The sequence below is a fragment of the Vicia villosa genome, linkage group LG6, assembly GCF_029867415.1.
Source record: "Vicia villosa cultivar HV-30 ecotype Madison, WI linkage group LG6, Vvil1.0, whole genome shotgun sequence".
NCBI lineage: Eukaryota > Viridiplantae > Streptophyta > Magnoliopsida > Fabales > Fabaceae > Vicia > Vicia villosa.
Window position 1 is genome coordinate 5345252 of NC_081185.1, and position 72089 is coordinate 5417340.

General features: G+C 34.2%; 4 protein-coding genes, 1 long non-coding RNA gene and 2 pseudogenes across 8 annotated transcripts; 3 read left to right on the plus strand and 4 right to left on the minus strand.

Annotated features, from left to right (window-relative positions):
* The first annotated feature begins 5297 nt into the window (after positions 1-5297).
* On the plus strand, positions 5298-6365 carry LOC131611080 (uncharacterized). The gene has a single exon (XM_058883201.1). It carries the CDS (start codon positions 5298-5300, stop codon positions 6363-6365), a length of 1068 nt encoding a protein of 355 aa, XP_058739184.1.
* A 4936-nt stretch (positions 6366-11301) lies between these two features.
* On the minus strand, positions 11302-13428 carry LOC131608806 (probable receptor-like protein kinase At1g11050; annotated as a pseudogene).
* A 102-nt stretch (positions 13429-13530) lies between these two features.
* Positions 13531-15309, minus strand: LOC131608804 (F-box/kelch-repeat protein At1g67480-like; annotated as a pseudogene).
* Positions 15310-15654: 345 nt separating this feature from the next.
* Positions 15655-18658, minus strand: LOC131608805 (pentatricopeptide repeat-containing protein At1g62350-like). The gene is made up of 3 exons (XM_058880352.1): positions 18539-18658; positions 17750-18090; positions 15655-16080 (listed from the first exon to the last, which is right to left on the minus strand). Exons 2-3 carry the CDS (start codon positions 18041-18043, stop codon positions 15655-15657), a joined length of 720 nt encoding a protein of 239 aa, XP_058736335.1. The 5' UTR covers positions 18044-18090; positions 18539-18658.
* Positions 18659-31292: 12634 nt separating this feature from the next.
* Positions 31293-33839, plus strand: LOC131611165 (wax ester synthase/diacylglycerol acyltransferase 4-like). The gene is made up of 5 exons (XM_058883265.1): positions 31293-31529; positions 31778-32350; positions 32693-33049; positions 33250-33387; positions 33544-33839. Exons 1-5 carry the CDS (start codon positions 31341-31343, stop codon positions 33700-33702), a joined length of 1416 nt encoding a protein of 471 aa, XP_058739248.1. The 5' UTR covers positions 31293-31340; the 3' UTR covers positions 33703-33839.
* Positions 33840-47813: 13974 nt separating this feature from the next.
* LOC131608807 (wax ester synthase/diacylglycerol acyltransferase 5-like) lies at positions 47814-59998 on the minus strand. Its single transcript, XM_058880354.1, has 5 exons — positions 59753-59998; positions 52245-52817; positions 48946-49302; positions 48703-48840; positions 47814-47972 (listed from the first exon to the last, which is right to left on the minus strand). The coding sequence occupies exons 1-5, from the start codon at positions 59939-59941 to the stop codon at positions 47814-47816; spliced, it is 1416 nt and encodes a 471-aa protein (XP_058736337.1). The 5' UTR covers positions 59942-59998.
* LOC131608808 (uncharacterized) lies at positions 54295-58742 on the plus strand. 4 transcript variants are annotated; one of them, XR_009285825.1, is made up of 8 exons: positions 54295-54744; positions 54947-55169; positions 56260-56527; positions 56737-56914; positions 57175-57656; positions 57783-57922; positions 58222-58328; positions 58451-58742. It is a non-coding gene; the product is annotated as an uncharacterized LOC131608808 (long non-coding RNA). The 4 variants fall into 4 exon arrangements; XR_009285826.1 differs by having other exon boundaries at positions 54295-54615; XR_009285823.1 differs by having other exon boundaries at positions 54295-55169.
* Positions 59999-72089: the final 12091 nt, after the last annotated feature.

Genomic DNA, 72089 nt, shown 5'->3' on the forward strand with positions numbered 1-72089 from the left:
GATAAAAAAGGTTCAGAAAATTTGGTGGCGGATCACTTGTCTCGATTGATTAATGTGGAGATCACAACTAAGGAGGAAGAGGTAAATGAGGAATTTCCGGATGAAAAAATTTTCATGATTCAAGTGGGGCCATGGTTTGCTGATATTGCAAATTATAAGGCAACCGGTTTGATACCGAATGACCTAACGAGTAATCAAAGGAAGAAGTTTTTATCGGATGCAAAATACTATGTTTGGGATGATCCGTATTTGTTTAAGATCGGTGTGGAAAATATTTTGAGAAGGTGTGTTTCGAATGATGAATCAAAGAATATTTTGTGGCATTATCGCAATTCACCTTATGGAGGGCATTATAATGGTTTGCGTACGACAACTAAAGTCCTTCAATCGGGCTTTTGGTGGCCTACATTGTTTAAAGATGCACACCGTTATGTGTCGAATTGTGATAATTGTCAAAGGAGTGGTGGGATTGGTAAACAAGATGAAATTCCCCTCCAAAGTTTCTTGGAGGTAGAGGTTTTTGATTGTTGGGGTATTGATTTCGTTGGACTGTTCCCACCTTCGTTTTCGAATGAGTACTTGTTGGTTGTTGTTGATTATGTTTCAAAATGGGTGGAAGCCATTGCTTCACCTAAAGCCGATGGAAAAATAGTGATAAAGTTTTTGAAAAAGAATATTTTCTCGAGGTTTGGTACACCTAGGGTCTTGGTTAGTGATGGGGGTCTCATTTTTGCAATGCCCCGCTCGAAAAAGTTTTGGAGTAGTACGGAGTGAAGCATAAGGTTGCTACTCCTTACCATCCTCAAAAAATGGTCAAGCTGAGGTGACAAATCGAGAAATCAAAAGAATTGAAAATTCTGGTAAGACAGACTCAGAATGTCATACACAATGTCATGACACCTTTTCTGTCATCAGCTTAGCTGAGGCAGTACATACATATCCCCCAATTTTTGATTACTTCTATCATGCAGAAGTCTATGAGAGCTGGGATCATATCAGTTCCGTTAACACAAACAAATCTACTTTGCAGAGGTTCTGTGATAGCACATTCATTAAACTAAACACTGATGTCATACACAATGTTATGACATCCAAACTGAACAAACAAATAAACAATGCAGAAACATAAACAACACAGAGAATTGTTCACCCAGTTCGGTTCTAACTAACCTACTCTGGGGGCTACCAAGCCAGGGATGAAGTTCACTATCAGTAGTATCAATTCAAAGTTAAACTCTCCGTTTACCCCTCCTCACTTAATCACTACCCAATGACCCCTCTACCTGGGTCCTCCCTAGATATGGAATATCCCCATTCCACTCCCAATCACCGCAGTGATGTTGTACAAGTTTCCCGTTCCATGGTACTGTACCAACAGCCTTTCACATACACTCTACATTATGCATTCAAAGAGAAGATACACTTCCAATACACACTTTGATCTTGCTTCACAGCTTTGATCAAACGACACAACTGCACTCATTGCTTCATAGCTTCTGAGTGAGTACAAACACCATACACAAACTACACTCATTGCTTAACAGCTTCTGAGTGAGTGCACACACCTCTTGCCTACGGGCTTCGAGGAACAAATCAGTGACCATCCCACAATCTGGGTGGTTCACATACACGGCTAACCCTAGAGACTACATCTTCCTAGCTCTGGCTATTAGCCTTTTCAAATTAGGTTACAAAGGTTTCTAATTATAACCTGATCCAAGTTGAACTTGGGCTTAAAATCGCAGCACTCCTTGCTGTTACAAATCAGGAGATTTCTTCTGCTACAATTAAGGTCATTAATCATAAGTTTCCTAATTTATCTCCTAAATTAGAAACCGTTGAATCTTCAATCTTCAGATTTGATTCTTCAATATTCTGACTTGATTCTTTGACCTTTAAATCTGCGCCACATAGGATTACATAATATTCACATAGAATATTCTGTATCTGTTACAAATCAAACTGAATCTTCCTTCCTCAGTTCTGCAGGCGCTATGTCATGGTTGAAGTCATGACATTCCATATAACATCTTGCTTCAATACCTGTTTTGTTCTTTTTATAATTGCAAGACTTATATAATATTACATTCAGCTGCTACTATGTTTTAGCCAAGCATGGATGCGAATAAGACAATACTACAGAGCAGAGCATCAACAATCTTCCCCTTTGGCTTATTTTGGCTAAAACTTAAACATATATTAAAATTACAATTTATTCAAAGATCAAGAGCAAGAGCAGCTGCTTCAACTTTCAAGACATCAGGAAGAACAGTTTTTTACATTCTCAGAATTGGGTCTTCTGTTCTTCACTGCAACCACATCATAACATCTTCAGTCCGCTTCTGTCTTCAAATATGCCTTTGTTTCTTTTGACAGTAGCAACATCAGCATGTTATGTACCATCTCTCCCCCTTTTTAGCCATAATATGACAAAGAACGATCTGACGTCATAATATGCAATGGAAAAACCTGTAGCTCCCCCTGCACATGAGGAAGAAGATACTCTCATTATCACAAAGAAATAGCAGAAGTATTATTACAAAGAATATGAATATTACTCTCCAGATCCTTTTAGATTTAAGCGTGGAATCTGTTGAAACTCCTTTTTTTGTAATAGTGCCAAGTGGCACACTTGTTGTGCCTGTGCCGAGCGGCACACATGCAGTGCCAAGGGGCACTCCTCCATTTTGGCACCTGGGCTGCTGCGTAAATGGGCTTATTCGTTTCTCTTGATTTTTGCTTCATTTCTCCTCCATTTTTACTCTTTCTACCAAGCAGATATCATATTTATTTGAAAACCTGAAATACTACAAAATGCCATAATAATACCAATATAAAACATAATTATAATAAAATAACGAAATGATTTATTTTATAATCAAGCCAAATATGCAGTATATTTTCGTGTTATCAGATTATTCGGTTAAATCTTATAATGGATGATCTTTGACATGAGACGTGGAAGATCCTCTTATTAAATCTTCTAGTAGATGATCATCAAATAAAAAATAGTTAGTATTTACCACTTAATCAAGGTCACACCTGATCTTTAGCTATCCAATAAATGTTTCTTAGATTAAACCTTCTATAAGTGAGTCTGTTAGTGTTTTGATCCTATAGCTGACCCAAAACATTTATGAAATTAAATACTTTAGATTTTGTCTTGGCTAAGTTTAATTAATAAGTATATAGTCAAAAGTCAAAAAGTCAACTGCGATCGGGAGGGGGATGGAACCACTTGATGCCAGAACTCGCCCCCGAACCGGACTAAACCGGTGGTATAAAGCCAAAAAAAAAGTCGTTAAAATATACTTAAGAATTAGGAATCTTAGCTGGACATAATTGAAAGGGAAAATTTCTTCACCCACCTCCTAACCTTCTTGGCCACCTCTGGTGAATTTACCACAATACCCCTATTTTCGGAAGTTCATTTCCGAAAATGTACTTTTTTTGAAAAAAAAGGTGTTTTCGGAAATGTATCTTCGAAAAAGTGTTTTTTTAATATAAAATATTGATTTCGGAGATGCATCTCCGAAATAAAGTTATTTTTCAGAAAATGTGGTGTTCTCGGAAGTTCATCTCCGAATTCACCCCCCTTGGAGGAATTCGGAAATGCACTTCCGAGAAAAGGTCTGGACAGAAGAAAAATAACAAACAAGAACGATTCGCTTTATTTAATCGGATGAAGACGATGGAGGAGACGCTGCAACAGGTTAGAAAGTCCTGATCCTCTAGAAATCCATACCACATTGTAACTTACCAACATAATAAACAACAACAAAAAACTTATGAGCAAACTATACTTACATCATAGTGGTGTAGATCCTTATCAGCCACTCGCAACTGAAAATGATTAGCACGAACTTGAATTTTCCTTCCCAATTGACCGTAACCAGGTCGGTTATGGAACCTAACCGCCTTCTGAAACGACGGAGCCGACTCTCCTTCCCAATTGACCGTAACCAGGTCGGTTAGGGAACCTAACCGCCTTCTGAGACGACGGAGCCGACTCTAGAGTAGCCTTCTGTTTAACTTCGGCAGTCAGGCTCTCGATGGAGATCAGAGCCGGACTCAAGGAAGCAACCGGCGCTGCGACAGATGGAACAAACGGCGCTGAAACAGATGGACGAACAACCTGAGCTGCAACAACAGACGGAGGAGAGGTAACCGGGGCCGGAGCATATGACGGAGGAGGTGGATGTCCGGAGGAAGAAGAACCCGAGGTACGTCCACCGCAAGAGCCACGGCCACCACCACCACGGCCTGATCCTGCAGCATTGACGGATGATTGTTGAGAATGTGCAGGAGATGGTTGACTCCGGCGATTTTCGGGATGATTTCCTCCACCGCGGCGAGACATTGTGATGAAAGCAGTAACAAGAGATAGAAAACGTTAAAGCAAAGAAGAAGACTTAGGATCGAAAATGATTTGGGATATTTTGAAAGAAAAATGGGTGAGAAGCTTTTAAATAGGAAAGTGTTTAAAAGTTAACCGTCTGAGAGTGGTGGGGAGAAGGAAAAGGGAACTTCGAAATTTCAAAAGGTTTTTTTATTCTTTTAATAAAAATACGTACTACGTACTGTAAGTAACAAAATGGAATTAGTGCGTGGCTGTGGAGCTTCCCAATTTTTGTTACATAGGCTTTTAAGTAGGAAAGTGTTACCACATTTCTTAGAAGGTAACCGTCTGAGTCCTGTAATGGTTTTCTTACCTGATTGTAAAAAATAAATGAATTTTGATGCATTTCCGAAATGCATCTCCGAAATCTATAAAAATCTACAAAAAAAAAACTTCGGAGATGAATCTCCGAAGCAGGGGTAAGTTGGGAATTTCGCTGGGGGTGACCCCCATAGGGAGGTGGGTAAAGAAATTTTCTTGAAAGGTAGTTGGTCCAACTCAAAAATTTAGGTAAGGTCACCTCCTTTGTAAAATGCTTTAAGAACAACAAATATTTATAATATTTTAATAAATAATTAAATGTGTCAAATGAGATGAAATCATGTGATTGATTGGAGGTACACTACCCAACTTTTTGTGATGGATAGAGAAGTTGTCCCCTAGGTTTGCCTTTGGCTGCTACTAAAGTATTGAAGTCTTTGTAATTGGCCCCTACCAAAACAAACTTATCGTTTCTGTTGCCAGCCGTGTCAAGTAGGTATAGCACCCAATGGTAGGCCATAGCATAAAGCAACTATAATTAGTTAAGTGGTCGAATATCTAACTAAAACAAACAAAAGATTTAGTAATAAGTATTAAGAGACTGTAGTTGCGCCGCATAGTTGGTGTACACAAACAAATGGAGTGGACTAGGGTGAGGCGCCGGGAAAGAATTTTTAAACCACGATGGGATGCGGAGGTTACAAGGAAGGATAGGGTTTGGAAGGAGGATGCTCAGGGCAGTGAGAATGCGAGTTGTTCTTTTTTCTTCACGGAGTTCCCAGACAGTCATGGAGCAAAGGAGCTTTACAACATATTCAGAGATTTCGGGGCAGTCGATGAGGTGGTTATTCCTCCAAAGCGTGATGTGAGAGGAAAGCGTTACGGTTTCGTGAGGTTTTTCACGGTGAAGGAACCAGAGAGATTGGCAATAAAACTGGACAACATTTTTATCGATGGAAGAAAGATACATGCAAATCTACCAAAATATTCAAGGGCAGGTGTTAGAAGGGGAAAGGTTGTGGAAGGTGATGGTGGTCAGGGGTTGGAATCGATGGGTGTTGAGGAGAAGACTAGGAGGGAGCAGGGTCAGAATCAAAAAGCTCAATTTTTTGAGAGGAGGATGACAGCTGAGGGAAACCGTTCGTTTGCTCAGGTGGTAGCGAATAAAGGGAAGAAACCAAATTTTGCTCACATGGAGTTCAATGTTGGGGAGGATCAGCTAGCCAGGTTCGAAAAATCTTTCATTGGAGTGGTGGAGAATCCAGGCATGACTTACAATATGCAGGAATATTTCAATATGGAGGGGTACTTTTCTGTTAAGGTTACTCCTATTGGTGCAAACAAATGTCTTTTAGAAGAAAGGGAGGAAGGGGAGTTGGAGTTCTTAGTAAGGGAGGCAAAGGACTGGCTGAGTCAATGGTTTAAGGAAATCAGGAAATGGAGTCCAGAAGAGGTGGATAACGAAAGAGTTACTTGGCTTCGTTGTTACGGCATCCCCTGTCATGTTTGGTGTCCGGAATTCTTTCAGTTCTTGGTGTCTCCGGTGGGAACATACATGTGCTCCGACGACGAAACACATAATCTTGAAAATTTTGATGTTGCCAGGATTATGGTTAGAACAAAATACAATATTGTCCTAAACGAGACCTTCAATATTGGGGTGAACGGTAGTTTCTTCTCGATCAAGATCGTTGAAGACTCTTAAGGTCCGATTAGGATTGTTATGCCAAAAAATACGTCAAAGCCCAGAGTGGAAATGGTGGCGGAATCTTCGATGGGGGCGGAGGAAGGTTATGCTAAGGGGGAGGCGGAGGCTGGTGAATCAGAAGATGTCTTTTTTGAAAAAGGTTCAAAAGTACTTTTGGATGCAAACGTGGAAGAAAAGCGCAGAAAAAGTTGTGAAAAGGTAAATGATGGAAGCAATGTAAACGACAAGTCCACTGGTTTGGTGGCTGGAAAAGTTAAAAGGAAGGAAAGTGGTGCGATTCCCCGTATCCCAGGGTACAATGATTTGTTTGATGGGGAAGGTCAACCATTTAATGTTGGTTTACGTGTCTCGAGCGTAGAAGAAGAACTGTCGCAATCAAAGAGAGACGTGGGTGCAGTGCCTAAGCAAGTGGAGAAGTCCAAGATTGGGAAGAAAAAGAGGAAAAATGTTCTCTCCATCACGTGCAGAGCCAAAAAGGCCACTGAATGAACTTGTTCGGGTGGGCCACAAAAAAAGTCTGTTTTGTTTGGGCCCAATAAAGAGAGTCTTCCTTTGGCCCAATCAAAAAAACAAGTGTCAGCGAGATCTAGTGAGGCCACCGTGTCTTCAATTCCTGTGGGGAGGAATAGGAAATCCCTAATCCCTTCTCTTGCCGCAAATTCAAACTGCTCATTGTCTAATTCGCTCCTGAGAGGTAGAGATAGGGGTGAGAATTCTGTCTCGGTGGCCAACACTGAAGGTGATGTTGCAAGGGAATCGGCAAGCAAAGTGTGGAATGACATAGTTGAGTTGGGAGTGGTGGGTGACGAGGAAGATAGGGTTTATGTTGAAGAAATTAGAGCAATGGAGGCCAGGGATCATAAGGAGAGTCAAGCTCAGTTGGGGGAAAATAATCAAGGGGTTTGATGAATATTGTGACCTACAATATAAGAGGGGGAGGTAATTCGTTAAAAAGAAGAAGAATTCAGGAGTGTTTGAGAAAAGGGGCGGCGGATGTGTGTTTCCTCCAGGAAACAAAAATTCAGGAAATGACAAATGTTATAGCTTGTTCTTTTTGGGGTGGCGGGGATGTGGGGTGGTCGGCAAAGAATTCTCAGGGGTTGTCTGGTGGTATCCTTTTGCTATGGAACAAGGAGGTGGTGGATGTGTGTTTTAGTTTTTCGGGGGAAGGCTTTCTAGGCGTTTGTGCAATGTTCAAAGGCGTGAAATGCTTCTTGGTGAGTATTTATTCTTCATGCCATATTGCGCTGAAGAGGAAGTTATGGGGGGAGTTAATTTCTCTGAGAAACAGATGGGTGGATGGAGAGTGGTGTTTGGGGGGGGGGATTTCAATTCTCTCCGTTGTCAAGCTGAACGCGTTGGTAGAGGATCCTTCTTTAGGTCTCAAGAGGCGTCAGAATTTAATGATTTCATTGAGCTGATGGAGGTGGAAGACTTACCTACTGGTGAAAGAAAATTCACATGGAGTCGGGGGAGCAAGGGCTTTGAGCAGGTTAGACAGGTTCTTGCTTTCAGATGGATTCGTTAGGCTTATATCCGCGGAGTCCCAACAAATTGGCTTGAAGGATATTTCAGATCACAACCCTGTTTGGTTGAGATGCAACAAGACTAATTGGGGCCCTAAGCCGTTTCGGACGCTTAATTGTTGGATGGAACATCCTGAGTTGGTTAGCTTTGTGGCTGCAGAATGGGGTAATATGGTGGTTTCAGGATCAAGCACTTTCGTAATTAAGGAAAAGTTTCGTATTCTGAAAGAAAGGTTACGTTGGTGGAATTCTTCTGTGTTTGGCTGGGTTGATTGTGGGATCGAAAAAGCTGTTGATACGATTAATGATTGTGATGATCGCTTGGCAGCTTTGGTGAATTCTCAGGGTTCTCAAGGTGGAAACGAAAGGGTGGAGGCAGCTAGGGACTTCTGGAACTTGTTACAGCGCCGTGAGAGTATCATTAGGCAAAAGTCAAGGGTGAGGTGGATTAAGGAGGGTGATTTCAATACTAAATTCTTCCATAATTCTCTTAAAATTAGAAGAGGGAGGAACTCTATGGTTGGCATCAATACTAGTGGGGGCAGAATTGAAGAGGTCAATGGCGTGAAGAGAGCGGTTAGAGGTTTTTTTGCTGATAAATTTATGGAAACAGGTTTGTCTCGGCCTCGTTTGGATGGCTTGGTTTTTCCGCTGTTATCATCTTGGGATTCTCAGCAATTGCAAGCTTCATTCTCTTTGGAGGAAATTAAAGGGGTTGTTTGGGAGTGCGACGGTGATAAATGTCCAGGCCCTGACGGTTTTAACTTCAATTTTCTGAGGAAGTGCTGGGAAATTGTTGAGAAGGATGTTCTTAATTTTGTATCTGAGTTCCATAGCAAGGCAAATTTACCAAAGGCGATATTAGCTTCTTTTATTGCTTTAATCCCTAAGTGTGAGAATCCTCAATGGCTGCATGAATTCCGTCCTATCAGTTTGGTGTCTAGTTTGTATAAGATCCTGGCAAAGCTGTTGGCAAATAGGCTGAAAAAGTGTATTGGGAAGCTTATATCAGGTTATCAGTCGGCATTCGTTCCAGGTAGGCAGATTCAGGATGGCGTGCTAGTGCTGAATGAAGTTATCGATTTGGCAACTAGATCTGGACAAGAGTGTTGTATTCTTAAGGTGGATTTCGCAAAGGCATACGATAACGTGTCATGGGATTTTCTTTTCTACGTCTTGAGGAGGAGTGGATTCGGCGTGAAGTGGATTTCATGGATCAAGGCCTGCATATGTAACTGTTCCATGTCAGTGTTAGTAAATGGTAGCCCGACTTCGGAATTTCCAATGGGTAAAGGTCTCAGGCAGGGAGATCCGTTATCTCCGTTTCTGTTCACACTAGTTGCGGAAGGCCTAGCGAAAATGATGGATAGGGCGATTCTTTTGGGTCATTTTAAAGGTTTCAAAATTGATGAGGTGACTAGTTTTCATCTTCTTCAGTTTGCAGATGACACAGTGGTTATTGGGGATGGTTCGTGGAGTAATATTAGACGTATTAAAGCTGTTCTGCGTGGCTTTGAGCTGGTGTCAGGGCTGTACGTAAACCTAAGCAAAAGTAACCTGTACGGTGTGAATTTGAAGGAAGACTTTTTACAGGAAGCCTCATCGTTTTTGTGTTGTTCCAGGGGCATTGTTCCATTCGATTTCTTAGGAATTCCGGTTGGGGCAAAACATAGATCCAAGGCTGTTTGGGCGCCGGTGATCAAGAAGGTGAAAGCTAGGTTGTGCTTATGGAAGAGCAAATTTTTGTCGGTGGGAGGAAGGGTGACGCTTATCAATTCAGTGTTAAATTCGATTCCCATTTTTTTCTTATCCTTCTTCAAAATTCCCAAGGATGTGTTGAAGGAACTTATTCGTATCCAGAGAGAATTCTTGTGGGGTGGTGGGGTGGACAAGGTGGGTGTAGCGTGGGTCGGTTGGGATGTAATTTGTAGAAGCAAAAAAGAGGGCGGGTTAGGTGTGAGGTGTTTGTTGAAGGCAAACGAGTCGTTGTTATGTAAATGGAAATGGCGGTTTTTAGTGGAGGAGGAGGTTATATGGCGGAAATTGTTGGTTCATAGATACGGTGCTTTGGAATTGTGTGTTTTTAGGGGGGCGAGCTTGTCGAACATTAAAAAGTCTTCTTTGTGGTGGCGTGACGTGATGTCCATTGGACATGTTATATCAACCAATGCGAATTGGTTTTTGGATTCAATTTTTTGCAGGATTGGCTGTGGATCAAGGGTGCTGTTTTGGAGAACTAGATGGATTGGCGGACAACCTTTGAGCATAACTTACCCTCATCTTTACGAACTGGCCACGGATAAAGAAGCTCTGGTTAGTGATATGGGTTGCTTGGTGAACTCAGTGTGGGTGTGGTATGTTTCAGAATCCATGGCAAATTTGATTGGAGAGGCAACGGAGCAGTTAGCAGAGTTAAAAGAGATTTTGTGCACCGTCACGATCAGACCAGATGCAAAGGATTCTTTCGTGTGGTTCCATCAAGGGGAAGCGTCGTACTCGGTTAGTGGGGGATACTCGGTGGTAGGAAGCTATAATCATAGTCCGTCGTCAAATGCTGTGGATCTATTGGCACTAAAACAAATCTGGAATACGCAAGTCCCGTCGAAAATTCAAGTGTTTGGATGGAGATGTATCAAATACAGAATTGCTACAAGGGAACAATTGTTAAAAAGGGGTATTCTGATAAATTCTGATTCAAATGTGTGTCCGCTTTGTAATAGGCTTGGTGAGTCGTTGCTTCATTTGTTGGTTCAGTGCCCTTTCGCTGTGGAGGTGTGGAAGTTAGTAAGTACGTGGATAGGTCTATCTGTGCAGCATTCTGATTCCTTGGCAGCTCATTTATTTTCTTTCTCTGAATCCATTGGCAGCAGAATTCCAATGAAAAAGAGGCTGTTAATTTGGTTGGTTTGTTGTTGGTCTTTATGGTGTAAGCGAAATGCGGTGATTTTTAAGAATGAGGAAGTGGTAGTGGCAGATGTGTTTGAGAAATTAAGATTATTGTCATGGCAGTGGCTGTTTATAGGGAGTAATTGTAGTGGTCCTGTTAGTTTTTATTTCTGGTGCCATACTCTGCTGGATTCGATGATAGCTTAGAGTTTGTATTGTCGAGGAAGCGAGTATTTCTTGTACTCTGATTTTTGTGTTGTTTGAATGAAATTTCTACTCCATTGCTTATAAAAAAAAAAAACTAAAACAAACATAGTTTATACAAACTTTATTGGTTCAAATTTCCATGTCACAACTATATATTATATATACATCAATAAAAAGATAAGTCATATCATAAACAAAATAAAAAGATAAGACTAGAGGGAAAAAACTACATGTAGTGTATACAAATAATTCAAGGTATCTATGATTACATCATATTATATATTAATAATAACTTGGAAGGTTCAATTGATCCTTCAAATAATTTCTGAAAAATCCTAATTAATCTAAACTAGACACTACACTGCAGAAACAAATCAAACTGGTTCTTCAATTTCTACTAAATGAGCTCATATTTGAAGAATAAAATGAAGTAAAAGGTGTTGATCTTCCACTTTGTTGCATACATTCAATAGAGAAGATTGAAAAGATTCATGACCAAGTGGCACAGGTGATAGAGAGTATTTAGTTATATTTTAATATTTTTAGTTTAATTAGAATTATTAATTTAAGGTTTTATATTAGTTGGTATTTTAGTAAATGGGCATTTTTAGTTATTGGCCCATTAGTTACATTATATATGTAGTGTCATTGACACATTACAAATCAATGAATGAAATCAAGTTTAATTTTATCTTTTATTTTAAGTCCCTTTTATTGTTCTTCCCTTTTCCTAGTTTAAACCTTAGTTTAGAACCTTAATAGGAATTGCTTCCTATCAACAGGTCTATCAGGCAAATTAGGAATATCAATATCACCTTCCAACATCTTAAGTGCTTCTGCTATAGTTGGCCTCAATGCAACCATTGCATGAGCACAAAGAATTCCAACAAGCACAAACCTTTCCATGATTTTTCTCTGGCCCTTCATCTCTAATTGATTGATCAAATATTTTTCCGGATTTCGCTAGTGACCAAGCCCAATCAGTTATCAAAACAACAGGTGAATTCATTGTATCAAGCACTTTTCTACCACTCATTACCTCAAGTATCACTATACCAAAACTATAAACATCACTTTTTTCTGTCAACTGTCCATATAAAGCATACTCAAGTGCTAAATAACCATATGTTCCTGCCACTCTTGTTGTTAGATGAGACTGTCCTTCATTACCTTGTTTCGCCAATCCGAAATCAGCAACTTTCGCTTTCATTTTCGAGTCCAAAAGTATATCCGTCGCCTTAATATCGCGATGAAAAATCGGCGGTTTGATCTCGTAATGCAAAGAAGCTAGCCCTTTAGCTACATCGAGTATAATATTCTTCCTTTGTGGCCAAGTTAGCTTATTAGCACCGTTAACTGATAGCTGATAGCTTAAACTTCCATTCGGCATATAATCATAAACCAAAAACCTTCTCTTACATCTCACACTATGACTTGTAACACAGCAACCTCTTAAAGGAAGAAGATACCTATGCTTAATTTTGCTTATAATCTCAACTTCATAACAAAACTCTTCATCTCCTCTAGTTTCCAAATCAAGAATTTCTTTCACAGCAACCAAAGTTCCATCTGAAAGTGTTCCTTTATACACAACACCATCACCATCTTGACCAATCTTATTCTTCAATGAAAACTTGTTTGTAGCCTTTTCAAGTTCTGATATGTGAAACCATTTAGCTCCTGTGTTAGGCAAAACACTGTCTCTAACACTGTTTTCAACTGACCTGTGATAAAGATTTTCCCTTCTCATCTTATTCCATTTTTTATACATAAGAATCAACACAAAAGCAAGAACAACACCAACAATAGCACCTAATAACCCAAAAACAAGTTTCAGAATTTTTCCATTATTTGATGTCCCTGTTGATGAAAGTGGCATACCAAGTATACAAGCAGCTGCGGCAGTATCTGTAGGACCAAACTGATTCACAATACCAATAGCATATAAAATTGAAAAGTAAAAACACTTAGTTGAATTTTTTGGATCAATATCTGTAAGCTGAGAAATTACTTTAAAACCAGCATCAGTACAAATGCTACAAGTGGTTTCAGATTTCAAATCACCATTACAAGAAGTATCTAAAGGACTCATCATACCAACTTTTTGTTTCCAATCAGTGATGTTTGATATACCTGCACAGCTTGAAGTGTTGGTGACAAACTGAGTTGAGTTTGGGAAACAAGTATGGACTAACGAGGGTTGGATTTTTAAGGATGAAAGTTTGAGTTTGAAATCTTGTAAACATGCTGAGGAAATGTTTTCTTTGAGGTGTTTTGCAAGTCCTATACCAACAAGACTGAGAAGTGATTGACAACAGTGCTGTGTGTCAATAGGGTCTCTGCAGGTTGATGTGTCCCATGGAAAGGTTTCAACATAGCTGAGATCTATAGGACATGATGCAGAAGAAGCAGTAGCTATGAGATCTTTAGAGTTGTTCATTGTTTATTTACTTGGAGAATTTAGTTTGTTAGTATTGCAATTTGTTTCACTTTATCACATTACAAAACCAAAAGAACAATAAACAAACAGAAATCCATTCACCTTAAATTGAAATAGAGCTACTTCAAAATCAATATTACAAAACAGGAAATTGATCCCCTCCATATGTCAAAGACATAATGCCATAATGGGATACATGATAAACAACAACATCATAATTATAAACTAAAAATACAATAATCGTTAAAGCTAAAAATACAAATACAACAACAGCCACAACTCAAACCAAAAGCACCAGATATAATTCTCTGATCATATAATGAGGGAAATCCATCCTCAATGCCATTTTAAACTTCAGTGAAAATGCAGAAAACTTCATAACAAAAGAAGTTTCATGCCTTGATTGTTACGCTGCACAAACACATACCAGATGGCCTTATGTCTGAAGTTTGCCATTCTGATCCCAAAGCTGCATTTAGATCATATAACAGTGTTTGATTAGTACGTTCTTTTTTAACTGGAAATAGTAACAGCTTTCCGTCTAGTATGCCGAATCGAAAGCCAACACTCGAGCTCCCTGTTAATGGGACAGGTACCATTGTCCATGAGTTTTTTTTGGACTGAATATTGCCAGCTTCCGCTGGTTCTTCCACTCAATACAGAATAACTTCTTTTCCAATACTGCATGAGCAGTGACCATAACACAGCCATTCTTAATGTCGCACCAGCTGTGCTTTTCGGGGTTATATATATCGACAGACTTGGAGTTTCCAATAGTAAAGCTTGACCTTCCACCCATGACATAGAGCTTACCTTCTAATCCACAAGCAAAGCAACCCCACCTTGGGCGACGAAGACTCTCTATCAGGATCCATTTATCAGTTTCTGGATCATACATCTCAACACTAGAGAGTCTGTCCCCATTCACTCCATAGCCTCCAGCAATATAAACCAAGCCGTTCACTTCGGCACAAGCGAAGTCATAACGAGCCACATTCATGTTTGATAATCTGCTTCAACTGCAAATGCAATTGATCATTAGAGATCGTCATGTTTCAAAAATTATGTATAGTCCAATAAGTCTATGTTAACTAACTTATATTGGAGAACAAATTTATCAATTATCATACATATAGATAATAAACTCTCAAGATTTCTAGATAGAATGCAGATTAGAGAATATAATTATACCTGTTAAGGTAAGAGTCATATTGGTAAACCTCTGATGAGGCAACAACGGTTCCGTCAACAGCTGAATAACCAGCCATGATAAGAAGCTTTCCATTAACAACCACAACCCCAAACGAAGCCTTTCCTGGACCAGGAATTGGTGGAAGGGATAGACATTTATGATTGAGATTATCTATGACCTCCCAGTGGCTTTCCTTCCCTTCACTATCCATTGTCAAGAAATAGAGCCATTCCTCAAGTAATCCTGCCAATTTTCGCACCATTACAAATTCTTTGCTTCGAATAAACAACCTCCATTTCTTACAGACACCAACCATGGCCGGGAAGCTGGAACGAGGAACAAGTGCAAGACAATGTTTTGCAACATCATCAGGCAGCCCAGGTAGAATAGGGCTATAACTTTCTCCAGAGTTTCACCGGTTAAACTATGATTGCTTTTGCTTCGTGTGTGAGTTGACTTATCTTGGCTGACCAAATCGGTGAAACACATATTTGACTTTATAAATCTCTTTTGTCCAACAATAAAGCCAGGCATTTGCCAAATCAACAACGTAGCACATGACTTTAGATAATTTAGTTGTGAACAATGAACCAAATAACGCGCAAAATGATTTATCGAGAATCCAGAATCGTATAACAAGATAAATTCATAAAATCCTACACCAATTGGGATTCTACAAGACCAAGGCATAAAAGATGTTGCAGAACGAATCACTAGATTGAGACTCAGATGTATCAAGTACAATGAAGAGAGAGCGCAGGAGGGCGGTAGGAAAATCTCAACGCTGGAATCATCACAGAAAAGCGAACGAATGAGGTTTACTCAAAACATCAGCTACAAGGTTTCAACATTGCATAGAATCATGCTGCTTCAGTATTTAAATATACGCTGCAAACTTCAACATCTCTGTCAAAAGAATTTGTTAAGCGTAGTGCAGATGATGGTGTCAGAATCTCTCTTATTAGCCGCATATTTGTTCATGCTCCAAGTGTCAGGTCTTTAATGCAAGGAGGTCCATTACAATCCATCACCGACTCAATAAATGTCACTATTAGTTTCATCCCTATACTTCTCATGATCTTCAAACAAGTCCTCAGGAGGGTCATATATGATCATATCCGGGAAAATCTCTAAAAAGTCGTCTTTTATTTTCTCTCTTAACTCTGGATATGGAATGAGTCCTTTTAATATTACACGAAAAGGCAATGACAGAGGCGGCTCAGGAGATTGTCGCATTTCTTCATATATGTCCATAGCCTCTAAGATCAATCCACTATCTAGATAGGCTCTAATAATGTCTCCAAATGTATGCTGATCAAATAAAACTCCCTCTCTTTTCAAATCTTCCCACACCCTCTTTGATTCATCCACCCTTTTGTTTCTTGCAAGCATCATAAGCATGTCCCTGTAAAAGAACATGTCCGGCCGGTACCATATTTCTTTGCGAATTATATCGTATAACTGAGAAAGGAAAGATTGGTCAATAAACCGCTGATGCGTTTCAATATTTTAGATCAATTAGTTAAAACAATGCAAACACCACAAATTGGATAACATTTCAATAACCTAAAGTCGTTCTTGAAGCGAATCATATGTAGGATTTACTTTACCTGCTGATACTAAGGTTTTCTTCTGAATGGTGATGTTTTATTGATAATTGGAATGAAAACAGTGCTGTTACAATTGATAGACAGGGGTGTCTGAGAGCTTACCCTCTCCCTAATAAACACTAAATTGAAACTGCATAACTGAATATTGATATTTTGCTTCCCCTACTCTATTCCATCAGATACAAACATACAACAAAACAGAAACAGTTACAAACATATACATCTATTGACCTAGGCAGTTTACAAATGCAATTAGGTTGGCCCAACATTATTGTATTTGCATCTCACGGGGAAGAGTGAAATTGATTTTTGTTAATAATCTTTTATATTGGAAAAGTACAAAGCTATCCGTGCTAAATTACCGACCACATTTACAGAACCTAACAGTGTGACAGAACTTAAGTCCATTTCAATGAAAACGTAAGAAACATAATGAATGCAGCATAATCCTATTCAGATTAAGACATGGTAAAGCCACAGCTCTTTATGTCAGTGATTTCACTTTGTAACACAACTAATTAGCCCAAAAAGATTTTCCATTTTTTTCTTCCACATTAAAAGAGTTTTTATTTTTGAGATTTTAACCCACGCTGAAAGTTCCTTAATCTTCTAAGGTAAAAGCATAATTGTCATCAAATCCATCACTTAACCTTCTCACATACCATCACACAACCTACCTAACATTCATTCGGAAACAATAACACAGAAACAAGCCTTATCCCACTAAATGGGGTCGGATACATTGATCAACTTCTGCCATAATGTTCTATTCAAGACCATGCTTCTATCCAAATCGTTAATCACGAGATCTTTCTGAATAACGTCTCTTATAGTATTTCTAGGTGTTGCTCTAGCTCTAGCTGTTTGACTTCTCTCCATCTGATCTACTCTTCTTACCACATAATCGATAGGACTCCTCTCTACATATGCCCAAACCACCTAAGTCTATTTTCCACCATCTTTTCTACTGTAGGTGCTACTCCAACACTCTCTCTATTATATCATTTCTGATCTTATTTTGTCTAATCTTACCATACATCTGTAAACAATAACCTCTGTATAATCAATATAGTATCGAGTCAATCACCAATTTAATCTCGAAATTGTAGGTTGCTGTCAATTTAGTTCCTGAAGTTCCATTTCAAAACACTAATTTGGTCGATAATTCATGAATTCATTGTTCATATGGTTCAACAGTTCAACCCTTTGAACCGCGAATTGACATTGTCTTCAGTTTGGCTATTTGATCACTTCAATCACGGCTTTAACATGATTGAAACATGATCAAGAGTTATAGTTGGTTCCACAATTGGGTTCATAAAACATTGAAATTCAAACACCATTTCAAAATTTTCTTAATTCTATGACCTACTCCCCACAATTTCAAGACTAAATTAGTGATAACAGTATTGAAAATAGTGCAAAATGCATAGAAATTAATCTCAAAATAAAATACTATATAACTAAGAAGAACAGAAAAAATTAGGTTAAACTTCCAAAACGAAAGATAAAAACTTCACCTTCATGGAGAGGAAGACATTATCCTGTCTTTGGAATTCAAAGAGTACAGAGATGAGGTCGGACTTGAGCAAGCGGGAAACATTGGACCGGACAAAGCGGTCTAGACGAACCGGGTCAGGTTGGAGTCTCTTGAGCTCTTTGGTAATGATGAGACCTTCTTTACCCAACTCTTTCTTCCGCCTCCATATGGATAGGCTCGGTTTAGAAGCCGAACCCGAAATGGACCGGGAAGAGTGTTTGACGACGGTGGATATGGAAGTTGAAGAAGCTCTTCGCAGCGCAAGTCGCAGCATTAAGGTGTCAGGTTTTTCTTAGTGTATAGACAGTGACTGCGTGGGTTCTAAAAAAAAAAATCACTATTTTTATCAAGCAATAAGAGACATGCATCACTATAAATTTTATTTTAATTTTAAAACTATCAACATTTTAAAACAAGAATTAAAAATAATTTTTAAAACTATCAACATTTCAAGAGATTAATTTATACATAAAATTTGCAACCTAACATGAAATTCGGGAAAATGATTGAAACCCTAGAAAGAACGAAAACCGATGAGAGCACTGTAAATCTACAAATCCAAATCCAGGAAGAAATAAACTATGTTCATATTAAAATGCACGGGAATTGCAACCTTGAGTTTGTTCATATCAAAAATCATATGAAAACGAAAAACAAAAACAAAAACATGGATTTGAGCTTGAAAGTAAATTAAGATAAGGGGATAATGATTTAGAATAAGAAGAACATGAAAACGAGAGAAAGGGAAATTACAGAGAACATGACATACCGGAAAACGTAGTAGATCGGAGCAGCGTGTTGTTGTTGCTGTTGTTGTTGTTCTAGCTTCGTTTTTTTCGATTTACTTAATTAAATTTTTTAATTAAAGTTGCTTGAATATATTAATATAATTATTATTTTTTGTTTTTTAAAAAAAAAAATTTATTTATAATACTTTGAATGAAAAGATTATGTTATTCGTTGAAAGGATAGAATGAGCAATATGCTTTGGTTCACTCTCAAATCATGTTGATGACACAATTACCCCCACGTCTATAAGGTATTTTCTATGCTCATTCATCAAGAAAGAATTCCTTCGAACAATCAATCTCCAAGAAAAATTTCTCAGAAGTTAATCCTATATTTGCTTCTATTAATCATGGCAAATGTTGGAGGCAACTTCAAGGGGGTCAACGAGAGAACATATTACACTTGGAACACACTTTGTGAGAGACACACCATTTGTCCACCTAAAACCTTAAGGTGATAGGTGAGTGGGTTTTCTCACTTATAAAGTGTTTATTCTTTCATTTTCTAACCAATGTGAGACTTCTTCCTCACACTTGTTCTCAACACTCCCCCTTAATTGTAAGTCTATATAATGCTCCCCCTCATGTGAAAGCTCTTTCTTCCACATTCACTTGTATTTGTTGACTTTCTTCAACTACAAGTAAGTTGGTCCCTTTCTCGAACCAAAGACTCTGATACCACTGTTAGGTCATCAAGATGAGCATATACATTGGGTCAAGAGCGAAACACGGGTGAAAGAGACACCACATATTCACCCAAAATCTTAAGGTGATAGGCGTATGGGTCATCTCACTTATAACGCGAAATTATATCGTTTATTTGACTCGATTCACATGAATTATTTTACCTTTTTATTCAATTATGTTATATTATGTTGCTATTACTATTGAATTTCATGTTTATGCTAACTAAGAGCCTATATGTGAAGAAGAGGAAGAAACAAAGAAAAAATGAGCAATAGAGCAAAAGAAATGGACTGAAATAGCAGAAGTTGCTGAAAACTCATGACAGACGACCATGTCTCCTGCTACAGCAAACATGCCGCTCGCCACAGTACTGTGTCAGTCGGCACAGTTTATGTGTCGGTCGACACAATACTAAAGTTGGTATGCCCCTCGACACACAACTCATGCCGCTCTCCACAATTAATTTCCAAATTCTATTTTACAACTCAGCCACGTATTCCACTCACGCACAGTTATGAAGCTGAATCTTCCGTATTATGATCCATGAAACCACGACCCCCTAGGATATCTCAACGGAAATTACAACAAGGGACTATTATAAAAGCGAGGAAGTTGAGAGAAAAAAACTCTCTCTCGTCCGTTCCACCATTTTTGTTCAGAGTTGATTTTTATTCTTAGTTATGTTTTAGGCATAGATTAGCATATGTAAAAGTGGTAGTTTCTCACAGCGAGGAACTACCACATCATTAGTCTTAGGCCTACCAACTTTGTACTTTTGGATTGTAAAGCTAGCCGGCTTAAATAGAAGCATTTCCAATTCATCTTTATTTCAAGCATGGCACTCTCTTTCGACTTGTTCTTCATAAAATATTCTCCCTGAATCCTTCTTGACATTCTCAATCCAATTCCATTCTTTAAGCTCATCTATGATCACGTATATGTTGATCACGACTTTCTTGTTCACTGGATCAAATCACTTGTATCCTCTAGTCAAATGATATCATATTAGGATCATTTAAGTCGACTTGTCATCAAGTTTTCTTCTTAATTATTCTGGAACATGTATAAGTGCTATAAATCCAAATACCTTCAGATGACTAAAGTTAGGCTACATACCAGACAACCATTCTTCTGGCGTAATTCCTTCTAGCTTCTTCATCAGACATTTGTTCAAAATGTATGTTGTCGTCGACACAACTTCACCCCGAAACTCTTTACATAAATGCTTGTCTTTCAACATACTACTCACCATATTCATGATGGTTAAATTCTTCCTTACTGCAGTTTCATTTTTCCGTGGAGTGTAGGATGGCACCACCTCAAGCACAATCACTTCTTTTTCACATAACATGTCGAAGTCTTTCGACACATTCTCCACTACCACTAGTTCTTAAAATCTTGAGCTTTCGACCATTTTGTCTTTCTACCATGGATTTGAACTTGGCAAATACCTCAATCACTTCATTTTTCTTCTAGACTAGGATATCCACGGTTTTCAACTGAAATCATTTATGAATGTGACAAATTATCTATTACCTCCATTCGAATCAACCTGGATAGGACCACATACATAAGAGTATATGACTTCAAAGATTTCCTTCGACTTGCTTCCTACATCCTCACTGAAGTTATTCTTGTGCTGCTTCACTTGCACACACTTCTCTTGGAATGTCAATCTTTTGTAACGCTTAAACTATATTTCGTCTTTTCAAATCTCTGATGTCATTAAAGTTGAGATGGCCTAGTTGATAATGCCATATCCATTCATCTCTACTAGATGTATTCGCAAGGAATTTATGCTCTATCACATTAAATTTGATCGGGAAGGTTCTATTCTGAGACATTAGAGCCTTCAAGATAAACCTTCCACTTGAGTAAAAAACTTTCATCATCTTGTTTTTAATCAACACTTTGTAGTTATTTTCGACCAATTGCCCAATATTGAGAAAATTGCTCTTCATGTCTTGTATGTACAACACATTGGAAATTTCTGACATTTTTCCATCTTTCCTCGTGATCATAACATCACCAATTCCTTCAGCTACTAGAGTTTTCTCATTTGAAAATTTCATTGTGTTCTTCATTGAGGGCTTTATGTTGACAAACCAATATTTCCTTTTAAACATGTGTGATGAGCATCCATAGGCCAAGTACCATTGGTCATTGTACCTATCTCCATCAGCACCATTTCTTCTTCTTCTTCATGTTTTGTAAACTTTGCATAACTTTCTTGATTCTTATGCTTTTCTAGATAATAACTAGAATAGTGACAATAATTCTGAAAATTGAAACACTGAATGTGAATTTTTTCAAGTTTTTAGACCACCACCTCTTCCTTTACTTGCAGCACAACCTTTTGGTTGTTTTAGTATGAGGGATTTCTCTTATTTGACCAACTTCCTTCTTGTTGATTTCGACTAGTTGGATTTTTGTAGACTCTTCTTCATTTTTTGCCTTTCCAAATTCCTTTTCCTTTATTTTCTTTTGATGGTTGAGCCTGCAAAGCCACATCACTCTTCAATTTTTCTATAACTCTTTCATCCATTTTTTGTTCATGAGATTCAAGTCGACAAATATTGAAGCTCTCCTTTTGTCAATGTCAACAAATATTTCGACTCTTCTATGGCTACCACCATGTGGTCTTACTTTGGAGACAATGACCTCAGGATCTTTGCCACAACTGATCTTGATGTTAATACTTCTCCACATAACTTGATTTGATTCACCAGTTTTGTAACCCTGGTGAAGTAATGAGTTATACTTTCACTTTCTTCCATCTGATGCAATTCATACGTTCTTTTGTGAGTTTGTAACCTCACCTCTTTCACCTTTTCTGCGCCTCCAAAATACTTTTCCAAAATTTCTCATGCTTCTGTTGTGGATTCAACATAACTCAACTTCTCAAAATTATTTGCATAAACACATTGATGAATTACAAAGAGAGCTATATAACTCTTATTCTTCTTCAATTCTCTGTGTTCAGCCTTTTCTTTATCTGTTACGTTTTCTGCAAGCGGTGTTAATCCTTTTTTTCACAAGATCCCAAAGATCTTGATAACAGAAAGCCACGTTCATCTACTTGCACTAATTATCATAGTTCTGACCCGTCAGGATTGGGAGACTCGCTAGAAAATGCTCATTCGGATGATTCTCTAGATACCATATGTTGGAATTAAACCTAAAACTTTGAGTAATTCCTTATCTCTTCACAATTATAATGAAAGAAACAAGAAAAAAAATTGGGAACAAAGGTGAATTAGGGTTTGAAAAAAATTTAAAAGGAGGAAGAAGAATATTTTCTACAAAGTTTCTCTCTTCCCATAAATTGTGAAAAATCTTATTCACTTTGCAAGTGCAAAATTCTATGAATGTAAGTACATACAAAATAGGGATTACTCCCTCTATTTATAGTTTTAGTTTGCTTTGTTCCTAAGCCAAAGCCCAAAACATAAAAGCCCAAAATACCTAATTCTGCTAACACTACAAAATTAGACATAAGTTGAAATACCTGTTGAGGAAACTCCTTCGACATTTCGACACACACTAGGCTAGACTATTTCGACACAACCTTCCTTCTGTCGAGCAACCTGCTTCGAGACAAGGAATTACAATCTCAATAGTGGTATGAATTTTCCGTAGTAGTCATTGCACCCAATTCCTTGGCGTGGAGCTCACTAATTTTTATAATAATTCTCTAATTCCTTAGACCAATTGAAAGTTAAATTAGACGTTCAAAGTATGCTAATTCAAAAGGAACGACTTGTAATTACATATCCCTAGTTAATTACAAATTCGAGTAAATTGCCCTATATTAGATAAGTAGAATAACAGTGAGAAATCCTTGTTTATCTAAATTGATTCGTACACTCGTAAACCACAACAAACATTAAATTCGAGAACAATTTAAATAAGATTATAATAAGAAAAGTACTAAATAAATCTTAAACAGTCATATGATCCAACAGAGTAATAATAAGGTTCATCTCAAAAAGACCTAATCTAGAGAAACATAGCTACTCATTGACAAATTAACAAATATAATGAGTTGATAGTTCTTTATCAAAAAAAATCTATGGAAGAATAGCTCATCGATGACTCTAATGCTCTCCAAATTATCCCCTTGAATATCCCTACTCGTCACTTTTCTCGAGATTTTAGAACTCTCCAAAAAGTAACCAAAAGGTGTCTCATCGTGCCATGATGGGATGCATTGTGGCCTCGATATTTTCAGAAATTAAAAGCTTGTTTTCCTATGTTTTTCTTCAATATTTTCACTAAATCTTTATTTCTTCTGTGTGTTGGATTTTTGCTTATTTCTTCATAGTTTGACTTTACTTTTGCTCTTTATTCTTCCGAATTCATCTGATTTTTTCATAAAAATATCGTAATGACGACTGTCATAAGAAATCGGTTTTTATATATAGAGACAACAATCAAGCTAAAAAGCTCATTAGGATACATAAAAAATTCAAAGCATATTCAATTTTCGGAAAACTAAGTCTTTCTAAAAAAGAATATCCAATCTTAATCAAATTAAATCTTTTCAAAATATGCACATTCGCAAAGAAATAATTCATTCTAAAATTAATCATGCATAATTGGAACATATAAACCTTTTTTCGGGAAACATTTTCAAAAATAGCCCACTAATAAATAACGGAGCCAAAATTTATCTATAAATTTTTAGACATCTTGGCTAATATTTTGCCAATAAAAATAAGTCAGTCCTTATATAATAACAAAATATATCTGGGTGTTATAATTTTTTAGCATATATATAGTACAAACATAAAATCAGGTACTTTGGAGAAAAAATGTTTTACAATCTATATAGTTCTAAAATTGTTTTAGCGTCCTCTCTTTGGGACGGAAATAAGAACTCTAATTCAAATGGTTTTAAATTTTTATTTCTTTGAAATTTTTGTACATGTTGAGGGAGGATATTAGGATTTAGTTTGACCAATTCCATTTCCTAGTTATTGTACCCGATCTTATTATGTTTTGTGACCCTTATTCTAAAAGTGGATTCTTGCTCCAAGTTGGGAGACTTTAGAGCTATTTCTCTATTGGGGTCTATTTGTAAGCTACTCGCCAAAGTTTCTGAATCTAGGCTTTGAACCAACATACTTTTTTGAAAAGGAGACTCTTGGTTGATTGGATTTTGGCCATTACTGAATTAGTTGACCTTGTTAATAGATCTAAGAAATATTTCCTCCTTTTTATGGTGGATTTTTAAAAGGCTTACACTTATGTGAGTTAGAGTATCTTGAATATAAGTTTTGTAGATTTTGGTTGTTATCAAAAGTGGCCCGCTTGATGCATTCCTAATTTTTTTGATAATATAATAATTTTAGTTAATGACAGTATGACCTTAGAGATTGGTATTTTATAATGTGTTTAGTTAATGACAGTATGATCTTAGAGATTGGTATTTTATAATGTGTTGAATTAAGGGGACCCTTTAGCTACCTCCGTTTTCCTTCTTATGGTTGAATGCCTTAGTGGGATGTTCGATATATCCGTCAAATTCAAATTTTTTTGATGGTTCAGAGTTGGATCTTCTGATTTGGTTGTGTCTCATCATCAGTATGTTGATGGTCACCTTATTCTTGTGGAAGCATCGATGAGAAATATTTGGATTACTAAATCTATTTTGAGGTTTAGAATTATCTTCGGGTCTCCGTATTCATTTTTCTAAGAGTTTTCTTATAGGTGTGAATGTCAATCTTGACTTTATTGTTTTAACATAAGAGTTTATTCACTATAGATTAGATAATCTTCCTTTCAATTATATTGGTCTTCTAGTGGGTACTAATATCCACTTTGAATGTTGGGAACCTCTAATTATTCTTATATCTAAATTTGGTTACCTAGAGTCATATGTGTGTGAGTTAGGGGGAGATTTGTTTTGCTAAATTTGGACCTTAATTCTATATAGGTTTTCTATCTTTCTTTTCTTAAGACACTAGGTAAGATACGAAAGTGAATAGTTAAGATACGAAAGTGAGTTTTGGGAATCCAGAGAAGGTGCTTTTGGGGTGAAAGGTGAAGATAATTTTTTTTTTTGGATACATTGGTATTATGTGTACAAAACTAAGTGGTTTAGAGGGCTCGGATTTAGGATCACTACTACAAAACACACAAACAACAACGTCCAAGTCACTACGGTTCATATAGCACCATGGTCACATCTCAGTTCTCAGGCGCTAACATTTATTTTAATTTTTAAATTAAAATTTCTTAGGATATAATAACGGTTGTTAGACTAACCATGGTGATAATAACACACACACACCCAGGCACGAACGCACACACACACACACGAGATGTATCAAGTAGGAGTATTTTTAAAATAGGTTATATGAGGATTAAACGATAATCATTGGATTAGATTTTTGGTTTTGATGAAGTCACATGCAAGCACAAATAATTAATGCTCATCAAGACCAAATATCTAATTAAATGGTTATCATTTAATCCTCTCATCTCTTATTTTAAAAACACTCTTAATTGATACATCATATATATATATATATATATATATATATATATATATATATATATATGAGTCAATAGCAAGACATAAATAAAGATTACTAGCTCGAGGTTTTCTTCAAAGAGCATGACTCGACTACTCTGAAGTATATGCTCTAGTAGCAAGATTGGAGAGTATGACTCCACTACTCTGAAGTATTTGCTCTAGTGGTAGCATTAGCATGCAGTCGAGGTTGGTCGATATTTTATTTAGATGTGAAATCAACATTTCTGAATGGTCCTTTAGACGAAGAGGTCTATGTTATGTAACCTCTAGGATTTGTGATTCAGAAGGAAGCGAGTAAAGTATATAAGTTGTACAAAGTGTTCTATGGCCTCAAGCAGGAACCTAGGGCATGTAACAAGAAGATCGGCACATACTTAATTGAATTGGGATTTGTAAAATGCAAATCTGATTATGGAGTCTATGTTCAGGTTGTAGCTCAAGATATAACAATCATCTACTTATACATTGATGAGTTTCTGGTAATTGGAAATAGCTTGGAGAACGTGTCGAAGTTTAAAGAGCTGATGATGAAGGAATTTGAAATGTCGGATATGGAAAAATTGTCTTAATTTCTAGGCATGGAATTTCAAATGTCGAAGCAATGTATGGTGCTACATCAAAGGAAGTATGTCACAGAGATACTCAAGAGATTTATAATGGATGATTCAAATCCTGCATCCTCACCTGTCAACCCAAATGTGAAGTTGGAAAAGAATGGAGAGGAAGACAAAGTTGATGTAACTTTGTTCAAGCAAATTGTGGGATCTCTAAGGTATATGTGCAACAGTCGACCTGATATAGGTTTCGCAGTCAGATTAGTGAGCAGATACATGAGTTAACCAAGAGTGTCACACATGAAGGCTGCAAAAAGAATTCTAAGATACTTAAAGGATCAATAGAGTATGAAATTCTATTTCGACGAAACTCTAAAGGCAAAGAAGCAACAATTACTTATTTTTCAGATGCTGATTAGAGTGGAGATAAGGAAGATCGAAGAAGCACAACTGAATATTTATTTCAAGTATTTGGTGCCCTAATGCCACGATTGTAACACCCCATGTTTTCCCTTAATTAATTTAAATTGAAATTAAATTATTTATTGGAATTATTTGGCATTTTATTGGATTTATTGGAGAATTATGGAAAATAAGGCTAATGGGCCAGTGTTGCTTTTAGTAGAAGGGGGTGTCAATTGTGAAGCCCATTGCTAATAATAAACTTATTTTCATAAAATAGAAAAAATAAGGAATTGTGGGAAGAGAACCAAAAAGGCGAAGAGAAGTCTGAACGTGAAAGAGTAGAGAAGCGAGGAAGTGCAACGCGAGGAAGAACGAAGAATCAACCTTCAGGTAAGGGGGACTCTTCCGTTTAACTTCTATTATGAGATTACAGATAGTAGGATAGATTGAGCATGTTGTTTGTGTCAATTGGGTTATGGTTAGATTTAGGGTGTTAGGTTTTGGAAGAATTGTTGAATTGTTTGCATTGATTGTGTATGGTAGTATTTGGGTGTTTGAAATGAGTTATAAACATGCCAAATTGTGTTTGTTGATGCTGTTTGATGTTGCAATACGTTATGGTACGTTCTGGTATGGTTTGGAATGATGTCGGTGCTGTAAAAATAGTGATTTTGGGTTGCAGGCTCGAAGTAATCGGTTACCGTAGGATGGGTAATCGATTACCCATAGTAAAAACAACAAATTTGAGTTTTTGAGTCTCAGTAACCGATTACTGGTGTTTGGGTAATCGGTTACCGCTGTACGTTTTTGAAAAATACTTGTTTTTATAAAACTCATAACTTTTGATCCGTAAGTCCGTTTTGGGTGTCGTACGAAGCGTTACGAAGCTAATGAAATGCTCTTTGTGATTAAAATAAATTAATTAGCACTATATAATTTAATTATTATGTGGTTTTGAAAATGACATGTAATTGTGTTTGTGTATGTCGTGGATTAATGTTATTTAAGAATAACAGGTATGGGTATTGTGTATTATGTGCTAATTGTGATACATGGAATTGATAAATGATAAGTTCTATGTATTGTTGTGATTGTTACATGATGAATGTATGTTATACCAATGGTGGATAATTCAAGATGTTGAATTGTGATGGATGTGTTATACGTGGTATTATGGTGATGTAAATCTCATATTGTTGTTGTGTTGATTTGATGTACTTGGTACATAATTGTGGAGTGTATTATTGTCGTATGCACTGTGAGATGAGTCGAGATATGATAATGTTGTTCATATGATTGAAGTGGCGATGTTGTGATAACATGATTATAATGTTGATAATGTGATCATGTGGTGATTGTTTTGGTTGTGTGATGATGATTGATGTTTATGAATAATGCATGATACATGTACATACTTGTTGGTGATAACTATGTTGAGTTATGTGAGACGATGTTGTTCATCGGATCGGTGGTATTGTAAGTATGTGATATGTGTGCATCCATTCATAAAGCATGTTGTTGTGGGTTGTATCCCTTATGGTGGTGGGATAGCGGTAGCTAATTCCCATTGTGTGGAATTAGTGAGAGAAGTAGCCGAATCTTTATGGTGGTGGATCGGTGAGATGGGTTATCCCATGTTTGGTACCACATGCATGTAGTTGCATTGCATTAGGTGTTTGATATATTATAACATGAATGGAAGTTGTCCAATGTTATAATATTGTGTGTTTGGCCAATTGTTGTATTTTGTGTATGTGTGTATAGCCTGAATCTGATCATAACTGTAATTGAGTGAATAATATGTGATTGAATATTTTATTATTTATATCTTATAAATTGGTTAAATGTGAATGAGACTCACCCTTACTGTTGATTATTTTTCAGATTAAAGGTTAGCGGCTTGTGATGGGTGAGGATAACTCGTAGATTTACTTCGTTAGTACGGTTGTGTCGGTGTCATGCTCTGGTCTTGTAACACGGGGGGGACGTTTGTTTTAGAATTTGATTGATGGATTATTTCTTATGTTGGAATAATGTTTTGTTGGTTTAGATCGGTGAATTTGGATGTGAATCCCGATGTTTTATGTTATTCAGTTTTGAAGTATTTTCCGCTGTGTTAACATAATTACTAAATAAGATATTTTGAAGTTCCTCATAAGGCATGACATGGCTTAATGTTTTAAATATTTTGAAGTTGTAATACCCTTTTCATGTTTTACTCTGAATTTTAAATTGATATTCCGCGGGGGTTTAGGAGGGTGTTACAACGATGTTCAAAGAAACAACCTGTGGTGGCATTGTCATTGTGTGAAGCTGAATATACAACAAGATTTTATGCTGCTTGTCAAGCAATTTGAATAAGATCAGTACTTGAAGAAATGGAGGTCGAAGTAAAGAAACCTCTTTTTGTGTTGCAAATCGACAACAAGTCATCCATAAATCTGGCGAAGAATCCAGTTCTGCATGGAAGAAGTAAGCATATCAAAGCTAGATTTCACTTCTTGAGGGAAAAGGTAAATCGAGGTGAACTTGAAGTTAGGCATTGCTCAAGTGAAGCACAGTTGCCCAACATTTTCACCAAAGGATTGAAGATCGGCAGAGTCTTTAAATTGAGAAAGAAATTAGGAATAGTTTAGATTGACTATTTTTAGAGTATTTCGACAATTTGAATTATAGGGGGTATGTTGAGATATTATTGAGGTTGATATATAATTGAGATATTAGATATAATATCAAATATAATCCAAGTTGTGTAAGCCTAAGCCCAATCAGGGTTGTATATAAATAGTCAGAGTCTGTATCATTATTTGTACAATTCAAGTGAATAATATAATCCTTATTTTCTTATTACTCTCTCTTTCTCCCCTCACTAAAAGTGCCTCACGCACTAACAAAAATAGCCAAAAACAAAATTGATTTAGTCATGATTCAAAAAAAAAATCAATTTGGGCATGGAAGAAAAAGAAATCAATTTAGGCATAGTCGAAAACGAACCTGATTTTGATAAGGTTGAAAACGAAATCAATTTAGATATGGTCGAAATCAAAATCAATTTAGACAAATTCAAAATCAGTTTAGGCATAGTCGAAAACAAAATCTATTTAGGTGTGGTCGAAAACGAAATCGATTTAGGTTTGATCGAAAACAAAATCAGTTTAGGCATGGAAAAAACAAAATCAATTTTGGCAAGGTTGAAAACGAAATCAATTTAAACTTGAAAGAAAACCAAATTTATTAAGACATAATCGAAAATAAATTGATTTAGGCCAAAACTAGGTACAAGAACATGCCGCATCTACCATTCTTAACATCTACCATTCTTTTGTTTCTTGGGTAAGAGAATCATCTAAGAAGTTGACTCTTTCATTCATCTTTAATATGAATCTAATATGAAATAGTTGAATTTATAAATGCAACATTTTTCGTATTCATATGATGTCTGCATGGTATAGACAAACATGTGTGGACATGTACTAAGATTTGCTGTGCTTATTTAATTTTCGGCGTTGTATTGATAACCTTCAATATCTCTTTGGTGGTGATATAGTTGAACCAATAACTACAGTTGTTTAGACCAAAGCAAGTTTCAATATCAAATAATTGAAGCTATTTTGGAAGTATGCAACTTTACAGCTGAAATGACTTATTATGCTTCTATACGAAATGTGTGAAAACCAATAGCATGTGTTGACCATTTTTTAGTTTATAAATTAAATATATTTATGCAGAATTTCAAAGATTAGTTTTTGTCAACAAAAAAAAACTTTAAAAATTAATTTTATGCATAATGTTTACATCATATATTAATGTTTTTTTAATAATCTTTATATTTTTGGCATTATAAAGGTTACCTTTTTTTAGGTAACTGATATTTTATATTTTGAAAAAAAAAATTTAAATGAATTAAACTATAACATTCGTCACGAACATGATAGAGATTCAAAGATTTTTTACAAATGTATTACCCTCTAAAAATGTTTATACATCGGTTTTTTTGAAAATTAAACATATAAATGACCATTTTTGAAGACGGACTTTTGCATATGCTATATATTTGTTAGAATTAAACTATAGTTGAATACCGCTTCATAAAATATTTTTGAAGATAAATCGTGATTAAATAAAAAATTTATTTGTGACCGACCAACTTCGAATTTTCAAAAATTTAGGACGACTTTGAACATACACCAGATCTCATAGAGTTATATTTTTTTATCAACATTATTAATTTGTATATAGAAAACCAAAAAGTATCCATTCATCTAACTTGCTTACTTCTTAAAAAAAATTGACTACCACTTTATTATTAATTAAATTTTCCATTTCCTTTATAGTTGATCTAACACTTTTGCGCGTTGTTCTAATCAAAGTAAAACTAGCTACCTATTTAATACTATTATTTAATTTAAAAGTAATTTAATTGCACTATGGTTGTTGCAACGTATGGCTAACAAAGTCCCTATCATATGATATTTTGAGTTTTCGTCCACACCATCATTTTCTGATTTTTCTTCATTTGATTTATCTATATATATACAATAATTCAATTTCATTCTTTCTCAACTATCATATCTAAAAGTTTATTATTTTTGCACTATGGAGCATGAGAAAGAGGAGTACTTAGAAGAACCAGTCAGTCCTGTTGGACAATACTTCAATAGTTCATCTCTTTGCTTGTATATTATTGCAGTTTTAGAATTTGAAGTTGCCATTGATGATTTGCAAGCTTTGGTTCTTCTTAAAGATGTTTTTCTTCCTATTAGTCCTCGCTTCTCCTCCATCATGGTTATTTTCTTTCTCTGATTTTCATATTGTCGAATCTGCGCCTCTGTAGTCAGATGTCTCTGCACAGCTACTAATATAGCTGACTTAACAAAAATTTATTAACAATTTGAGCTCAACCATTTATTTTTTATAAACCTTGATTGCATCTTATCATCATTTTACTAAATACAATATATGAAATTATATCAATCATATTATTTAGACGATTTTATTGACAATCCTTTGTTCATCTATATATGTGTGAACAGGTACAAGAAAAAAATGAAGACAAAAGATGGAAGAAAGTTGATGTGAACTTGAAAGACCATATGAAAACACCAATATTCTCCAAAGGAAACTCAATAGAATTCTATGACAAACATTTTCATGATTATTTATCAACCATAGCAATAGAACCATTACCACAAGGAAAACCATTATGGGAAATTCACATAGTAAATTACCCTACAAAAACTTCACTAGGAAATATAATATTCAAACTTCACCATGCACTTGGAGATGGTTATTCTCTAATGGGTGCACTTCTTTCTTGTCTTCAACGTGCTGATAATCCATCTCTTCCATTATCTTTTCCTTCACTTAAACCATCGAAATCGGAAGCTTCAAATACAAGTTTTTGGAGAAAAATTTCTTGTACTATGTCATCTGTTTTTAACACCGCGTCAGATTTTGGATGGAGTGTATTGAAGAGTAGCTTTATTGATGATGATAAAACTCCTATTAGGCCGGGTGGTGAAGGAGCTGATTTTCAACCGATTTCTATATCGAGTATTGAGTTCTCCATTGATCATATTAAAGACATCAAATCCAAGCTTGGAGTGGTATGAATAGTTTTTTTTTCATTAAATAGGATTGTGAAATTTCAATTTTTTATGCGAAGATTTGAAGGAAATGGATGCGGTCACTACTAAAAAATACATATTTTCTAACGAGATATCACATCGATTAAGGATGTGACCGATATAAAAACAAAATGCAGTGGAATTAGAATTTTATAACCACATCAACATTTTAATTAAGATCACATTGCAATTGCGATGCAATTTGTTTGTAAAAAATATCAAATATGAATTTTAATTTATTGTTCTTACATTATTATTATTTTTTTAATCTTGATATCCGACCTTACGACTTGACTAATATTTTTTATTTATTGATTGTAGACTTTGAATGATGTAGTGACTGGAATTGTGTTCTACGGGACAAGGCTATACATGCAAGAAAAGGATTCTAAATCAAATATTTCAAATTCAACAGCATTGGTATTAATGAATACAAGAAATATTGAAGGTTACCAATCAATAGATGACATGCTCAATGCTAAAAAATCAAAGGGTCCTTGGGGGAATAGAATTTCCTTCTTGCATGTACCAATACCAAAATTGAATGAAACAAGAATTTCAAACCCTCTAGGGTTTATTCATGACACACATAACATAATCAATAGGAAAAAACAATCTCTAGCTTTTGCTCTTACAGGGACACTTTTGGACATTGAAGGAAAATTCAGAGGACAAGAGGTTAGTCACATCACATGCATAATCCAAATAACATTTTATAATGACATGTTATTACTTAGTGATTTACTTAATTAATGGTAACCGCACTTTCCAATATCATTTTGTCGCGACCGCTTTTACTTTATCGGATTTTTTTTTTAAGTTTGCTTACATGCCAATTAAAAAGATTGTTGAAGTTGGTTGTTGTTGTTTGTATGCAGGCAGTAGCTAAACATATTAGGAAGACAATAACAATGTCAAGTACAGTTGTTACAAATTTGGTTGGACCAGTTCAACAAATGTCTTTAGATAAACATCCTGTCAAAGGATTATACTTCACATTGGCCGGTGGTCCAGAGGTATATAAATCATAAATTACTTATTATAGTATCAACGTGTCAATGTCGTGTTAAAATTGGTGTCTGATGTCTGTGTCTGTGATTCATCTAGGGACAAAATATGACGGATGTTTCTTCAACCTATATTCTTATATTGTTTAGTTTTATGTTTTGTAGAGTCTTGTGATTTCAATAATGAGCTATATGGGAATGCTAAGAGTTACTCTCAAAACAGAAAGAGATTTTATAGACGAGCAGAGGTTGAAGTCATGCATGCAAAATGCATTTGAGATGATATTCAAAGAAGCCATGAAAATTGATTGTGAAACGAATTAAATATTGTTCATCACCATATTAAATTGTTTAAAAAGTTGTATGTAACATTGGAATTGCTTATTGTGGTTTATTTTATTTTATTTTAATTTCTTAATTGTAAGAAGTAAGGATTTATCAAGCCTTGATTGTTTGATTAATTTGATGTGTGTACTCATGTATTCTTCAAAATTTGTTAAAGTAAGCTTAGTTATGTCTTATTATTTGGCCATTTTCTTGTGTATCATTTTAGATAAAAAACAAACTTAAATAATAAATCTATATTGTCAGATACATCCAATAAAAATAGAGTATATTTTAATTTTTTTAAAATTTAATTTCTTTTTAATTGTATTTATTAGGTGATCCTGATAGAGCGGGAGAGAGAAAAATTTATTTTTGTTTTTTAATTAATAAAAGATTATGATTGGTTGATTGTAAAACTACATGTTATGCTCGCTTTCATACACGTACTTTTTAAAGATCTATATCCTGTGGCTTCTTTAAGAATATTTGACTAGTATTCAAGTAATAGGGTGGGCGGTGGACTGATTCCAAATAGTGATGGGCCATTTTTTGACCGGGTCTATCTGTATTTTGTGTTACTCTTGAAGCAGGCATAGCAGCAAGCAATAAAAGATTTGGAAATATTTATCCGGAAATTATCGTGTCCACAAAGATGGTGAGAATGCCATTCAACAGTTTCTATGGTTTTGAGCTCGGGTTTGAACGAACAGAACTATAAAAACGGAAAAGTATATATGAACATAAAAAGAATTCATTCTTCGGAAAGATAGGAGTTATCAAGCTTTGCATATGATCTACTTCTTACAAACTTAAACTTGTCGACCAGTTATACTCAACCTACGATACTCGTCTATGTTATCACGTATCTCTCACATAAATGTCCATCTCTGGAGCACCTACGAGATTAACTCATAACCAAGGTTATCTCTAACGCAAAGTTGCGAGAACATCAACATTCTCACATCGGCGATCTCTCGCGCGCCGCTCAAACACAAAAGCATTAAGAACGGATACCCACAGTGATTGTTAGCTCTAAATCTATCTCTAGAGTTCAGAAACTAACCGTTAATCATCCTAGATAAGGATTCAAGAAGTTTATCTCTAAAGCAACCCAAATCCCGAGCATAGAGCAAAAATCTAAGACAATAATCAAGATAGATTTGAAAAACAAGTTTTATATAACGCCATGATCAACAAATATACATGAGTTCAAAGTAAAATCATATAAAAAACCCAACCAAAGAGAAATACACAAAGAAGAAGAAAAATGAACCAAAAATCTTCCGGTTTGTCAGCTCCGTTCGACGCTCAATCCACCCCCAATCATCCAAATGCAACCTCCGAAGTTGTTTTCTAAGCTAATCTATCCAAAAAATGAAGGTTGATGGAGTTGGGAACAAATACCCCAAAACCATAACCTAAAAATTTAATTTTTACCCCTATTTAACGAGCTGATGTCTTTCATGGTCGCTCAGCGAGCATACTCCCGCTTAGCGGCTGACAGCAAAAGTGAAATCTTGTTTTCGGCATAAGTTGAGAACCGTAACTCCGAATTGCGCCCGGTTCGAAGCGTTTGAAAGCTTATTCAATGCTCTATCCAATAATGAATGAATGGAAACCAAAATGATGATTTTGGTCATCCTTATTTTGAGCCTATGGAAGTCCGTTTGACGGTGGCTAAGCGGGCTTGCACCAAAACTGTGAAATCGAAGCCGTGCCTTTGACACTTTATTCCTCAAGGCTCCAATATGCATAACTACCTACAAAACAGAGGAAAAACTATCAAATGGTATAAAAGTATATGAAAATACAACTATTCACAAAGTATATGTATTTATACACAAAACGATGAATTATTCAAACGATATTAAAAAAAGAACCGATAACTGCCACTATTTACATACACGAAATAAGTACATTTTGGCACCTATCAAACTCTCCCCAACTTGAAACTTTGTTTATTCTCAAACAATGTCAAATAAATCAAAGAATTGAAAGTAATAAACCAAAGAATTGTGAATCAACAAGTTTTGAAAACCAAAAACAAATGTATGGTTCAACACAAAAACGTATAAACAAAGTAAGTACTTACCACTATCCTACAACGACAACATGTAAACGAAACGAATCCTAAGTACAAAAATCATATCAAACATTCTAAAACAATACAAGCTCACATCATGAATCACACCTAGCAAAAATTCATCAATGGATGAAGAGCACACAAAAGTGAAGGACTTTTAACACTCATCCAACAATCTTGCAAACAAAAGATTAAATTATGCATTCATTCAAAAATCACATTGAAGATGCAAAAGCTAGATCACAAGGGCTTTTCAAGGTTGTAATGTGGCTTGGTTAACAAACAAGGGATAAGTCCCAAGGCTAATCGAAACAAAAACTTGCCTAAACCTAAGGGAGTGATCAATCCACCAAAGACTCAAACAACACAATTCCGATCAAACTTCTTCCTTATCCACAAGTTTCTCAAACCAATACATACTACTTATTAGCATAATTATTCACTTCTCTTTTCTTTTTTGTTTTTCAAAACTTTTTCACTTTTTTTCTTTCTTTTTCTTTTCTTTTTATTTTTTTTTCTTTCTCTTTCTTTTCAACCTCATAGCAACAACCAAATAAGTACATAATCATTTTCTCCCCAACTTGAGTTCAACCACATCATCATGTGAATACTCCCTACTTCTTGGGACTGACATCTGGAGAGATAAAAAGAAATCGAGGTTATGCTTATCTAAAGAGACACGCCTAAGAAAGATTCTTGACAAATTTAGTAAGTCGAATTCATAATGTCGTAACACCAACAAACCATCAATTCAAGCTGAGTACGACTCAAAGTGTGAGTACTAAAGCTGAAAGAGCATATATGACTGAAATTCCATATGCTAGTACAATAGGTTCTTTGATGTATGTTTTGAAGGATAGAAAAACACTTAGAAAGGGGGGGTTTGAATAAGTGTAGTTTAAAAACTTGGACGATAAAAATAAATTGCACAGTTATTTTTATTCTGGTTCGTTGTTAATTAAACTACTCCAGTCCACCCCCACGGAGTGATTTACCTCACCTGAGGATTTAATCCACTAATCGCACGGATTACAATGGTTTTCCACTTAGTCCGCAACTAAGTCTTCTAGAGTATTCTGATCACAACCTGATCACTCCAGGAACAAGTGCTTAGATACCCTCTAAGACTTTCTAGAGTTTCCTGATCAACACGATCACTCTAGTTACAACTGCTTAGATAACCTCTAAGACTTCCTAGAGTATTCTGATCAACACGATCACTCTAGTTCCTTACAACTTAATGTAATCAATTCTAAGAGTATTACAAATGCTTCTGAAAAGCTATAATCACAACTGTGATATTTCTCTTAACGTTTAAGCTTAATCTCACTAATATATTACAACAGCAATGTAGTGAGCTCTAATGAAGATGAAGTTTCTGAGCTTTGAATTGAACAGCGTTTCAGCAAGTCTTTCAGAATAATTTGGTTCAGAGTTGTTAACCTTGCTTCTCATCAGAACTTCATACTTATAGGAGTTTGAGAAGATGACCGTTGGATGCATTTAATGCTTTGCGTGTTCCGTACAGCATTGCATTTAATGTTTCACGCTTTTGTCAACTACCTCGAGCCTTGTTCACGCTGTGTCTACTGACGTTGCCTTTAATAGCTTCAACGTTCCTTTTGTCAGTCAGCGTAGCCTGCCACTTGTACTTTCTTCTGATATGATGTTTGAATATAATATTTAAATATCATCAGAGTCAAACAGCTTGGTGAATAGCATCTTCTTGTCTTCTGACCTTGAAGTGCTTCTGAGCGTGATACCATGAGAACTTCAGTGCTTCTGCTTCTGATCTCAAGTTCTTCTGATGCTTCCATAGACCCATGTTCTGATTCTGCCTTGACCATCTTCTGATGTCTTGCCAGACCATGTTCTGATGTTGCATGCTGAACCTTCTGAGACAAAGCTTCTGAGCGCTGATTTGTGCATACTCTTTATATATTTCCTGAAAGGGAAATTGCAATGTATTAGAGTACCACATTATCTCACACAAAATTCATATCCTTGTTATCATCAAAACTAAGAATATTGATCAGAACAAATCTTGTTCTAACAATCTCCCCCTTTTTGATGATGACAAAAACATATATAAATGATATGAATTTGCGATCAGAAAGAACAGACGGCTAAAGACAAATTACACAGCTATAGCATAAGCATGTGAATATGTCTCCCCCTGAGATTAACAATCTCCCCCTGAGATGAATAATCTCCCCCTGAAATAAATACTCGAAGAATTTAATAATAAAAGACTTCCCTGATTATTTCGGTAGAGACGATCACATAAGCTTCTGTCTTTTGATAATTCATAGCTTCTGACTTCTGCTTCCATTGGACAGCTTCAGAACTTGAATTTCTTTAGATCCCTAGAACACTCACAGCTTCTGATTTCTGCTTCCATTTAGGACAGCTTCAGAACTTGAATTTCTTTGATCTTCAGAACATTCACAGCTTTTGATTCCTACTTCCATTTAGGACAGCTTCAGAACTTGAATTTCTTTGATCTTCAGAACATTCACAGCTTCTGATTTCTGCTTCCATTTAGGACGTCTTCAGAACTTGAGTTTTCTGGATCTTTAGAACATTCACAGCTTCTGATTTCTGCTTCCCTCGGATAACTTCAGAGCTTTGAATTTCTTCTTACATCACTTCATGCTAGATTGTATCAGAACATTGTTGAATGTACCAGAGCATCATCAGAGCATCTCTACATCCTGAAATGTTACAGAACAACACTAAACGACAAAAGTCAGCATGAATGAGTTAGAACATAAAATGTGTATCAGAACACAAAATATGTATCAGAACCATATAAGCCATATAGAATATATCAGATCCAATAGATAATGTATCAGAGCAAATAGACAATGATTTGGATCATATTCTATTATCAGAATTTCTGATCTTCCTTCTTGCTTCTGATTCTTAAGCTTTCTAGCACTCAGCTTGCTTCAAGAATCCAAGAGCTATTTCTGATCATTCTTCCTTCTTGCTTCTGATGTTGATTCCTGCAACAACACAACTTAAAAACATAGAACTTTGCAAGTTCTGTTAGTAAATGTGGAGCCTTTTTACTCGGTAACTGATAGTATTAATCAAATCATTTATCATATATTTTTCTCCCCCTTTTTGTCATAACATCAAAAAGCATAAAAGATTCAGATGTAAAGCAAGAGACAAAAGAAAAGAAACATAAATAACTTTTTATTGATTTCAACAAGAATGATTACAAAAGGTGGATGCAGGAAAACAGATGCAACAAGGAAAGAAAACTACGAAGACTTAAAGCCTAAGACTCTATCCTATGCACAGACTGCGCAAACAACCCAAAAACCCTCTGGTCTTCAGTTTGTTCAGCCATGAAATCTTGAAAACTCTTCATGCCTGTCCAGACTAGAACCTCCACTGTAGGAGAGATCCAAGAGACCAACGAGGAAGTGAGGGACAGTTCACAGACAGGGAGCTAATGTTGCAAACGGGCTCCATTGACTCAAGAAGGTCTTCTTCCTTTGGGTTAATGTTGATAACAACATTGAAGAAGAGATCTGTCTTGAAAGAGACTTGGAGAGCCATCCCAAGATAAGCTTCACATCCGGTAACTGATTAACCCTTCCATCCGTTCTCATTGAGTTGAAAGGATTCATGAAGAACGCTAGGTTGAAGATGAATGAACTAGGGTTTATGCCAAGGAGAAACATTGTTGGACAAGAGAGAAAACGAAAGAAAATGAGAGAGAGAGAGAGAGAGCCAAAACTTTATAAAAAAAATGCAACGAAATGAGGAATAAATAGAGGGAAAAAGAAAAAAGGAAACGTTCGAGGAATAAAGAAAAGAAAAGACGGACAGTAAAAGAAATGATGAATGGCATTTAATGTGACATGACGTGAGGAGAGATAATAATGACAAAAGATAAGATTTGCACAGTTACCTAAGTAGACGTCCCCTCAACTGCACGCACGCTTGTCCAGAAATAGTGAACACGTGTTTACCATCTGGATAGCCAGTTACAACTGTTTTGCTTTTAAAGAGATTGTGAATCAACTTAGACAATGAAACGTTAGTAATAACTGAATCAAAATTTCTACTTGATTTCAATCAGAACTTCTTATAACAAAATCCAATTTCATTTCAGAAGATACTCATACATAAGATCTTCTCATCTTCTCATTCTGGGCATAAATCCATACTGATATTCTTCAGAATGAACTTAAACCTATCTTCAGCAAGGGGTTTTGTAAAGATATCAGCTCATTGATGGTCTGTATCCACAAAGTTTAAAGATATAACACCCTTCTGAACATAGTCCCTTATGAAATGATGTTTAATCTCAATATGTTTAGCTTTTGAATGTAAAATAGGATTCTTAGATAAACATATAGCAGAAGTATTATCACAGAAAATAGGAATGTTACTCTCATATATTTGATAATCTTCCAACTGACTTCTCATCCAGAGCATTTGTGTGCTGCAACCAGCAGCAGCAAGATATTTTGCTTCTGTTGTTGAGAGGGCAATAATAGCTTGCTTCTTGCTGTACCATGAGATCAGATGACTTCCAAGAAATTGACAACTTCCAGAAGTACTTTTCCTTTCAATTTTATCTCCAGCATAGTCAGCATCACAGAATCCTACTAAGTTGTAATCTTTAGATCTTCTGTAAACTAAACCAACAATAGTAGTACCTTTTAGATACCTCAGAATTCTCTTAACCGCAGTTAAATGAGATTCTCTTGGATCTGATTGGAATCGAGCACACAAACAAACACTAAAGAGAATGTCAGGTCTAGAAGCAGTTAGATATAGAAGAGATCCAATCATACCTCTGTATAACTTATGATCTACCTTCTTACTCACCTCATCCTTACCTAGGACACATGTTAGATGCATAGGAGTTTTGGCTTCTTTGCTTTCAGAAAGATTAAACTTCTTCAGAAGTTCTTTCACATACTTCGTTTGATGAACATAAGTTCCATCAGAAGTTTGGTTGATTTGAATCCCAAGGAAATACTTGAGTTCTCCCATCATGCTCATTTCAAATTCAGCCTGCATAGACTCAGCAAACTCCTTTCCAAGTGTAGCATTAGATGTTCCAAAGATAATATCATCAACATATATTTGACAAATTAAAATATCCTTTTTAAAGGTTTTACAAAAGAGAGTAGTGTCCACTTTTCCTCTAGTGAAACCATTTTCCAGAAGGAAGGAACTTAAGCGTTCATACCAAGCTCTCGGAGCTTGCTTCAATCCGTATAATGATTTCTTTAATTTAAAAACATGATTTGGAGATTTAGAGTCTTCAAAACCAGGAGGTTGATGGACATAAACTTCTTCATCTATATAACCATTTAAGAAGGCACTCTTAACATCCATCTGATAAAGAGTGATGTTGTGTTGAGTGGCAAAAGAGATTAATAGACGAATAGATTCTAACCTGGCCACTGGTGCAAAGGTTTCTATGTAGTCAATCCCTTCTTGCTGACTATAACCTTGAGCAACCAGTCTGGCTTTGTTTCTTACCACTTCTCCCTTCTCGCTTAGCTTGTTTCTGAACACCCACTTAGTGCCAATGATGTTAAATCCTTTTGGTCTAGGAACCAAGTCCCATACGTCATTCCTTGTAAACTGATTTAGTTCTTCTTGCATGGCAATTATCCAGTCTGGATCTTCTAGAGCTTGATCAACAGAAGTTGGCTCAATCAAAGAAACAAGACCTAATTGACATTCTGCATTGTTCTTAAGGAATGCCCTTGTTCTGATGGGATCATCTTTCTTTCCAAGGATCACATCTTCTGAATGAGCTGAGGCAAGTCTAGGTGATCTTCTGATAGTTGGTTCTTCAGAAATCCTGAGATTCTCTAAAGATGCAGCAACTTGATCTTGTGATCCATTGCTTCTGAGACTGCCAGCTTCTGCAGCTTTGCTTCTTGATTCTTCAACTTCTGATATATCAATATCAAAATCTGCAAAATTCTCAAACTGCTTTGGTTTTTCAATACCAAGCTTATCATCAAACCTGATATTGATTGATTCTTCTACAATCAATGTTTCAGTATTGTATACTCTGTAGCCTTTAGAGCGTTCAGAATATCCAAGAAGGAAACACTTTTGTGCTTTAGAATCAAACTTACCAAGATGAACTTTAGTATTCAGAATAAAACATACACATCCAAAAGGATGGAAATATGAAATGTTGGGCTTTCTGTTCTTCCACAGTTCATAAGGAGTCTTATTTAGAATAGGTCTGATAGAGATTCTATTCTGAATATAGCATGCAGTGTTAATTGCTTCTGCCCAGAAATGCTTAGCCATATTGGTTTCATTTATCATGGTTCTGGCCATTTCTTGTAGAGTCCTATTCTTTCGCTCTACAACTCCATTTTGCTGTGGAGTTCTAGGGCAAGAGAAATCATGGGCAATACCATTTTCTTTGAAGAACTCCTCAAAGAATCTGTTCTCAAATTCGCCACCATGATCACTTCTGACCTTTATGATTTTATACTCTTTCTCAGATTGAATCTGAGTGCAGAATTCAAAGAACACTGAATGAGACTCATCCTTGTGTTTCAAGAACTTTACCCATGTCCATCAGCTATAATCATCAACGATGACTAATCCATATTTCTTCCCTCTGACAGATGCTGTTTTGACTGGGCCAGACAGATCAATGTGTAAGAGTTCTAATGGCCTTGAGGAAGAAACAACATTTTTCGACTTGAATGCAGGTCTGGAGAACTTGCCCTTCTGACATGCTTCACAAAGAGCATCTGATTTGAATTTCAGATTTGGGAGTCCTCTGACCAGATTTAGTTTGTTAATCTGAGAAATCTTTCTCAAACTAGCATGACCTAATCTTCTGTGCCAGACCCATTGCTCTTCAGAAACAGACATAAGACAAGTCACCTTCTGATTCTTAAGATCTTGAAGATCTGTCTTATAGACATTGTTCTTTCTCTTGCCTATAAATAGGATTGAGCCATCCTTCTGACTTATAGCCTTGCAAGACTTTTGATTGAAGATTATGTCATAACCATTGTCACTTAATTGACTTATGGACAATAAGTTATGCGTTAATCCTTCAACAAGAAGTACATTAGTTATGGAAGGAGAGTTACCAAACTTTATAGTTCCAGAGCCAATGATTTTGCCCTTCTGATCTCCTCCAAACTTGACTTCTCCACCTGGCTTAAGCACCAGGTCTTGGAATGTAGACCTTCTTCCCGTCATGTGTCGCGAGCACCCAGAGTCCAGGTACCATGACATTTTGCTGTTTGTCCTCTTTTCTGCCAAGGATATCTGCAACAGAAATTATCTTTTCCTTAGGTACCCACAATTTCTTGGGTCCTTTTTTGTTAGTTCTCCTCAAGTTCTGGTTGAACTTGGGTTTAGCAAAATATTTAACAGGAGGAACAACATGATATTTCTTAGGATGTGTCACATGCTTCTTGGTGTGAACAGTGTTAAACTTCTGTGCATGTGAAGTGAGCCTAATATCATGACAATGGCCAAATTTAAATTGGTTATACAGAGGCTTGTATGATATTTTCATATCATCCACAGATTCAAGCTTGTATGGGATTTCACCCTTATAACCAATTCCAATTCTATTGTTTCCAGATACAACATATATCATAGAAGCAAGTTGACTTCTGCCTATGCTTCTGGATAGAAATTTTCTGAAGCTCAAGTCATATTCTTTCAGAATATGATTCATGCTAGGAATGGCTTTTTCTGTTTCAGAAGGAGATCCACTATTTTTGGATAGATTTAAAACTTTTTCCTTCAGTTCAGAATTTTCCAATTTCATCTTCTTAGTTTCAAATTCAAATTGCTTCTTCAGCTTTTTGTATTTGATACTAAGATGAGCTTTGAGTTCCAGAAGTTCTGTTAAACTGGAAACTAACTCTTTTCTAGATAGTTCAGAAAATACCTCTTCAGAATCTGATTCTGATGTATATTCTGATCCATCATCTTCTGTCGCCATCAGCGCGAAGTTAGCTTGCTCATCTTCAGAGTCTGATTCATCTTCTGAATCATCCCATGTTGCCATAAGACCTTTTTTCTTATGAAACTTCTTCTTGGGATTCTCCTTCTGAAGTTTTGGACACTCATTCTTATAATGTCCAGGCTCATTGCATTCATAGCACATGACCTTCTTCTTGTCAAATCTTCTGTCATCAGAAGATTCTCCACGTTCAAATCTCTTTGAACTTCTGAAGCCTCTGAACTTCCTTTGCTTGCTCTTCCAGAGTTGGTTTACCCTTCTAGAGATCATGGACAGTTCATCTTCTTCTTCAGATTCTGATTCTTCAGGATCTTCTTCTCTAGCCTGAAAGACGTTAGTGCATTTTTTGATATTTGATTTTAATGCAATAGACTTACCTTTCTTTTGAGGCTCATTTGCATCCAGCTCAATTTCATGGCTTCTCAAGGCACTGATAAGCTCTTCCAAAGAAACTTCATTCAGATTCTTCGCAATCTTGACTGCAGTCACCATTGGACCCCATCTTCTGGGTAAGCTTCTGATGATCTTCTTTACATGATCAGCCTTGGTGTATCCTTTGTCAAGAACTCTCAATCCAGCAGTCAGAGTTTGAAATCTTGAAAATATCTTTTCAATGTCTTCATCATCCTCCATCTTGAAGGCTTCATATTTTCTGGATTAGAGCAAGAGCTTTAGTCTCCTTGACTTGAGCATCTCCTTCATGAGTCATTTTCAATGACTCATATATGTCATGAGCCGTTTCCCTGTTAGATATCTTCTCATACTCAGCATGAGAGATAGCATTCAGCAAAACAGTCCTGCATTTGTGATGATTTTTGAAATCTTTCTTTTGATCATCAGTCATTTCGCTTCTCGTGAGCTTTACACCAGTAGCATTAACAGGATGTTTGTAACCATCCAACAGAAGATCCCATAGATCAGCATCCAGACCAAGAAAGTAACTTTCCAGTTTATCTTTCCAGTATTCAAAGTTTTCACCATCAAATACTGGTGGTCTAGTATAACCATTGTTACCGTTGTATTGCTCAGCAGAGCCAGATGTAGCTGCAGATGTATTTGTTGGAATTTCACCAGCCATCTTTTACAGAAGCGTTTTTCTCTTCCTGAATCTTTTCTAAACACGGTTAAGTGCATGCACCTTAGAACCGGCGCTCTGATGCCAATTGAAGGATAGAAAAACACTTAGAAAGGGGGGGTTTGAATAAGTGTAGTTTAAAAACTTGGACGATAAAAATAAATTGCACAGTTATTTTTATCCTGGTTCGTTGTTAACTAAACTACTCCAGTCCACCCCTACGGAGTGATTTACCCTACCTGAGGATTTAATCCACTAATCGCACGGATTACAATGGTTTTCCACTTAGTCCGCAACTAAGTCTTCTAGAGTATTCTGATCACAACCTGATCTCTCCAGGAACAAGTGCTTAGATACCCTCTAAGACTTTCTAGAGTTTCCTGATCAACACGATCACTCTAGTTACAACTGCTTAGATAACCTCTAAGACTTCCTAGAGTATTCTGATCAACACGATCACTCTAGTTCCTTACAACTTAATGTAATCAATTCTAAGAGTATTACAAATGCTTTTGAAAAGCTATAATCACAACTGTGATATTTCTCTTAACGTTTAAGCTTAATCTCACTAATATATTACAACAGCAATGTAGTGAGCTTTGATGAAGATGAAGTTTCTGAGCTTTGAATTGAACAACGTTTCAGCAAGTCTTTCAGAATAATTTGGTTCAGAGTTGTTAACCTTGCTTCTCATCAGAACTTCATACTTATAGGCGTTTGAGAAGATGACCGTTGGATGCATTTAATGCTTTGCGTGTTCCGTACAACATTGCATTTAATGTTTCACGCTTTTGTCAACTACCTCGAGCCTTGTTCACGCTGTGTCTACTGACGTTGCCTTTAATAGCTTCAACGTTCCTTTTGTCAGTCATCGTAGCCTGCCACTTGTAATTTCTTCTGATCTGATGTTTGAATATAATATTTGAATATCATCAGAGTCCAACAGCTTGGTGCATAGCATCTTCTTGTCTTCTGACCTTGAAGTGCTTCTGAGCGTGATACCATGAGAACTTCAGTGCTTCTGCTTCTGATCTCAAGTTCTTCTGATGCTTCCATAGACCCATGTTCTGATTCTGCCTTGACCATCTTCTGATGTCTTGCCAGACCATGTTCTGATGTTGCATGCTGAACCTTCTGAGACAAAGCTTCTGAGCGCTGATTTGTGCATACTCTTTATATATTTCCTGAAAGGGAAATTGCAATGTATTAGAGTACCACATTATCTCACACAAAATTCATATCCTTGTTATCATCAAAACTAAGAATATTGATCAGAACAAATCTTGTTCTAACATGTTTTGGTATGTACGAGACCAAATATAGCCTACGGAGTGAGCCTTGTAAACACATATATGGTCAATCCTAGGAAGGTACATTGACAAGCTCTGAAGTGGATTCTGAGATACATAAAAGGATCCTTGAGTAGAGTGATGGTTTATAGTGGAGCCAATGAAGATGGCAAAGCCAAAGTCAAATGATTTATTGAGTCTGACTTTGCAAGATGTATGGATACCATTGAATCTCTTTTTGGATATGTTTTCTCTATGTTTGGAACATCATTCAATTGAAAAGCAATACTTCAGAAGGTTGTAGCCATATCAACAATTGAAGATTAGTATATTGCCATCACTTAAGTTGTTAAAAAAGCATTTGCTAAAGAATTAGAACTTAAAGGTCAAGCTATCACTGTTAAATGTGATAGTGAAAGTGTCATACATCTTTCGAAGAATTCAGCCTATCATGAGAGAATCAAGCATATCGATGTAAGGCTACATTTTTTCAAGGAGAAAATAAAAAAATGGAGAAATCAAAGTGATAAAGGTTTCGAATGATCACAATGTTGTAGATATGATCACCAAGTCATTACCAAGCAGCAAGTCCTTCCACTCGATGTAGTTGATAAAGCTACATGATGAAAGCTAGTTCATTCCCTTCATGTTGTAGAATTTGTTCCAAGATGGAGATTCGTGGTATTTGGATCGAACTCTAATCTCGATAAGGGTAGCTTCATGGTTCGACAGAGTAATGCATGTTGTAGTCGAGATCTGTTCTAACATGTGGAAGTCGAAGATATGTGTACTGTAGTCGAAACTTGTTCTAGCATGCAAGTGTTTAAGTTAGCTATGTATGTCATGTATGTACGTGTGTTATCATCATAAATAACATACATAGCTAATAGTCTATAAATAGGTTGCTCTATCAGGTTATTGAAAGAGGTTGAGGTTGGTTGTTATTTTGGAATACTTGTAATCTTAAACTCTATTGAGAAAGTAAAAAATAAAGATTTAACTAATCATGTTCCTCCTCTTCTTTCCTCCTTTCTCCTCTTTGTTAACTGAACAATTTTTTGACCAATAAAAAAATTTACTTTTCTTTTACAAAAATACAAAGTAAAAAATAAAGATTTAACTAATCATGTTCCTCCTCTTCTTTCCTCCTTTCTCCTCTTTGTTAACTGACAGTTTTTTGACCAATAAAAAATTTTCTTTTCTTTTACAAAAATACATAGCTATTGATATTATTTGTCATAAATCTCTATTGAGATAGATCCAAATCTATAAATATTATCTTACTTTTGTTAAATAAACATGAAAGCGATTTTGAATTTTGACACGTGTCTAATATTGAAACAAATATCAACAAATTGAAATACTTTACTTTTTTTAATTACTATTAAGGTATACATGTCTGTTTGTTTTGTAGTTTTTTGTTCATAAATCGCACATACAACAAAATAGAAAAATTTATAATAAATAAATAAATTTCAAAAAAAGAAAAAAACAAAAATAGATGAGTAAATATCAGAGCATACATGGTATGGTACACACAACAAAATACACACATCAAATTAATCAAACAATCTTACTAATAACAAAGAAAATAATTAAAAATACAAACCATAATACACAATTCAAATGATCCAAAAATGACGTACATAGCAACATTGGCTAATTGGTTTCACAAGAAATTTTCATGGCTGCTTTGAATATAATCTCAAATGAACTTTGCATGCATGACTTCAGTCTCTGTTCGTCTATGAAGTCTTTTTCCGTTTTGAGGGTAACTCTAAGCATTCCCATATAGCTCATTATTGAAATGATAAGACTCTGCAACACATAAAGTTAAAGGGTGTTTAGATAATGCTCCACATTTTAATTTCAATTATGTGAACGAAAAAGATAGCATTCAGTGTTTAATGATATTAACATTTTTAATAAAAATTAGATTTTTTTAATCACAAATTGCTATTATTTAGATAAAAGTTAAATTTCATTATTTTTACGACATTTACATTTTCAGTAAAAAGAAATGAATGATCATAGTTAAAATAGTCTAATGTGGTTTTTGATGCAGTGCCATAAATAATTTTAATTCAGTCCGCAATTACGTCCATATGCTCTTGCAAGAGACTATAACATGAGCAATGTTGTGCCGGCAATTATGGGCCAGTTTGTTTTGCCTTTTTTTTAAAAATGTTTTTTATAGTATTATTAAATTTTGTGAAAAATCACTTCATTTTGAAGCTATTTCAAATAGATTTTTATAAAAATTATTTTTGAAATACGACTTTTTAAAAAAATTATGATTTTGACAAAGTTTTGGTCTTCAATTATGTATATTTTAGAAAAAACGAATATAAAAAAATTTGTAATATTTTGAAAAACGGTTTTAGAAAATGTATTTTCAAAAATATAAATAAAAAATCCATTTTTTTAAAGCTGAAACAAACTGACCCTATTTTTGTTTTTGCATACCGCAATTTAAAAGCATAAATTATTCTACACAATTACATTTGTATATCTAATTTTATTCATAAAAAAAATTAATTAATGTTACCTCAGCTCCCCCAGCCAAAGTGAAGTACAAGCCCTTGACAGGATGATTAGCCAAACTCATTTTTTCTACTGGTCCAACCAAGTTTGTAATCACTGTACTTGAATTTGTTATTGTCCTCCTAAGATGTTTAGCTACTTCCTTCATAACACAATAGCAACTAACTTCAATACTCTTTGTAATTAGCTTCAAACATTATATATAACTAACTTAATTAATAAAAACACTATCATAGATGTAACTAACCTCTTGTCCTCTGAATTTGCCTTCTATTTCCAAAAGTTTCCCAGTAAGTGCCACAGCCAAAGATTGTTTTTTCCTCTTAATTATATTATGAGTGTGTGAAATAAACTCTAGAGGGTTTGAAATTCTGCTTTTATTCAACTTTGGTATTGGTACATGCAAGAAGGAAATTCTATTCCCCCAAGGACCCTTTGTTTTTTTGGTATTGAGCATGTCATCTATTGATTGGTAACCTTCAATGTTTCTTGTATTAAGTAATACCAATGCTGTTGAATTTGAAGTGTTTGATTTGGAATCCATTTCTTGCATGTATAGCCTTGTCCCATAGAACACAATTCCAGTCACAACATCATTCACAGTCTGCAAAATAGTTAAATACAATTTCATGTAAGAAAAATAAGTTATTTATGAAGTCATGAAGTGATGAAATAGTTGGTTATAAGATTCATCGATCACAATTAATATTGAAAAGGAAAAGGGAGTTCGATATTATATGTATTCACTCTAGATTTTTGTTATAGGCTTCATCGATCACAAATACTTAAAGGTTGTATTTAACTTTATTTATTTATTTTATATTGAAATTTTAAAGTGTTGTGAGATGTAATTCATATATTTGATTTGAGTTGTATTTTTATTGCGTGTTCTTAGGTTTTAAAAGTTTAAGTGTGAGTTTTTTTTTTTATAAGTAATAAATATATTGAAACGAGTATAAGGGGTACTCAATCCAATTACAGTGGGAAATCAATTTGAAATTGATTTACAACAGCACTTGTAAGGAGTTAACCATCCAAGTAACTAAAGATTAGTTAAGCTGACCCGAATAACCGACATAAAATCAATCCCAAGCCAACGACTTTGCCACAAAAACTATCTCCTAACTCCCTTTCACCCCTTCTTTGAACGAGATATTGTTTCTTACTAACCAAATAACCCGTACAACTGACAGCCATATGATTATACTATAAAAGTTATTTCTATCCCGCCTACTTATAATTGAATAAAACGGTAAAATATGTTTAGGAATGGAAGAAACGACATGATACAAATTTACTCCTACCCAATCCATAATGGATTTTCAAACTTCCCCAACAACACAAAAAGATAAAAAGAGATGAATATGTGTTTCTTCTAAACCCGAACATAAGGAACAAACCGGATTAAGCGCACCTGATAAAAATCCTCTCTTAGCCAACTCATCCCTTGTTTGGAGTCTATTATGAAGCTCCCTCCAACCAAAAACTCTTATATTCATCTTAAGAGCTTCCAACTTTCCAGCACTTAAAACTTGGACCTGATCCCGCCCAATGGACAACCTTTTGAAGCCTGATTTCACCAAAAAAACTTGCTGTCGAAGGCCACCAAAAAAACTCATCGTGTAACAATGGGTTAGGCGATGTATGTTGCAAGATGGTATGCAAGCTAGCACAAACTTCAACCTCCAAATCTGTCAAACCCATGAATTATGGTCAAAAAATCATGCTTCCGAAATCCTCACCAGCGGTTCCTGCAGGGCCTCAAATAATAGAGAAATTGGTTACGCAATGATTCGTTACCTATCTAACGATCCCTCCAAAAACCAGTGTCGGCACTGTTACCAAACTTGCACGATAAGCACATACGAAACCCATTGGCTTCGGCTCCCCAAACGCCTAATAAAATACATAAGTCCCTCCACCACAATGAGTTATTAATCCCTCATTTATTAAAAATTGAGAAAAATGTATCGTACATAAGAGTAATGGATTCAATTGAAATTCAACTTCCTTGCATTTTGCATTGATTGATCAAGTGTTTACAAAGGAACTAATCCCTACTACGTAAAAGATCTTTCGTAAAAAAATATTACAACGACCTCCATGTTAGTTGTGGTAATAATTCATTTTTTGGCGCTTTTTTTCTATATTTACTAAAATACATTTCACTAAGATCTTAGTTAAAAACCGTAGTGAAATGTACTATGGGTTACAGGTTTCGAATTCCAAATCTATCAATTTCTCATTTTATCGTCACAAAATGAAATTGTCCTTGTATAAAGTTCAACCATTTCTTCATAGTTCGTTTTATCAACCGTGGTAAAAGGTAATATTTATTTATATATAAGTGAATTTATTTCTCGCTAAGTACATATAAAAAATGTTTCTCTCAAAAGAAAAACCTAGTATATTTTAGTCTCATCTCACCTACATCAACCTATGACTATAGTTAATTTGTTTGTACTGTTATGCTTAAGGCATATGCATAATATACACACTACCTTAAGTGTCATACACACTATATTTGTCTTCCTCTAATTAAGAGTCACGAGTTAATATATAGGTGTTGATGTCTATGGTAGGTTTGAAATATTTAATTTATTAATGCTTTTAGTTAGGGATGTTCATGGCTAACTCACAAACTCGCTGGTCCAAACTGAACTATAACCCATAAATTATTAAAATGTGTTCATTTATAAGTATATTCAATCCAACCCGTAACAACTCATATAATATTGGTTAGGGTATTAGATTTGAGTTTCACAGTCCGTTGATGCAAAATATTAATGTGACATTAGTGATTTCTTATTTTTTAAAATTATTTTAAAGAAAAATATATAATTAATATATCATTCCTAACAAAAATTTTGCCTATTTTTTTTCACCCATTACTATAACTATACCAATGAAATTAGTACTTTTATGATTAAATGTTGTTTCTTATTTTTTTTTATCATTTTTTAATTTATGTATTTTATTGAGATAACATGTCTTGTGGAATTTTCTTCTATTATCAAATGTTATAACACTTGGGTGAATTTTATTAGACATTTTATATTGTGTTTCATCCAATTTTAATATTATAAATGAGTATAATTGTATTAAATTGTGTTAATTTTTTTTTATTAAAAAATAGTTATTAAAAAATATTTTTTATTTAAAGCACAATCCACGAATCCAACTCAAACTCAACTGAATCTAACTCATGAATGAGCATGTCGTTTAGTTCAGTTTCAACCGCAAAATAGCGGGTTAGATGATGAAATTCACTCACTAAAATTTAAACGAATTAGATAATAGATTAGATGAAACCCAATCCAACTCAACTCGGATATAAGCCCTGCTCTTAATATTTTCTAGCGGATGTAATTTTTAAAAGTAAAGTTACTGTGTTATGATTGTGACAGTGATTGTGATTTTTAAGTTGGAAAAAACACACATGTGTACGGGACAAGTAGGTACTATAATTAATAACAATAAAGAGCTAACATTCTTATGAGTGGTTGAAAAATAAAAAAATTCAATAAACCAAAAATATAATCATACCACACCAAGCTTTGATTTGATGTCTTTGATATGCTCCATGGAGAATGTCATAGTTGATATACAAATTGGTTGAAAATCAGCTCCACCATCTCCTGATCTTATAGGACTTTCATCATCATCCATAACACTACTCTTCAACACACTCCATCCAAAATCAGAGACAGTATTAAAAACAGATGACATAGTCCAACAAATTTTTCTCCAACAACTTTTCTTAAAAGTTACTGATTTTGTCGGTTTAAGACAAGGAAAAGACAAAGGAAGAGATGGATTATCAGCACGTTGAAGACAAGAAAGAAGTGCACCCATTAGAGAATAACCATCTCCAAGTGCATGGTGAAGCTTGAATATCATATTGCCTTGTGAATTTTTTGTAGGGTAATTCACTATGTGTACTTCCCATAATGGTTTTTGTTGTGATAATTTTTCCATTGCTATTGTGGACAAATAACCATGAAAACATTTGTCATAAAATTCCAATGTTTTTCCTTCAGAGAATTTTGGTACTTTAATATGGTCTTTCAAGTTCACATCAACTTTCCTCCATTGTTTTTTCCTATTTTTATCTTCCACCTGTGAATATATATATTTGAACAATTCAAGTTAAAAATAAAATCATATTAACAATATAATTTAGACAATAATATTTTAAGTATGGTTTAAATTGTGGGCCGCAATGCCACATTATAAGAAGTTGTTGCAATATTGCGGTTGTGATAGTGTTTGCATTCATATCATGCCACAATTGCAATGTGATTATAAATCACATTAAAAACTACATCATAAGTGTGTAACACTACTAGAAATACACAGTTTACCTGCGGAATTTCCTGCGAAAAGGTTTCCGCAGGTATACCTGCGGAATTTCCTGCGACTTTATTAATTAAAATAAATTCTACTGCGGAATAGAATTTCGCAGAAAATTCTGCAGGAATACCTGCGGATTTTTCTGCGGAAAATATATTTTGTATATAAAATGAAACTATACTATCGAATCCGCAGGTAATTCCGCAGGAAAGTTTTCTGCGGATTTTGCTGCGGAACTCTATTTGGAATAAAACCAAACTACAATACAAAATCCGCAGGTAATTCCGCAGAAACGTTTCCTGCGGATTTTGCTGCGGATTTTATTTTATATTTTATTTTAATTTTTTTTGAATTTAAAAATAATGTAATATATTTTTCTTTTAAAATAAAATGTTTCTTTTGCAATTTTTTTTACTAGGTTTGTGAAGTTTTACTTGAGAAGTCTTTTGTTAAAAAATTGATATGAGAGTTTGAGAGATCTATATTAGAAAATTCTAATGATATTCTGTGAGAACATATATAATGTTACTTTTAATTTACTTGTAACATTGGTTATGGATATTCTTTAGTATATATCTTTTTAAAAATAAAATTTTTATAGGGCATATATTTTGAGGATCTTATAATTTAATTGGATTTTGAAACACTAAATATTAAGAAACTAATAACAAACTATTCTATATTTTCATGAATGTTCTGTAAATTTTTCTATGAATTTTTCTGTGAATTTTCATCATTTTTTTAAACTTTTATATATTTTTGTAGATCTGCTGACTAATTAATTATGTTTTTTTATCAATATAATCCTATTTATGAAGCTTTTAATTTGAAAATACTTTTACAATTTTTTTTTAAATTTTTCCTAAAACCTATATAAAAAAGTTAATAAAATTTTAATGGTTAATTATTCAACATTATTATATTAATTGTTAATTATTTTCAATGTGAATTGTGTTATTGTTAAATTTTAAATTTAATCTTAATTTAAAAAAAAATAAAAGGTATACAAATTTTGAAAAATAAAATTACTTAAAATTTTAACAATAAAAGAAATACTTATATGTTTAATTTTTTATTTTGAATTAAATTAAATTATGTCTTTTTTAATTTATCTCTAGATAATTTTATTTAATTTTACAGTTTAGTAGAAAGAATATTTTAGTTTTATTATTATTTTTTCTTAAACTATTTTATTTTATCATTTTTGCCTTTTTAACATTTTCTTTTTCATTTTCCCATTATGCAAAAACGTGAACACGCTATGCTCTCTTCTTTCTCCGTGAAAACCCTAGCGCCGCCGCATTCCCTCATCAGTTTTCCGACCACCACGAACTCAAAATGAAAAAATAACAACATATTCATACTCCTCAATTCGTGGCCTATCTAGTGAACCATAACGTTTTCCATTTCGAGCCACCGCCGTCGAACCACCTTCCGCCTCTCCTTCCGGCCACCGCTCCTCCAATCGAAGAAATGAGGTCATTTTCGTGCTTATCATTATGTGACCTTCAACTTGAACCAGTTGTATTTTTTGGATTCAATTAGAGTTTCTAAGGCAACTACGGTATGGTTCTTAGGCTTTGTGAGTTAGGAGTTTTATTTACTATTCTTGACCTGTATTATTACTCTTTTGACATTGGCTTGAGTTTTGCAAACAAGGTGTTTGTTGAAATTCCTCTGAACAAATTTGAGGGTTAGTGACTCCCTGTATTATTACTTTAGACTAATTTATGCTCTAGTTTAGAATGATATTTTTTATATTTAAAACAAATTCATGCAGGTACAAAAAGAAAAATTACTGAACAAATTCAAGACTAAAACAATGTAAAGAAAGAAAGAAAAAGACAAGAATTTTATGTTAATGATACTAAGTTATTGTTTGTCATGAATTAAAGGTATATGGTGCAAGGAGCAGAAGCAGTTCATGCAGCAAATCCAAATGTTCTTGTAATTTTATCTGGATTTAATTTTGCCAGAGACTTATCATTTTTTTCCAAAAGACCAGTGAAGCTATCATTCCAAGGGAAATTAGTATTTGAAGCACACTGGTATGGATTCAATGATGGTGAAGCTTGGCTAAGAGGGAACCCAAATCAGGAAGCAAAAGTACCATACTGTGTAAGTTCAATCTTTTTGTAAAAAAACATTTGGGGTGTTAGTAATGGAACTGATTCAATAAGTACACTTAGTTTTCACATTCGATACTATTTCTTCTTTGTTAGTTTGATTTTCTTCATGCCAGTTTTTGAATTATTGATGCATTAATATTAATAGTATTATATATATGAATCTAGATCTCTAGGAGACAATGTTAATGGCTTATGTATGGATTAATGATTAAACACAGTCACTTCATAATTAATGACATCCTAGTAACTAGATATATTTCCACTTGCAGACCTAACATGTTTTCACTATACTGACTAATCCCATTGAGTGTCATTAACTATAGGGAGTTAATAGAATTTGAGACGAGTTTAATCTTAAGCATATAGTGACCCCTACATGATTGATTGATATTAGATTTAAGCTATGAAATATAAACACAAGGAAAGTATATCATTTAGTGGAAAACCTTCATAATATGTATTCAACAAGATATATAATACTATATATAGGAAAAAGAGTATATTACTCTCACTTTCCATTTTCTTTTATTTTGATCGAACTATATATAGGAAAAAGAGTGGGAAAAAAAGGAGAGAAAATGACATGGACGAGAAGAATAGATTCAGGTAGCAATGCAATAGAGGTCCTAGAAAAGAAAAGATGTTGTAGTTCTAGAATCCTTGCAAAACTTCATATTCTGAAACCAACGACTCTTGTGAAACTTTATATATATTCATGTTCCCAGAGACAACAACCTTGTTGCTGTTACTACTTTCTTGATCAGCATTTCCCATATAGCCTTGGTTTGCCAGTAGTATTGATTCCCATTATTGGTATCCACTGTGTTGTTATATTTACATTACAACAAGTACCACAAAATCAAAATAAAGATTTTAATTTTATACTATGGCTAAAGGTAGGGCTGTTGTTGGTTCACTTTAGCATTAAAAAGTTTTATTTTTACATTTTTCTTAACTATATGTTATAAAGTTAGGACATTTTTATAAGAAAATAGTTTGTGTAGAATTCTATAATTTGAACAGGATTAAAAGTTGACTCAACAGAATTCACCTCAGTTTTAAGCCATTTCATGTGGCAGGCTATAGCTAGTTCAATTTGATGGGTTAAGTCAAGAAAGTCAGCCCATAGCCAACATATTTTATTGAAGAATTTTATTACAAGATAGAGCATTCAAGGCGTATTAATACACCATAAGTGGCTGATCTCATACAGAGAAGCAAAAGACTTGATCCCATTAATTGGCCAGGATTAGTTTGTCTTGATGTTATTTATCAGACATGAGTTAGAGAACAAAGAGAAAGTAGCAGGCAAGATTTATATAGCAAGAGCCTGTCATAGAACAATTGGTATGTGTGTTCAGTTTTGTATTAAATGTAGTCATAATGTATTGCTTTGGAAATTAAGTAATTATGTAAAAATTTGTTGAACAAATAATTATGATTGATTGATTTCTGATATTATTTGTATAAGTGTGTTTGATATTTAGATTCAAAACAACACTGCATATTTGGTTTTTGAAATTCATGGTATATGTTTGTGTTTTGTATTTGTTAAGGGCATCATCTTCCTGACAAGGCAATTGATTTAGTCGACAAGGCATGTGCAAATGTGAGAGTTCAACTTGATAGTCAGCCAGAAGAAATTGACAATCTTGAAAGAGAATGCAACTAGAAGTGGAGCTTCATGCTCGAGAGAAAGAGAAGGACAAAGCTAGCAAAGCTCGTATTGTAGATGTAAGTATAGATGCTGAGTTTTTATCTTAAATAGGGATTCAAATTCAAATTTGCCATGTAGCATCAAATGATATATTAGACAATGAACATATATTTATTCAATGACTGATAAATAACTTAGTTAATCAAACTCTATTCATTTTAACCTCAGTGTTGGACAATGGTGCAAAGTATGTGTTTTTTGTAGTACATGACAGTTTTTATTCTGTTTTGTGTATTTATTGTATCTAAACGGTTCTAACTGTTGATGTTACTTGCAGGTGCGGAGAGAACTTGACGAATTAAGAGACAAGCTTCAACCTCTAAAGATGAAGTATAGCAAAGAAAAAGAGAGAATTGATGAGATTCAAAGGCTGAAGCAGAAACGTGAAGAGCTCTTATTCGCACTACAGGAGGCTGAGAGGCGGTATGATCTAGCCAAAGCTGCAAACCTACGATATGGTGCAATTGAAGAGGTGGAAACTGCCATAAAAAACCTTGAAGGTAGCACTGATAGTAACACCGATGAGAGTCTGATGTTGACTGAAACTGTTGTTGTCTAATTTGAGATTAAGGAAGTGAAGTTCCTAGCAACTTACCTGGAGGGTTCAGTGAATTAATTCCCAGAGAGTTGACAACTACTATTTGACCTTAAATAAATGCTTTCTTGGAAGGGTTCAATGAATTAATTCCCAGAAAGTTGATATCCATATTCAATGACAAAGAGCTGGAGTTATTGATCAGTGGGCTTCTGATATTGATTGTAAGACTTAGTTGTCCATTCCTTTTTTTGATGTCATTTATGTTTATTTGCTCTTCTTCCTGCTGTGTTTATGACTATTTAAATCCCATAAAACAGAAGGTTTAACAGTAGTGCATTTTGTTTCAGTGGATGACTTGAGAGCAAATACAGAATATTCTAGATATAGTGCTGCATCGCCGGCTATTCAATGGTTTTGGGAGGTTGTCCAAGATTTAAGCAAAGAAGACAAGGCTCGGTTTTTGCAATTTGTGACTGGCACGTCCAAGGTATAATACTGCTAAAAGAGCTCTGTGTATTTTAATCTTTTACCAACTGAAAAATTGTGTTTTTTTAAAAACCACAGGATGGATTCCCTTATATGGTAGCTACTTTCAACTAGCCCATTATATGAGCTATTAATTTATTTGCGAAGCATTTTAGTAGAGAGAAAATTGTCCAAACTAAACTGAATCTAATATTTTGTATCCTACTTGATTTAAAATGAATATCATTGACCCTTATTAGAGAGCCGTGAAAACATTTATAGTGCAATTTGGAGTTCTGATTTTCAGTATTGATGTTTCAGGTGCCTTTGGAAGGTTTTAGTGCTCTTCATGGAATTTCAGGCTCCCAGAAGTTTCAGACACATAAAGCATATGGAAGTCCTGATCACTTGCCTTCTGCTCATACTTGGTATATCTTTTTGCCCTTTTCAATTCATTCACTATACATACATATTTGTTTTCTGTTTGGATGATTTATAGCTGGCATACTATGTTATCATTTGGTCATTCATCATCCTTTTCTTGGTGCAGTTTCAATCAATTGGATTTGCCGGACGTATCCATCTAAACAACATTTGGAAGAGAGGTTACTGCTCGCGATTCACGAAGCAAGTGAGGGATTTGGATTTGGTTAAAATGTTGTTTTACGTTTTAGAGTAGGAGTTTTTTCATAATATAATGGAACAGTGTACCAGTTTATTATCCCAGGATGTCAAACGGTTCATTAGTAGCTTGGTTGTTTGAGTATTTTTAGTAATGTGACTATGTAAGTACTTGTTACTAACTTTGTAATATTTTTTATAGTAACAAATTGTTCTATGAATTTGAATTTGTCTTATTTAAATTCAAAGTATTTTAAATTAAATTTTAATTTTTATATTATGGTTATTTAAGTATACAATTGATAATATTTCAAAAAAAAAAATTTAAGTTCAAACTTTCCTGCGGATTTAGCTGCGGTTTGTTTCCTGCGGAATTATCTGCGGAATTACCTGCGGAATTTCCTGCCGAAAATATTACCCACGAAGGTTTTAGCTGGGGACGAGAAGCCGCAGGAAAATCCGCAAGTAACTTGTTTCCTGCGGAAATTCAGCTGAAATCCGCAGGTAAATCCGCAGGAAATTCGAGTATTTCTAGTAGTGTAATGACAACATCATAACACCGCATCGGTCCGCATCATACAACATCATACCGCAACAAATTATACATTGTTTGCGAAAATTACTTGATATATCTTTCTTTCTATTTATATCATATTTCAAATATCTTTTAAAGGATTAGAGATATTCAAAGTGCTAACAAATTGTTAATAACATGCAATGAATATTTAGAATTGTTAATAACATATATACAAAGTGATTAGAGATATTCAAAATAACTTTTTTACGTAATAAAGCATTCTCTCTGTGTATCATTTTCTGAAGTTCTTTTTTAATAGCCAAGTTTTTAAAAAAAAAAATTAATATTCCAGTTACTTGTAGATTTATCCGCGTATTTCATGTTACCAAAGAATGTATCTGCGGATTTACCTGTTGATCAAACATACTGCAGATAAATTCGCAAGTAAATTCGTAGATAAATTCGCAGATAACATCAAATTCGTAGATAAATCTGCAAGCAATTTGAAAAGTTTAAAAAAAAAAAGGAGGTGTCATGTGAGGTGGCGTCTACGTGAAAAACACTCCGCCAAAATATGGTTAAAATAAAAAAATTTGAAATGTGAATATGTTGAAACAATGCAAAATATAAAAAACTACCGATAAGAAATTAATAATTGTAGCTTATATAATATTGAAAGTAGAGAGAGAAGGACTCATGAGTGAGAGAGAGAACCATGATAGAGGAGAAACGAGGACTAATGGGAAGGAAAACATCTTTAAATAAAGCAAAGACTTGCAAGTCATGGATGGGAACTTGAAATTCTAAAACTGCAATAATGTGTAAGCATATGACTGAGCTGTTAAAGTATTGTCCAAGAGGACTAACTGGTTGTTCTAATTCTTCATCTTTCTCATGTTCCATAGTGCAAGAAGAACTAAGGTTTAGAATATATGTGATAGAGGAAGTAAGAAGAGGAACTATATATTTTATTAGCACTGAATTTGAGTAACTCAAATGATCATGCATCATATTTATATATAGAGATACTATGTTTGCAAGTAGCAATAAATTACTATCAACAACCATGCAGTTATGTACCTTTAATATTCAACTATATGAAGTACGTGTATCTTTAATTTAACACATATCACTTATGCAGCGGAATCAGGCCCGGTCATAGGGGAAGACAACCTAGGCATTTGCCTAGGTCTTGAAATTTAATTTGTCAGTGAATTTTTATCTACTCAATACAAAAAATTAGGTACAGTTATTTCTAGCGTAAAATGTATTGAAAACAATTAAAAAGTATATTATTTAATAAATAATTAAAAATGATAAAATTAAATGGTGGTATATGATTGATTAATGATACATCATCTAACTTTTTGTAATAGGTAGAGAAGTTTATCACCTTATTTATTTTATATGCTCAATACTAACATTAGCCATAAAAAACACTCCGTAACATTTAACTATCATTATCACTATTGTTATGTTTTGTCCATTTTGTTAAAGTGATAATCATTAAGTTTAAATATAAGAGCTATGTGTCTATTTATTTCTTCTAATGACTCTTCAAAATCTGCTACACTACACCTATTAAGTTATATAAATGTACTCTTCTATCTCAAAATAATTATCACAATTGAAGGAAAAAAAAGTTATTCCAAAATACTTGTCACTTTACATTTTCAATGTAATTTTATATTTAATCTTACAGTTGTATCCTCTAATAAATACTCTTCTTTTTTTTTTACTTAATATTAATTTTATTTCGAATACTCCAATAGTTAATCTTGAAACTTTGTTAAAATCACCATTCTCTTTTTCATTTATTACTGTTTCTTAATCTGTATGAAGTGAGTCATTGCGACAAATAATTTGGGACGGAGGGAGTATTACTAATTATAAACCCATCAATTGTCAATTATTTATTTAAATCTTCCACCCATTATTTATATAAATTTATTATTTGTAGGTATAAATAATCTAAAGAGTTTATTAACCACAAAATTTTAAATTCTCTCGCGAATCATGTAATCTAAATTACTTATTATAATATATAATAAATTAAATACTCATTTTATTTTTATAGTTAATTTGATCAATTTTAAGTATATAATATTATTTTGTATTTTCAATTAATATTAAAATAGATTAACATTGAAAATTTAAAATAAAATTGTTTTACCTTGAACATTTAGTAAAATATAATAGAAAACTAAATATTGACAACTCAGATCTATTTATAACACAATTTTTTATAGATAAATAATGCAACTATAAAATGAAAAGATTTTTTATAATAACCAAGTTAAAAAAAGAAATACTAAACTAACTAATATTTCAAAAATATTACCCCATCAACCATGTTTAGAGATGCTTTTCACGTAGGCGCCACCTCACATGGCGCCTCTTATTTTATAAAAAACTTTTTAATTTACCTGCGAATTTGATGTTACTTGCGAATTTATCTACGGAAACATTTAACATTTGATCCGCAGTTAAATTCACAGTTAAATCCACAAGTAAATCCACAAGTAAATCCACAGGTAATTGAATTTTTTTAAATAAAATAGGAGGCGTCATGTGGGATGGCTCTTATGTAGAAAACAGTCCCAAACATGGCAATAGGATAATTTTTTTTAATTTTTTTTTTTATTTTTTTAAAAAAAACTTTGTTATCAAAAAAATCTTCAGAAAATGATACATAAAGAAAATATTTTATTACATAAAAAAATAATTATTTTACTTTTTATTTCTCAATAATAATAAATTTTTATTTAAGATCAAAAACTTAATAAATTGATTTTATTACCAATTGAAAAAAAAGTAAAAATAAATAAATTAACAATTTAATAAATGATTTTATATTTAAAAAGCTCAAAATATATATTTTTTCATTTAAAAATATTACTTTTAAAAATTGAATATCAATAATTTTTGAAAAATATAATACAATTTGCCTTAAGCCTCAATATTCGTTAGATCGGCACTGAACGGAATATTTAAAGCTAGCTAAATATATATAACTAAATATGCACAACCAACATACTAGGAGAGATTCAAGAGCGAGATGGTAAAGGATCACATCCCGTTTTACTTTGGATGAAGCTTTTTAATGATGGAAAATAATTTTTTTGAGGAAATTTAAAATGACTTGATCAATATTTATTGTTTGGATAAATGAGAAAACAACAAAAAAAAAAGCATTTTTAATAATTTTCAACTTAGACACAATGAATAAATTGTATCTATATTCCTAAGACATACTTATACAATACATACTTTTTTCTTCAATGATATAAAAATAAGCTACCATATCATATTATATGATGATAGAATACTTTAATATAAACCCCTCATTTAGGACTTAATTATAAGACTCTCATTTATATTCATTTATGTTTATATTGTTTATACAGAATAATAAAGTATTTTATCATAAGACTAAAGTGAATAAGTTTTTAATTTTTAATTTTTAAGAAAATTATATTGTTTATATAGAATGTTTAAATACATTTTACAACAAAATTTAATTTTGACAGATCTTTGCTCTTATTTTAAACTTAATGGTATATTCTTTTTTTCCATAAACATTTCATAAATTATCCAATTCTGATAAGTTATCTGTTTTAAATATGAAATTTTTTTCTACACTTGCAATCCATCTAAGAGATGTGTTTCTCAATTCTTGAGCAACTCTAGAACAAATATTTTCACAAGAAAGAGAACAAGATATATAGTGTTGGTAACATCTTGCGTAAATTTTGGTGTACACCCTTTTATTAACAACATACGAAGGTTATTTTAAAACAATAACATCAACATCATTATGTGGGACAGATTGCAAGGACAGAAAAATGTTTTGTTCAAGATAGAAAAAAGAATATTGAAGATTTTTTATATCTTGCAATCCTTCCAAAAGATTGATGCATACGAATTTGGCGCAGAGCGGCTACATATAAGTTAGGTTTATGGTAGAAATTTATTAACAAGTGTTTTTATAGTAAAATCTTATTATATATTCACTCGGTTATTTGAGAAACCAAAAGATTAGATGATTTGATTTACAAATAATGAATAAACTGCATTTACTAGTAGTCATGAATTTTTTTTACTCTCGATTTTATACCAAAACTGAGGGATAAGATTATTTGTCAACTATCAGCGTCTTTAGGTTCTAAATAAAACTTAAAATTACAGGAGATAGGCATCGAAGCCCAAATCCTGGGCAATATTTTATGTCGGTTTTTGGCAAAGCTGAGGTATAACAGATTTAAATATATATATATATATATATATATATATATATATATATATATATATATATATATTATTGAATAGTGGCGCATTCTAGGTCATTTGACCTTTGATTTTCAATGATTATAAAAACCTAGAGAACTTGTCCTTAAGCGGTAAATGTCCAGCCCAAAGATCAACCCAAAAAGACGTATGAAACCATGATCCGTCGTTTTTCGTAATACCATTCACAAACCAATCAAAAGGGTATTATTGCTTAAATCCAAGAAGGGAAACTTGTATCGCCTGATAATTTAATTAATTATTTAGTTAAATTATTTTTGGATTAATTGTTGAAGTTGTGATGAGTTGCTAAGTTGATTAATTAGTGGTATTACTGAATTGATTATTTAAGTTGATTTGTAGTAGTAATATATTAGAATAATATAAGATTTTGTTGGGCTTATTTCTATGGTGGTGTGTAGTATAAGTGGGGGTGTGAATGTTAGGCCCAATAGGTTTAATGAAATTAGGTTAAGTTAATTATATAAGCACTAGGTTCATTAGATGGAAAAAAAGTCTTGGAGAATTAGTCATGGGAAGTTGCAGAGAAGAGAGAAAAGAGGAGGGAAACTCATTCCCATTTTTCTTGCAGCAGTCTCACTAAATCAACGATCCCTGATTCGTTAACCGTTGGATCGTGCTCAAATTTTTAGAGTAGGTTTGCAACACCTATATCTAACTTTTGACCGTTGGGATCTTCAAAATAAGGTCTGAGTTGTGAGATATCATCAATGCACTGTAGCTGCATATTTGGGAAAATTTTCAGCTTTTGATTTTAATTTAGAAGAGAAAAGGTTGGAAGCTAGGGCAAAAGCTAGGTTCAATCATTTGAATAGAGAGATCTCCAATCCAAGGTAAGAGTGCGGTTCTGACTCTATAATCGGGTATATGATGAATAGTATGTGGGATTTTGGTTGTGTAAAATTGTTGTTGTGTATGTGTGTGTTGATTTGATGTAGATGTTTCCAAAATTGATGAAATTGTTCTACTTCCAATGAATCTATTGTTGAAAATTATCCTATGTTGATGTCGGTATAGTTGTTACTTTGCTGTGATCATATGTTGTATTGTTCTGGTGTGAGAAATTGTCAATTGAAGGGAAATTGGACAAGAAAGAAAATACAAAAGTGCGTCCCAGAAAAATAGGTGTGCCGAGGGGCACACTGTAACACCCCTTACTAACCCCGCGACAATTTAAACAAATCATTCAGAGTACATGAAATAAGGGTGCCACAATTCATAATAAAATAAACATCATTCAGTCATATCATGCATTCACTAAGGTAATCATCATAAATGAAAAACGTTTCATGTTAACACAACGGAAATTAAATCAAATGGACTAAGTTTAACATCTTTAGAACTTATCCTTTAGCACATCAAAACATAACTAGAATCATAAAACATAAACTCTAAAACATCGCGTTCCCAGTGTTACAACTATCAGAGCATGACACTTGACGCTAACTAAATAACTAACTCATGAGCTAATCCTCACCGAGTCGAACAACCGCTATCCTCAATATGAAAATGACAACATGTAAGGGTGAGTCTCATCATAATTAACAAATGTTATAAGGTTATAAAACAATAACACATCACAGTTGCATCGTTCACCCAATTGTTTCATAAACAGACATTCAAAAAGTTTCACCATCACAAACAAACAACCAACACATCATCAATATTTATAACACTGGAATACATCCAATCATGTTATAAAGATATGCATATGTATGAACTGACACTATGCATGTGGTACCAACATCATCAAATGGGACTAACCCATGACCAATCCAACATCATCAAGATACGGTCCTGCCAGCACAGATTCCACACAATGGGAATCATGCCCTTTACTGATCCAACACATCATCATGGATACAACATCATCAACATATGATTATGAATGAATGCAAACATATACAACATACTCATACCATCATCATCATCATCAATATCATCATCATTATCATCAAGTATGTTCATATATATTAGCATCATTCATTTATATATCATTCATCACCATCATCATCATTAAAAGACATACATGTATTCGCATCGATCATCATCATCAAAAAGAAATAACGTACATGTATTCACATCATTCTAAAACAAATCAATTATCATCATATAGATTATTTTATAAGATTCGTTTAGCTCGAAACGGCACATCAAACGGACCAACGTTTGAACTTTTTAAAATATCCCAAACACTAACAGCACGCGGCGCCATCTTAGTTCGCGGCGCGAACTTAGCGTCTCAAAAATCCTTGGCTCTCTGCCAAGCTGTTCGCGGCGCAAACATATGCACGCGGCGAGAAACGAGAAAATGTTACGCCTTTGCGGCGCCAACACTGGTACGCGGCGCGACCTGTGCGTATCACAACTTCCTGGCATTCTACCCAGTTGTTCGCGGCGCCAACCCTTGGACGCGGCGCCAACCGGTAATTTCAGAAACCCCAACCTGCAGAAAACAGTCTTCTACACATCCCAAAAGCCCTCAAAATCATACCAGTACGAGTTTCAGAAAATGAACCACGCATACAACACAATTTGCACATTAGAATACACAATTCAAGCATCAATTAACATCATAACATCATACACATCATGGATTCAACAAAGGGATCAAACATCACACAATTTAACCCAATCCCTAAACCTATCATATGACTCAATTGATACGAATTCTACATCTATTCAGTATTATCAACCCCTAACCCGATAATAGATGCTAATCAGATAAGTCCCCCCTTACCTTAGCCAAATTCTTGAACTCTTCCCCTTTCTCTGCTTCTGCACTTTCACGTTCTTCCTCTCTTCTCCTCTTTTGCTCTTTTCACGTTCTTTCTCTAATTTTCCTCTTTTCCTTCTTTTATGAAAAATAATATAATTTAGTAAAAAGGCCTTGTGACTAACACCCCTCCTTTTACTAAACACCACCTCGGCCCAATTCCATCATTTTTCCATAATTTTTTAGAGAAAAGCCAAAATAATTCCAACAAAGTAATTTAAATCCCAATTAATTTAAATTAAGGAAAATTACGGATGTTACACACACAAGGTATGACGGATGGCATGCGTGAAGGAAGTGTTCTGAGGGGCACAAGAAGCATGTTGATCGGCATGGCTTGGTGGTGGTGGGTGCCAAGAGGCACCATGTTTGTGTGCCGAGGGGCACCAACTTTTGGTCTTAATTTTGGTTTTTGTCTTATGTGTCTGCTTTTTATTTTCGTCTTAGCTAACATTTTTGGTATAAGTGAATCACAGAGTAGTATACATCTATGTAGCGGACAGTAGAAGTTAATTATGGAATAAATTAGTAATAGAATAGGAGGATACTCAGTAGAGTTTCAGTAGCATGAAGTAGTAGAGATATTTAGTAGCATAAATGGCAGATTTAGTATAATTAGCAGAGTTAGTATCAAATAGCAGAAAATATTGACTATAAGTATCAGTAGGAAATAGATTAGAAGTAAAGTAGAAAAACAAGTTTGTTAGTTGCAAGGATTGGTTTATAACAGGGAATTCAGTAACTAAAGTACATAGTAACAATAGAGGTAATTTAATAACAGAAAATTAGTAGCTTCGTGCTTCATGAAGTTAGCAGAAAATGATTAATAAGGTTTATTAGTGGAATATTTTAGTAGAACTAATTTAGTAGGACTTCGATAATAATAGTCTTAGATTATAAGTCGTTGTCATATTGTGGTGGTAAGTTGTGAAGTTGCAGGTGATGAATTGTGTTGTGTTGCCTCCATTGATTGGCAATTTTTAAGTAGTAGGCTTATGGCCAATGTTGAATTGTTTTTCAGTTGTTGGCTTATGGCCAGTGTTGAATGGTTGTTAAGTTGTTATTTTGTCTTTGAATTGTTATTAAGTTGTTGTTGCAGTATTGTTGTTAATGTTGTTATTATGTTGTCGTTGGTGTATTGTTGAATTGTTGTTGAGTTTCTGTTGAATCATTGTTGTTGTCATTATTACATTCATATGTTGTCCCATATATAGCATATCAAGTTGGGAGCTTATGCTCTGTTAAGTTGGCATAGATTGACAAAAAGTTGAAGTTGAAAGTTTATGCCTTGTTGATGCCTCTATTAATTGGAAGATTATTAAGTTGGGAGTTTTTCTCCATTGGTACCACATTCATGTGCATTATAATGAGTCGTATTCCGTGTTGCATATAAAATTTGTTGCGTTGATGATTTGCAGTGATTGACGTTGTTTGAAAGTTGTGAAGTGGTGATTTCATATGATCTGATTCTAATATATTATTTTTCATACATCCGATTATATTATTAGATATCTCACACCTTTTGTTTGAATGTTGCCCATATATTGGTAACGCGCAGGTAATCCAGAATGAAGTCTATTTATCTTCATTAGTTCAAGTCGGTATCGTTGCTCTGATACGTAACACTCGGGTTGAATGAACGATTGTTGCTTTATTGTTGTTATTACTTTAGTTGTCGAATTTTAAGTTGAGTTTGTTAAGTACTTGTTGTTTTGAAGTTGTTTCAGTTGGACAAAGATGATATGTCATTTGAAGTTGAAAATTGTGATTCCTCTGCTTAATTAAAAAGTTGTTTTAGTTTAAAGACTAAACTATGTTGTTATCGATTCATCTGAGCTTATGTGTTATCTATCTGTTTTACATGCGATTAAAAAATTTTGCTTTTAAGTAGTAAGTGTAGCATCTCATTTGTATGTTGAAATTTTGTAACTCTGAGTTAATAATATTTGCCGGGTAGAAATGTGGTGTTACAAAACTCCTTTCCACTAGGAGGAGGAGTTTGGAAAGCCTGAATCTTTATCACCCCTTAAAGAAGGAACAATATAGGCACCACAACGAGTAACAAGAAAATCTCTCAAAAGATCGGAGGTACACGAGATAAGATGTCTTCTCCATTTAGGCAGAAGACCAAATTTACTAGACGAAAATCTCTAACCCCCAAACGACCTTTACTTTTAGACTTGCACACATAACCCAATTAACCAAAGAGATTTTAGAATCACTCATAAACTAAATACTAATAACGATAATATGTTTTACTTAAACTATTTATACATGTTGAAGTATGTCTTAAAACCTTTATTGATGAAGATAAAGAAAATATGTTTTGAGATTGTAAAAAATCAGAAAGTCAAAAAGTAATCTAGTTCGAGCGATATATGGGTATCAGGTTTGATCAGTTAGGTTAATTGATCCAATCATTAATGTTAAAATATTTTATATTAATTTGGAGATCTTATAAATTAATATAAAAAGATATTATAAGATATTTATAATATTTTAAAAGATATTATAAGATATATATTTATAATAGTCTAAGATATATATAAGATATTTATAATATTTGAGAGGTATTATGAGATTATAATAATATCCTTTAATCTAACAATTAAGGAGATATGTTTTGGGATTCGTTATGGATTTGTTGGATTTTGCCTATTATAAATATGTATTGCTTCTGTTATTGTTGACAACAATAAGGGAGAATAAGGGTTTAGGGAATTCCAAGGGAAAACTTAGAAAGACAAAAGTTTTTGGAAAACCTTTGGAGTTATCTAAGGGGATTGAGAAATACTTCTAAACCCCTTGGGTTTGACTGATACTTATATTGAAAGGTGGAGAGGTTGAGAAACACTTAGGTAGAAAATAAAGTTTGTTCTTTGGGAACTACAAATGTTTTTTTCTTGTAACTCATATGTAATCACTTGTAAAAACTTTCTAAGTATAATAAATTGGAGAGCTGCTTTCTCCCTAATAGTAGATCGTTTGATCAAACTAGGTAAAAAACCTTCGTCTTTTTCTCCCCTTATTTTGTTATACTATTTCTGTATCGATTATTATTTTTATAGACCATTTATTTTGGTAACTACTATTCTTTGCCTCGCAAATTAATATTGAATTTTATCGTTAATCAAAACAAGATTCACAACAAGTGGTGCAGTGAGTGATAAGTGTCAAAGTGTAGTTATTTTTGTATATAGTATTACGATACTTATCGTCTCTTTTTCCTGAACTTGTGCGTGAATGCTTACGGTTTTGTTAAATTTGTACATATTATGTATTCTTCGAGTTTTCGATTCTTTTATGTATTTTTTGATAGTTTTCTATTCATTTTTGTAGTTATTGATGTGTATTTGGAGCATAAGCAATAAAGTGTCGAAGACACCGCCTCAAACGCGCAATTTTGAGCAATTCATCAACGAATGAGGCTCAAAACAAATATGAGAAAATTAATCAATTTTATTGATATTTAGTCATTCTTAGATAGGAAATTGAATAAGATTTCCAACCTTTGAACCGGCGTGTAGATCGGAGTTACGGTTCTCAAGTTATTTTCAAAATAAGATTTCAAGTTCTGGTGTAGTTCACCAGGCGAGTTTGGATTCGCCAGGCAATAGTATCTAGGCAGAAAAACGTTAAAAGGGGAAAAAAATCACATTTTTATTTTAAGGGTTGAGTATTTTTGAGTAGTTATTCTTGAAATGTTATTTTAGATATTTCATCATTTTGTTGAAACTTTATTTAGATATAAAAAAATCACTTAATTTTGAAGCTACTTCAAATAGATTTTCATAAAAATCATTTTTGAAATACAACTTTTTGAAAAAATTATGATTTCGACAATATTTCGATCTTCAATAATGTATGTCTATGTTATAGAATGTCAAAATTAGTTTTTCAACTTTAGAAAAACGAATATAATTTTTTTTTATAATATTTTCAAAAACGATTTTATAAAATTAATTTTTAAAAATACAAAGAAAAATTCTATTTTTTAAAAGTTAAATAAATAGGCCCATTATTATGTTTGATTTTTCCTATCGATTTGGGAATCAACTGAGAAAATAGATAATACATTTTCTATTCGTTTCCACCCCAACCGAAAGAATAAGCAAACCAAATTTTAATTAAAAATAAAAATGAAATGCGCCAAGTGAATACTTTACCTATCAATGACATACCAAACTGATGTAATAGCTAGTATATTTTAAATAAAAATTAAAAAGTTTGGTTGTTGAAAATAGTAGGCGCCCTGGAGATTTTTTCCATCATTTGCTAATCCAACCAAGAGAATAGATTTTAAAATTAAAACACATAAACATCAGTTTGCCGAGGTGAAGTCTTTATTATAAAATTTATTATTTGGTGTAGTGTATACAATATATTTCGCACACCTTTAATTAAATCTCAAAATTGAATATCGAAAGCTGGCCATCACCAAAGATGGTTTATTGCCGACACCCCAGAAAGTTTATGCAGAGTAGAAATTATGTTTTTAATTTATGCAGATCTCAATGTTGTGCAGACAGAAAACAAAAACAATTAATAATAATGTCTTTTTCCTGCTCATCAACTAACTCTTATGTGGCTGGCCATTGCTGCATCTTTCTAGCACAAAGAAATCATGTGAGTATTGTCATGTGCATTAAAGATAAGGTTTGTTAGTAGTGAGTTAAAGTCTTGCTTTCAATAGAAAAATAAGTATTGAATAGTATTCAAGTAAGATGATCCTTATAATAAGGAGGTGTGTATCTGTATCATTATAAACCTATTTGCATTTATTTGCATAAAACAAAAAAAAAATACATATATGTGGCTGGAGTTGATAGAGGATATAATAGTATTTATATTATTAGTTATTAATATTATTAGTAGACTCTTGTTGTATTTGGGCTTTAATAGTTGTTGGGCTTTTAGATTTATTATCCATTAAGAGTATTATATAATGTAGTCTCATAGAGACATTTAGAAGGAATCAAAGAAATCAAAGTTATTTTTATCTCTACTTTTTAGATTATTTTTAATGTCTTTCTTCTTTATTGTTAAAACCCTAGCTCTATAGACTTGGTAGGATTAGCTTCCTATCAATTGGTGCTTTCATTCTTGAACTTCAATCCTTCCATGGCATATCCATATTATTACCCTTATCACACACATTCATCTCATCAATGGAGCATTCCTACTACCTATCCCACAAACCCCTCTTTCACAACTCCTACCACACTTTCATTTCCTTCCTTTCCATGGGAAATTTTCTCACCCTATTACACAAATCCATATGTTCCAACACCATCACCATATTTGAATTTTAATCATGGGTATACACCTCCTCCACCTAACCCATATTCATCCTATCCTACATCTCATTATTCACCCTACTACAAAAATTCCTATCAATTCCAAAATCCAACAAACAACTCTTCCATACTTGGTCCTAAATTTCAAACTCATTCTAGCAATAGAAGAGGTTTTGGGAAATATTTGCAAGTCTCTAATCCTTGTTTCAAGATAAGATCCAAGAAAACCTCTCCAAAAGTCCAGTTTCGCAATTCCAACAGTGATGTTCAAACATCCCAATTCCACAACCGTTTGGATCATGATGTTGGGAATAGGGGTTGGGGTGAACCCGAGAAACATTCACCTCTTACAACTGAACAAACAATGGAACCTCCACCTAAGAAGAACAAGAAGAAGAAAACCTCGAAGAAATGTGTCGCCGAACTCAAAACCCTAGGTAACGAACTTCTCTCATCAGCCTCAAACATCAACAACCTCCACTCTTCTTCTACCTCATTTGTTTCTACGGAACCAGATAATATCCAAATTCCCGAAGCCATTCTCTACACCACTCTCACTCCACTTTCTCTCGCCGCTGACGAATCCCTAGATTCCCACAACCACAGACAATACTCCGTTTTCCGTAATGAAATCTCTCTCGACACTCCTCAAGTCGAATATGTTCATTCT

What these genes read in the sequence shown, in the direction of transcription:
- LOC131608805 (XM_058880352.1), bottom strand. Translation starts at nt 18,043, where the DNA reads ATGCTGCGACTTGCGCTGCGAAGAGCTTCTTCAACTTCCATATCCACC. An exon ending in ATGTCTTCCTCTCCATGAAG is followed by an intron (nt 16,081 to 17,749) that starts GTGAAGTTTTTA and finishes TTCCTTTCTCAG; the next exon opens with TTATACGATATAATTCGCAA.
- LOC131608807 (XM_058880354.1), bottom strand. Translation starts at nt 59,941, where the DNA reads ATGGAACATGAGAAAGATGAAGAATTAGAACAACCAGTTAGTCCTCTT. An exon ending in CTCGTTTCTCCTCTATCATG is followed by an intron (nt 52,818 to 59,752) that starts GTTCTCTCTCTC and finishes ATATATTCACAG; the next exon opens with GTGGAAGATAAAAATAGGAA. An exon ending in CTTTGGCTGGGGGAGCTGAG is followed by an intron (nt 47,973 to 48,702) that starts GTAACATTAATT and finishes TATGTGTTGCAG; the next exon opens with AGTCTTATCATTTCAATAAT.
- LOC131611080 (XM_058883201.1), top strand. Translation starts at nt 5,298, where the DNA reads ATGGAGTGGACTAGGGTGAGGCGCCGGGAAAGAATTTTTAAACCACGA.
- LOC131611165 (XM_058883265.1), top strand. Translation starts at nt 31,341, where the DNA reads ATGGAGCATGAGAAAGAGGAGTACTTAGAAGAACCAGTCAGTCCTGTT. An exon ending in GAAAATTCAGAGGACAAGAG is followed by an intron (nt 33,050 to 33,249) that starts GTTAGTCACATC and finishes GTTTGTATGCAG; the next exon opens with GCAGTAGCTAAACATATTAG. An exon ending in CATTGGCCGGTGGTCCAGAG is followed by an intron (nt 33,388 to 33,543) that starts GTATATAAATCA and finishes TATGTTTTGTAG; the next exon opens with AGTCTTGTGATTTCAATAAT.